A 72,089-nucleotide genomic window follows, 5' to 3' on the forward strand; every position below is an offset into this window, starting at 1 on the left:
CTTTTAAAACCCAATTTAAAAGATGCCAGTACTGCTAGAGACAAGCATTACAGTGTGAGTGTAACTTACATTCAATTATTAAAATAATGTTTAGATGTTGGGATCCTTAAGTGACTTTTCTTTCATATTCCTTTAAAGGGACACTGAACCCAATTTTTTTTATTTAATGATTCGGATAGAGCATGCAATTTTAAGCAACTTTCTAATTGATTCCTATTATCAAATTTTCTTCGTTCTCTTGCTATCTTTATTTAAAAAGCAGGAATGTACAGCTTAGGAGCCGGCCCATTTTTGGTTCAGAACCTGGGTAACTAAATGTAAATGTTGCATGCTCTATCTCACTGGTTCTCAAACCTGTCCTCAGGACTCCCTAAGAGGCCACATTTTGAGGTTATCTGAACTGGAGCACAGATGAAATAATCAGCTGAGTAGTAAACATGGTTATTTTACCTGCTCTCATCCAAGGTAATCCCGAAAACCTGGCCTGTTGGGGAGGCCTGAGGACAGGTTTGAAAACTAGTGCTCTATCTGAATCATGATTTTCTTTTATTTTTTTTTAGTATGCCTTTACCTATGTGTTATCAAGTACTCAACACATACAGTATACATATTTATATGTACCTACACATATGTAAATGCCCTGTATACAGCCTCTACAATAGGGATGAATGAAGCTTCAATGAATTGATGCCATGTATGTTAATGCACCTCTATAATGTCTTCTGTGGCCATTTCAGGGTGTTTTGTAGATGTGCAAAATAATAGACTCTTTCCAAATAGTCATTAAACAGTTTTGATAATGTCCAAAATGCTTATTTTAGGACTTATTCAAAAGGCAAAACTGGTCTCGAAAAGGTGTTGAAAAGTAACTATAAGCAGCCTTTTCAGCCAGAAAAAGAGCCAAAAAAAAGCCACAGCCAATAGATTGTAATCAAGGCCACATTGTTATTTATTAAAATTTAAACTGAAAACGTTATAATTAAAAATAAATCTAGTAAATGGCCACAATGTGCTTATAATATTTTGTTGAGGATGTTGAGTTAAAAAACTTGAACATTTTGGAAGAAAAAGAAAAGGTTTCTGCTTAATTAGAACACTATTTTTAAGGAATGTCCGTGCAAAGTTCCTGAAGTTATAACAGTTAGAATAATGGGTAACATGGCCCTATAGATGGCACGTGGTTGATTCACATTAGCAATGAATAAATTCATTCATTCATTAGGCACATTTGAGATATACAATTGTAAATATTTTGAGTATTTGGCCATCTACAGTACAGTATTTATTAGTACTGTGAGACCATATTATTTATTACCAGTTTAAAGAGAAGGACTTGTGGGTACCTTTGTGTATATAATGAATATATAAAGAAATTGACTTTAAAGGGACAGTATAGTATAAATTAAACTTTCATTATTCAGATAGGACATGCAATTTTAATCATCTTTCCCATTTTCTTTTATCATCAAATTTGCTTTTTTCTCTTGGTATTCTTAGTTTAAACTAAACATAGGTAGGCTCATATGCTAATTTCTAAGCCTTTGAGGGCTGCCTCTTATCACATGCTTTTTAAATCTCTTTTCAACACAAAGAGACAGAAAGTACACGTGGGCCATATAGATAACACTGTGTTCAGGCACAGGGGGTTATTTAAGATTTAGCACAAAACAATGCTAAATATAAGACAATAGATAATAAACAGTCACAGTCGTGATCAGGGGGCTGGAAGAAGGTTCCTAGATACAAGGTAATCACAGAGGTAAAAAGTATATTAATATAACTGTGTTGGTTATGCACAACTGGGGAATGGGTAATAAAGGGATTATCTATCTTTTAAAACAATAACAATTCTATGGTTGACTGTCCCTTTAATTACTGTTTAAAAGAAAAGGCAAATAAGTGTTTTATCTTCTTTAAGGGTTATCTCTTAGGGACATGCTGTTTAAGGCTCACATGCCTTTATTTTATCTTCTTTGTTCTGTTTGAATGAGTGATAAAATTGGTTAAGAGATATATTCTGTATCAGGAATGTGTGAGTGTTCATGTGACTGGTCTACCGTTAACAACATTATTGATAAAAACACAAGCAGATGTACAAATATATCTCACACACACATATATGTATAACAGTTGTTTTAAAGTATGTAACCATAATGTAAAAGATAGCAGAGTAATATACTTGGCTGAGAGATGTGAGAGTTTTCACTTTCTCAACTTTTCTTTCTTTAACAAGAAAAAAATAGGCAAATAATGCTTATTTCACTACAAGATCTAACTTGTATAGATGTTAACAGATTCACCGCACAAATAATTTCTCACAGTTGGAAACTAACAACATATATAAACCACAAATTGGTGATAGCAATATTTTGGATTATAAATTTGCAAGTAAACTTTATTAGAAAATCTTAGCCATTCCCAAAGCTGAGTTAAAATAACTTTAAAATTAGCTTGAAAAACAGCTGTTTAATGCGAGATTACATATGCGGCACAGGCTTCAGCGCAACTGCTGAAACCCATGCCACCCATAATTTCAACTTGCACATCGTGGAATCACATAATACCTGCTGGCAGTTCATAAAGTGCCGTAAGTCGGATAAACTAGAGATGTGCAGAAATGTGCGTAAATACACATTTGCTGGACTTGCCAGTGATTTACGGCACTTTAGAAACTGCTGTTGCCTAAGAGAAAAAAAAAAAGTAACTCTCCCGTAAAAGTCTAACCCGCCTCCCAAAAATAAACCCTAAGATAGCTACAATGTAACTATTAGTTATATTGTAGCTATCTTAGGGTTTATTTTATAGGTAAGTATTTAGTTTTAAATAGGATTTAGTTAATTATAGTAATTTTATTTAGATTTATTTAAATTATATTTAAGTTAGGGGGTGTTAGGGTTAGGGTTAGACTTAGATTTAGGGGTTAATACATTTAAATTTAAATTTAATGTAGGTGGCGGCGATGTTGGGGGCAGCAGATTAGGGGTTAATAAGTATAATGTAGGTGGTGGCGGTGTCCGGAGCAGCAGATTAGGGTTTAATAAGTATAATGTAGGTGTCGGCGATGTCGGGGGCAGCAGATTAGGGGTTAATAAGTGTAAGATTAGCCGTGTTTTTTAGACTCGGGGGTTCATGTTAGGGTGTTAGGTGTAAACATAACTTTAGTTTCCCCATAGGAATCAATGGGGCTGCGTTACTGAGTTTTACGCTGCTTTTTTGCAGGTGTTAGACTTTTTCTCAGACGGTTCTCCCCATTGATGTCTATGGGGAAATCGTGCACAAGCACGTACGACCAGCTCACCGCTGACTTAAGCAGCGCTGGTATTGGAGTGCGGTAAGGAGCACAATTTTGCTCAACGCTCACTTCTTGCCTTTTAACAAAGGGTTTGTAAAAACCCGTAATACGAGTGCTGCAAGTAAGTGAGCAGTGAGAAAAAACTGCTCATTAGCACCGCACAGCTTCTAACGCAAAACTCGTAATCTGGCCGTAAAATTTTATTAAATTACAAAATATATTTTAACATTACAGAAAATAATAAACCAAATTATCAAAAAAAAAATTAACCTAATCCCTATGAAAATAAAAAGCCCCCCCAAATAAAAACACCCCCTAATCTAATACTAAACTTCCAAGACATTTAAAGGGCTTTTTGTAGGGCATTGCCCTAAGTTAAACAGCTTTTTTGCTTTAAAAAAATTCTAAGTCCTCCCTTAACAGTAAACCCCCCCCACACCCACCAAACCCCCAAAATAATAAAAAACTAACACTAAAAAACCTAAGCTACCCATTGCCCCTAAAAGGGCATTTGTATGGGCATTGCAATTAAAAGGGCATTCAGCTCTGTTACTGCCCTTAAAAGGGCATTCAGCTCTGTTACTGCCCTTAAAAGGGCATTCAGCTCTTTTACCGTCCCTAATCTAAAACATAATTTTTTTTTTTTTTAAAAAGCCTAAGTCTAACCCCTAGATAGGTACTCACGGTTTCTGATGTCCACCTGTGAAGTCTTCTTCAAAGCGGCAACATCTTCTTCTATTGCAGCGACCTCTTCTATCTTCATCTAGGACCACTGAACTGAAGACTGCGGAACTGAAGACCGGCGACTGCGGAGCTATGGAGCGTGGAGGATCTTTTTCGTACGATCACCGCCGTACACTGCATATTGAATGCAAGTTACGCGTTTAAATATGGCGTACCTTGCATTCCTATTGGCTGATTTAAATCTTCAAATTAAAATCAGCCAATAGGATGAGAGCCACTAAAATCCTATTGGCGGTTTAGGAGTTAATATACTTTATTAGGTAGTTTTGTGATGTTGGTGAATGGCGGATTAGGGGTTAATAGTTTAATTAGGCATATTGCAATGTGGGGGTTCGGAGGATTAGGGGTTAATGTACTTTATTAGTTATTGTGGTGGGGGATTGTGGTTGGCGAGGTGAAAATGGAGAAAAATGTCTAAATTTTTGCCGCGTAAGTCCTTGCGCTGAATATGTGATACCAACTTGCGACGCGGTTCTGTGTTAGCTTATGGGAGTAAAATCAGTGGGTGACAGGGGAGATATACGCGCCGGATTTATATGCGGTGCGGTATATGTGATAGCAAAACCGGACTAAACACCAGCATCGCCGGCTTTTGCGGGCGACAGCGCATATGTAATCTTGCCCGTAATGTTTACCTTCCCCTTTTCCTTTTTCTGTCTTTCTTCTTTTTTTTTTTTTTTTGTTTATAAGTTAATAATGGCCTATAATTTCAAGTATTTAGCAATACATATAAGACAAAGGGCCTGATTATTAAAATCTTTCTGGCATAGAGAGAAATTAAGCAAAATCCTTTTTTTTTTTTTTTTTTTTTAAATATTATTTTAAAATGTCTGTGTTTCTACTTTACAGACAGATCCCTCCATAGCTAGATAAACAACCATAAAGCTAAAATCTGACTTTCTAAAATTATTTGAGGGACCTTGCAGTACTAATGAGACTGTTAGATACTGTTAGATAATGTTCTATCTACATGAATTAAAGCTACATGCCAGTAATGCTAATCCAATCAGGTGTTAGGAATTTAAAAAAAAGCTGCTTTTATCTTGAATAGGTTAACTAAAAGTACTACAATGCTGCTGTGGAATTGGCTGTTCTATTGTCTGGAGTTATGGAAGCTAATCGCTTTTAGAGTTAGATTTTGCGTTAGGATTTTCCTGCCATATTGTTGACATGGAAATATTGTGCAAATCAAAAATGAAGTAGTGAACTCTAAAAGATAAAAAGGATACTGTGCCAAATCTAATTACCTACGTAACTATAGTATAACAAGCCTGATGCAGAAGCGTGTCATTGAAATGCATTCCTGCATAGTCTGGCCAGACATTAATAAAGAATTTGGAGAGTTTCTTTCTAAGGACTGATGTTCTAAAGATCGACAGGTCTGACAAGAGATGTTAATTTCAGTCTTACCAGTTTCGCAAAGCTTTTGTCGGGAAAAATGTTCTAAAAAAGTGAGCTGAGCCTCATTGTACAGTCGAGTGTCGAGATGTCTTCTTTATGAAAGTATGGGGTTTGCTGCCTTTGAACATTACAGTAAATGCAAATCTTAGCAGTGTGGTGGGGGCATATTTTCAAAACTTGTTTGCACAACATATAATGTGTGTTTCATTAATATAAATGTGGTTTTATGTTTTGTAATAGTTCAAATAATCGGTATGAAAACTAAGTATCACAGTAAATGCAGTAGATCTCTTACAATTGCTCATTTTGCCACTTGAAAGGTGGCAGCATAGGTATGTGTGAAAATATTCACCAAAGCTAGCGTGTATTGTTTAGAGTATAAGAACATACCTGCTCATTGTTATTCAGGCTGCTCCTATGGAGTGCTTACATATTCACTATGTTAATTAATAACAAAAAACAACAACATTAATAATAAACCTATATGAGCTGTGGGATTGTGGTTGATGTATTGTGTATGCGTATACAGTGTTTATATATATATATAATTATTTAAATGTGTTAATTTTTTGCATGTGTTTTCTTTTTAGGAGCACAAATTCGTGTACATGATATTAATATCGAGCAGAAGGCATTAAGTGCAAGTTTTTCTAATTACAATAGTGTGTTTTTTTAACATTGCAAATCTTTTTTTTTTAAGAAAATGGTTTTTTAACATTGTATTTTTTCAGCCACTACAAGCAAACAAAATGTAAAGTAAGTTCTGAATGGGTTTAAGTCTAATATTGCAGTCGCACTGTACCAAACAGAAAGAAAGATGATAAAAAATGCCTTAAAGAAAATACTGAAGTCTATAGCAATTTGTCAAAACTGCTAAATATTCCTCATTTCTCATCCAAATCTTAATAGTTGGTAGGACATTTAACACAAAAATTAGAAATTATTTTTAACTCTATCCTTTCCATTGCATTTAATTTTTATTTTTTAAGTTCATATGAATGTGTTTCATAATAAGGAAGGCGCTGTAGCCACCTGTAAGGTTTATAAAAGAAACACTAGGAGATAACATAATGTATGTTAACCTTATAAATGTATTTCTTTGATGATGGTGAGGGTCCACAAATCATCACAAGTGGGATATATTTCCTATCCACTAGGGATGGGCGAATGTTTCTAAAAATTCGAAATTTAAAACGAATTTTGATACATTCGTTCGTTCGAATCGAATGTTTATATAACATTCTAACATTCTATTTTTGAATTTTCGTTTTCAAATTTTTCAATAAAATTCGAAAATATTTGTTCGAATAATAGAATGTTTAGCTATGTAATTCATTCAATTTTGAAATGTAATATTCAAATTCGAATGTCACATTCGAATTCGAATGTCACATTCGAATTTGAAGTAGTATTTCTAGTCTAATACTGTGTTTTAAATGCTACATTCGAATTCGAATGTCACATTCGATTTTGAAGTAGTATTTCTAGTCTAATACTGTGTTTTAAATGTAATATTCGAATGTGACATTCAAATTCGAAATAGTATTTCTAGTCTAATACTGTGTTTTTTAAATTTAATATTCAAAATAGTATTTCTAGTTTGCAACTAAATGTAATATTCAAATTCGAATGTGAAATTCGATTTGAATGTGACATTCGATTCGAATGTGACATTCAAATTCGAAATAGAATTTCTAGTCTACAATTGTGTTTTATAAATGTAATATTCGAATTTGAATGTAACATTCGAATTCAAATGTGGCATTCGTATTCGAATGTGACATTCGAAAACTGTAAATAACATTCGAAAATCAAATTTTTAAGAATATTCGTTCTTATCAACATTCTATTATGTAAATGGAATTTCTACAATAACATTCGTTCTAACATTCGAATTCGGATATAAACACATTTGCCCATCCCTACTATCCACCAGGAAGAAGCAAAACACTTCTACATTCCAGAGCTTTGCTTCACCCCAACCCTTATCACTCCCCCTTCCACTACCAGTATGGCAAACAGAGAAGAAAAGCCACAAGACAGGAAAGAACCAAAGCAAGGAAAATGACGTGCAAAATTGGTCCTGCCTCCAACTGATGATAATAACAAATGGGCAGACTGTGGACTACATTTACCACATAAGTATAAATTATATTTGTTTCCGTATGTTGGTCATCCCATGTGAGATCCAATACCCAAGTAGTGGAGTCCACAAGTCTACCAGAATAGGGTTGGACTAAGAAGTTAAAGGGACACTGAACCCAAATGTTTCCTTTCGTGATTCAGATAGAGGCCTCTAGTTATCAACGCGTCTACTTTACCTGCCTTCGCCGGCCCAATACGCCCGCCTAAGCTCGCCTACCATTGCCGCCGTGGACCTGAATACGTTCGCCTAAGTTATCAAAAAAGCTGTCAAAAAGCCGTGCACCAAGTACGGGGCGATGAGCAGCGGACTGTGATAGTTATCACTCATCCGATCTCGCTGCTCTTCGGCTTTTTTACAGCTTTATTGACAAGCTGTCACTAAGCACCCACACTAACTACACTGTTCTACGCCCTATACCGGCACCCCCGGAGCCCCCCGCAACTGAATAAAGTTATTAACCCCTAAACCGCCACTCCTAGACCCCGCCGCAACTCTTATAAATGTATTAACCCCTAAACCGCCGCTCCCGGACCCCGCCGCCACCTACATTATACCTAGTAACCCCTATCCTGCCCCCCCATACCGCCGCCACCTATAATTAAGTTATTAACCCCTATCCTGCCGATCCCGTACCTCGCCGCACCTAAATAAATAGTTTAACCCCTAAACCGCCGCTCCCGGACCCCGTCGCAACCTATATTAAACTTATTAACCCCTAATCTGCCCCCCTACACCGTCGCCACCTATAATAAATTTATTAACCCCTATCCTGCCCCCCCTACACCGCAGCCACTGCAATAAAAATATTAACCCCTAAACCTAAGTCTAACACCCCCCTAACTTAAATATTAATTAAATACATCTAAATAAATTTAACTCTAATTAACTAAATGAATCCTATTTAAAACTAAATACTTACCTTTAAAATAAACCCTAATATAGCTACAATATAAATAATAATTATATTGTAGCTATTTTAGGATTTATTTAATTGTAACTTAGGTTAGGATTTATTTTACAGGTAAATTTCTCTTTATTTTAACTAGGTAGCTATTAAATAGTTAATAACTATTTAATAGCTATTGTACCTAGTTAAAATACATTGAAAGTTGCCTGTAAAATAAAAAAAAATCCTAAGATAGCTACAATATAATTATTATTTATATTGTACCTATATTAGGGTTTATTTTAAAGGTAAGTATTTAGTTTTAAATAGGATTCATTTAGTTAATAAGAGTTAAATTTATTTAGATGTATTTAATTAATATTTAAGTTAGGGGGGTGTTAGGGTTAGATTTAGACTTAGGGGTTAATAATTTTATTACAGTGGCGGCGGTGTAGGGGGGGGATAGGGGTTAATAAATTTATTATAGGTGGCGACAGTGTAGGGGGGCAGATTAGGGGTTAATAAGTTTAAGATAGGTTGCAGCGGGGTCCGGGAGTGGCGGTTCAGGGGTTAAACTATTTATTTAGTTGCGGCGGGGTCCGGGATCGGCAGGATAGGGGTTAATAACTTAATTATAGGTGGCGGCAGTATGGGGGGGCAGGATAGGGGTTACTAGGTATAATGTAGGTGGCGGCGGGGTCCGGGAGCGGCGGTTTAGTTGTTAATACATATATTATAGTTGTGGCGGGGACAGGGAGTGGCAGTTTAGGGGTTAATCAGTTTATTAGAGTGGCGGTGGTCTCCGGGAGTGGCGGTTTAGGGGGTAATAAGTTTATTATAGTTGCGGTGAGTTCCGGGAGCGGCGGTTTAGGGGGTAATACATTTATTTAGTTGCGGCGGTGTAGGGGGGGGCAGATTAGGGGTGTTTAGACTCGGGGTACATGCTAGGGTGTTAGGTGTAGACAGCTCCCATAGGAATGAATGGGATGTCTGGCAGCAGCGAACATGAACTTTCGCTATGGTCAGACTCCCATTGATTCCTATGGGATCCGCCGCCTCCAGGGCTGAGTCCGGCGGATCGAAGCTTACGTCACAAAATTCTACTTTTGCCGGTGTCTAGGGCTTGATAACTAAGGTGAATCAGCCTCGCCTCAAATACGCTGCGGAATTCCAGCGTATTTGAGGTAGACACGTTGATATCTAGAGGCCAGAGCATGAAAATTTAAACAACTTTCTAATTTACTCCTATTATCAAATTTTCTTCATTCTCTTGGTATATTTATTTGAAATGCAAGAATGTAAGTTTAGATGCCGGCCAATTTTTGGTGAACAACCTGGGTTGTTCTTGCTGATTGGTGGATAAATTCATCCACCAATAAAAAAAAGTGCTGTCCAGGGTCTGAAGCAATAAAAAAAGCTTAGATGCCTTATTTTTCAAATAAAGATAGAAAGAGAGTGAAAAAATTTTCATAATAGGAGTAAATTAGATTGTTGCTTAAAATTACATGCTCTATCTGAATCACAAAATAAAAAATTTGGGTTCAGTGTCCCTTTAAGGCTGGTATTTTATTAATCTTTCACAATGGCCCACAGCACTTTTATGACAAAGGTTGCCTCTCCTGAGCTATAAATGCCTAGATGATAGAACTTAAAAAAAACATATACAAAGAAGACCAGGAAGAAACTTTACAAATTTGTTTTTATAGAAGCATCATTATGGACAGCCATAGAAGTTGCCACTCATCTAGTTGAATGAGCAGTAATACGCTTATGGGGTTCTTACCCCCACGGGTAGACGTTACTGATCAAAGCCTTAAACCAGGCTACTAAAGAAGTAGCTGTAGTCGAATGACTAAACTATCTGATTATTATACACTTTATAAAGGGACAAGACAGGGTTGTCCCATTTCCCCCCTTTTATTTTACATCTGTATAGAATCATTAGCATTAAGATTCAGAACAGAAACTGAAGGGTTACAAATTAGTAGTAAATCATCTAAAACTCTTATATATGTGGATGATTTACTCATATGTTCTACAAATAATTCAGAAAATATTTAAAATATATTTTTTTTAAAAATAGTATTATAACAGAATTCTGTCTTTTTTTCTGGTTATAAAGTAAATAATGCTAAGCCTAATTTATTTTGGAACTCCTCTAAACCGAAGAATGTAGTACATCAATTTAAGGAGGTCAGAATGCTTAAATATCTAGGCATAAATATAATGGTGTTCAGGTATTTATACTCCTTTAATCAATCAAGTAGAGAGACTATTAAAAGACTGGGGAAGTTTTGGCTTACAAGTTTTGCAGTAACAAGGGTGCGGTGCTAACAAGCAGTTTTCCCTCACCGCTCACTTGCAGACAACGCTGGTATTACGGGGTTTTAGAAACTCGGCAGAAAACAAGCAAAATTTTGCTCCACATCTCACCTCAATACCAGCGCTGCTTAAAGGGACAGTATACTGTAAAATAGTTTTTCCCTTAATGTGTTTACAATTGCTTTTTTTTACCAACTGCAGAGTAAAAAATGTATGAAAATTAGCTTTTTAAGGCTTATTTGTGTATATTAAAGCTCTGATTTTGTGTTTTGAAGCCACAACCTAATAAAATGGGTTGAGCTTGTAGGTATAATCAGATCTCATTACTGTATCACATTGTGCACATATACCTGCTTCTTTATCTTATATCTGTCCTTAAAACAATCACCAGTACTTTGAGAGAACAATAGAAAATCAACATTTTATTACCTTATCTCTGCTATATTGCACTGGGAGTGTAATTTCTTCTGCTGGCTGTGTTTACAAAGCTTATCTATAGCTGGTACGCGCGGCCACAAACTTTGAGAATAGGTGGGGATACCACATGCTAAATTAACAATTTCAAATGCCAATATAAGGGTAAAGGAGCTACTTGTAAACAATTTAATACACTCCAGCAGGTAAAGTGGATCATTGGGAACAAATTAAAGGGGAGAAATTTTTTGAGTAAACTGTCCCTTTAAGGTAGCGGTGAGCTGGCAAAACGTGCTTGTGCACAATTTCCCCATAGGAATCAATGGGGGAGAGCCGGCTGAAAAAAAACTAACACCTGCAAAAAAGCAGCGTTCAGCTCTTAACGCAGCCCCATTGATTTCTATGGGGAAATAAATTTTATGTCTACACCTAACACCCTAACATGAACCCCGAGTCTAAACACCCCTAATCTTACACTTATTAACCACTAATCTGCCGCCCCCGACACCGCAGCCACCTACATTATACTTATTAACCCCTAATCTGCTGCCCCCAACATCGCCGACACCTACATTATATTTATTAACCCCTAATCTGCCACTTCCAATGTCGCCGCCACCTACCTACACTTATTAACCCCTAATCTGCTGCCCCCAACGTCGCCGCCACTATATTAAAGTTCTTAACCCCTAAACCTAAGTCTAACCCTAAACCTAAACCCCCCTATCTTAAATATAATTTAAATAAATCTAAATAAAATAACTACAATTAACTAAATTATTCCTATTTAACACTAAATTCTTACCGATAAAATAAACCCTAAGCTAGCTACAATATAACTAATAGTTACATTGTAGCTAGCTTAGGATTTATTTTTATTTTACAGGCAACTTTGTATTTATTTTTACTAGGTACAATAGTTATTAAATAGTTATTAACGATTTAATAACTACCTAGCTAAAATAAAGACAAATTTACCTATAAAATAAAACCTAACCTATGTTACAATTACACCTAACACTACACTATAATTAAATTAATTCCCTAGACTAAATACAATTAAATACAATTAAATACAATTATCTAAAGTATGAAGAAAAAAACCACTAAATTACAGAACATAATAAAATAATTACAAGTTTTTTAAACTAATTACACCTATTCTAATCCCCCTAATAAAATAAAAAAGTCCCCCAAAATAATAAAAAGCCCTACCCTATACTAAATTACAAATAGTCCTTAAAAGGGCCTTTTGTTGGGCATTGCCCCAAAGTAATCAGCTCTTTTACCTGTAAAAAAAAAGTACAATACCCCCCAACATTAAAACCCACCACCCACACACCCAACCCTACTCTAAAACCCACCCAATAACCCCTTAATAAAACCTAACACTAACCCCCTGAAGATCACCCTACCTTGAGAAGTCTTCACCCAACTGGGCCGAAGTCCTCAACGAAGCCGGGCGAAGTGGTCCTCCAGACAGGCAGAAGTCTTCATCCAAGCCGGGAAGAAGAGGTCCTCCAGACGGGCAGAAGTCTTCATCCAGGCGGCATCTTCTATCTTCATCCATCCGGCGCGGAGCGGGTCCATCTTCAAGACATCCGACGCGGCGCATCCTCTTCATGAAAATGAAGGTTCCTTTAAATGACGTCATCCAAGATGGTGTCCCGTCAATTCCGATTGGCTGATAGAATTCTATCAGCCAATCGGAATTAAGGTAGAAAAAATCCTATTGGCTGATGGGTTTTAGAGTAGGATTGGTTGTGTGGGTGGTGGGCAGCAGATTAGGGGTTAATAAATGTAGGTAGGTGGTGACGACATTGGGGGTGGCAGATTAGGGGTTAATAAATATAATGTAGGTGTCGGCGATGTTGGGGGCAGCAGATTAGGGGTTCATAAGTATAATGTAGGTGGCGGCGGTGTCTGGAGCAGCAGATTAGGGGTTAATAATATAATGTAGGTGTCGGCGATATCGGGGGCGGCAGATTAGGGTTTAATAAGTGTAAGATTAGGGGTGTTTAGACTCGGGGTTCATGTTAGGGTGTTAGGTGTAGACATAAAATGTATTTCCCCATAGGAATCAATGTGGCTGCGTTAAGGAGCTTTACGGTGCTTTTTGGCAGGTGTTAGACTTTTTTTCAGCCGGCTCTCCCTTTGATTCCTATGGGGAAATCATGCGCAAGCACGTTACACCAGCTCACCGCTAACGTAAGCAGCGCTGGTATTGGAGTGTGGTAAGAAGCAAAATTTTGCTCAACGCTCACTTCTTGTCTGGGTTGTAAAAACCCGTAATACCAGCGCTGTCTGTAAGTGAGCGGTGAGCATAAACTGCTTTAAATTACTTAAATATTTAAATTTAAAATTTAACATTTCGCCTTTTCTTCCACTACAAGGTGACCCTAATTTTATTCCTAGTATGGAGTAAAAAGTTTTTAAAATTTGGGAGACAAAGGGCAAAACTCCAGTGTCGCATTTAATTAACATTCAGGTAGATTACGAGTTATGCGCGCTATAGGGAATTTAACGAATGCAAGAAAAGTTGCATTATTGAACCCTCTGTAGCGCAGCCATTACAAGTTTTGAAACAGCCGCCTTGTGCGTGCAATATGGTTGCATTGAGCTCCATACCACACACAATACAAGTGCTGTTTTGACGTGCTCGTGCACACTTTCCCCATAGACATCAATAGGGAGAGCGGGCTAAAAAAAACCTAACACCTGCGATTGCGGAATAAAAAGCTCTATAACACAGCCCCATTGATGTCTATGGGGGAAAAAAAGTTACGTTTAAACACCCTAATATAAACCCCACGTCTAAACACCCCTAATCTGCTGCCCCCGACATCACCGACACCTACATAAACATTTTAACCCCTAATCTGCCGCTCCTGATATCGCCGCCACTATACTAAAGTTATTAACCCCTATTCCCCTGCACCCCAACATCACCCACACTATAATAAATCTATTAACCCCTATTCCGCCACTCCCCGACATTGCCACCATTAAATAAAGTTATTAACCCCATAACCTCTGGCCTCCTACATCACTACCACTAAATAAACCTATTAACCCCTAAACCAACAGCCCCCCACATCGCAACAACCTAAATTAAACTATTAACCCCTAAACCTAACCCTAACGTAACCCTAACTCTAACACCCCCTAACTTTAACATAATTAAAATAGAGCTAAATTAAAGTTACAATTATTAACAACAATAATAATAATTATTAATAATACCTAAACTAAATACAAACTTACCTGCTAAATAAAACCTAAGCTAGCTACAATATAACTAATAGTTTTATTGTAGCTAGCTTAGGTTTTATTTTTACTTCACAGGTAAGTTTGTATTTATTCTAACTAGGTAGACTAGTTAGTAAATAGTTATTAATTATTTACTAACTACCTAGTTAAAATAAATACAAACTTACCTGTGAAATAAAACCTAAGCTGCCTTACACTAAAACCTAACACAAAATAAAAAACACTCGCCTAGATTTAGAGTTCTGCGTTAGCTGTCCAAACCAGCGTTAGGGGGTCCTAACGCTGGTTTTTACCGCCCGCTGGTATTTGGAGTCAGTCAGGAAAGGGTCTAACGCTCACTTTCCTGCCGCGACTTTTCCATACCGCAGATCCCCCTACGCCAATTGCGTATCCTATCTTTTCAATGGGATCTTTCTAACGCCGGTATTTAGAGTCTTGGCTGAAGTGAGCGTTAGAAATCTAACGACAAGACTCCAGCCACAGAGAAAAGCCAGGAGTTAAGAGCTTTCTGGGCTAACGCCGGTTCATAAAGCTCTTAACTACTGTGCTCTAAAGTACACTAACACCCATAAACTACCTATGTACCCCTAAACCGAGGTCCCCCCACATCATCGCCACTCTAATAAAAAAATTTAACCCCTAATCTGCCGACCGCACACCGCCGCCACCTACATTATCCCTATGTACCCCTAATCTGCTGCCCCTAACATCGCCGACCCCTACATAATATTTATTAACCCCTAATCTGCCCCCCCAACGTCGCCGCTACCTACCTACAATTATTAACCCCTAATCTGCCGACCGGACCTCACCGCTACTATAATAAAGTTATTAACCCCGAATCCGCCTCACTCCCGCCTCAAAAACCCTATAATAAATAGTATTAACCCCTAATCTGCCCTCCCTAACATTGCCGACACCTAACTTCAAGTATTAACCCCTAATCTGCTGACCGGACCTCGCCGTTACTCTAATAAATGTATTAACCCCTAAAGCTAAGTCTAACCCTAACAATAACACCCCCTAAATTAAATATAATTTTAATCTAACGAAATAAAATAATTCTTATTAAATAAATTATTCCTATTTAAAGCTAAATACTTACCTGTACAATAAACCCTAATATAGCTACAATATAAATAATAATTATATTGTAGCTATTTTAGGATTTATATTTATTTTACAGGCAACTTTGTATTTATTTTAACCAGGTACAATAGCTATTAAATAGTTAATAACTATTTAATAGCTACCTAGTTAAAATAATTACAAAATTACCTGTAAAATAAATCCTAACCTAAGTAAGAATTAAACCTAACACTACACTATCAATAAATAAATTAAATAAACTATCTACAATTATCTACAATTATATCAACTAAACTAAATTACAAAAAAACCCCCACTAAATTACAAAAAAATAAAAAAAGCTTACAAGAATTTTAAACTTACTCTAAACCCCCTAAAAAAATAACAAAGCCCCTCAAAATAAATAAATATCCTATTCTAAAATAAAAATTGTAAAGCTCTTTTACCTTACCAGCCCTTAAAAGGGCCTTTTGTGGAGCAATACCCCCCCAACATTACAACCCACCACCCACATACCCCTAATCTAACCCAAACCCCCCTTAAATAAACCTAACACTAAGCCCCTGAAGATCGTCCTACCTTGTCTTCACCACGCCGGGTATCACCGATCCGTCCAGAAGAGGGTCCGAAGTCTTCCTCCTATCCGGCAAGAAGAGCTCCTCCAGAGGGTCCAAAGTCTTCCTCCTATCCGGGCAGAAGAGGACATCCGGACCGGCAGACATCTTCATCCAAGCGGCATCTTCTATCTTCTTCCATCCGGCGTGGAGCGGGACCATCTTCAAGCAGCCGACGCGGAGCCATCCTTCTTCACCGACGGACGACGAATGAAGGTTCCTTTAAGGGACGTCATCCAAGATGGCGTCCCTTGAATTCCGATTGGCTGATAGGATTCTATCAGCCAATCGGAATTAAGGTAGGAAAAATCTGATTGGCTGATTGAATCAGCCAATCAGATTCAAGTTCAATCCGATTGGCTGATCCAATCAGCCAATCAGATTGAGCTCTCATTTTATTGGATGATCGGAACAGCCAATAGAATGCAAGCTCAATCTGATTGGCTGATTGGATCAGCCAATCGGATTGAATTTGAATCTGATTGGCTGATTCAATCAGCCAATCAGATTTTTCCTACCTTAATTCCGATTGGCTGATAGAATCCTATCAGCCAATTGGAATTTGAGGAACGCCATCTTGGATGACGTCCCTTAAAGGAACCTTCATTCGTCGTTAGTCCGTCGGTGAAGAAGGATGGCTCCGCGTTGGCTGCTTGAAGATGGTCCCGCTCCACGCTGGATGGAAGAAGATAGAAGATGCCGCTTGGATGAAGATGTCTGCCGGTCCGGATGTCCTCTTCTGCCCAGATAGGAGGAAGACTTTGGACCCTCTGGAGGAGCTCTTCTTGCCGGATAGGAGGAAGACTTCGGATCCTCTTCTGGACGGATCGGTGATACCCGGCGTGGTGAAGACAAGGTAGGAAGATCTTCAGGGGCTTAGTGTTAGGTTTATTTAAGGGGGGTTTGGGTTAGATTAGGGGTATGTGGGTGGTGGGTTGTAATGTTGGGGGGTATTGTATGGTTTTTTTTACAGGCAAAAGAGCAGAATTCTTTGGGGCATGCCCCGCAAAAGGCCCTTTTAAGGGCTGGTAAGGTAGAAGAGCTTTACAATTTTTATTTTAGAATAGGGTAGGGCATTTTTTTATTTTGGGGGGCTTTGTTTTTTTTTTTAGGGGGCTTAGAGTAGGTGTAATTATTTTAAAATTCTTGTAATCTTTTTTTATTTTTTGTAATTTAGTGTTTGTTTGTTTTTGTAATTTAGTGTTTGTTTGTTTTTTGTAATTTAGTTTAGTTGATTTAATTGTAGATAATTGTAGGTAGTTTATTTAATTAATTTATTGATAGTGTAGTGTTAGGTTTAATTGTAACTTAGGTTAGGATTTATTTTACAGGTAATTTTGTAATTATTTTAACTAGGTAGCTATTAAATAGTTATTAACTATTTAATAGCTATTGTACCTGGTTAAAATAAATACAAAGTTGCCTGTAAAATAAATATAAATCCTAAAATAGCTACAATATAATTATTATTTATATTGTAGCTATATTAGGGTTTATTGTACAGGTAAGTATTTAGCTTTAAATAGGAATAATTTATTTAATAAGATTTATTTTATTTCGTTAGAATAAAATTAAATTTAATTTAGGGGGTGTTAGTGTTAGGGTTAGACTTAGCTTTAGGGGTTAATACATTTATTATAGTAGCGGTGAGGTCTGGTTGGCAGATTAGGGGTTAATACTTGAAGTTAGGCATCGGCGATGTTAGGGAGGGCAGATTAGGGGTTAATAATATTTATTATAGGGTTTTGAGGCGGGAGTGAGGAGGATTAGGGGTTAATAACTTTTTTAGAGTAGCGGTGAGGTCCGGTTGGCAGATTAGGGGTTAATAATTGTAGGTAGGTGGCGGCGACGTTGGGGGCGGCAGATTAGGGGTTAATAAATATAATATAGGGGTCAGCAGGGGTTAGGGGCAGCAGATTAGGGGTACATAGGGATAACGTAGGTTGCGGCGGTGTACGGAGCGGCAGATTAGGGGTTAAAAATAATATGCAGGGGTCATCGATAGCGGGGTCGGCAGATTAGGGGTTAATAAGTGTAAGGTTAGGGGTGTTTAGACTCGGGGTACATGTTAGGGTGTTAGGTGCAGACATAGGAAGTGTTTTCCCATAGGAAACAATGGGGCTGCGTTAGGAGCTGAACGCTGCTTTTTTGCAGGTGTTAGGTTTTTTTTCAGCTCAAACTGCGCCTTTGTTTCCTATGGGGGAATCGTGCCCGAGCACGTTTTTTAAGCTGGCCGCGTCCGTAAGCACCGCTGGTATTTAGAGTTGCAGTGGCAGTAAATTATGCTCTACGCTCCCTTTTTGGAGCCTAACGCAGCCCTTCTGTGAACTCTAAATACCAGCGGTATTTAAAAGGTGCGGGGGGGGGAAATACATGCGTAGCTAACGCACCCCTTTGGCCGCAGAACTCTAAATCTAGCCGACTAGAATTACAAAAAAAAAAAAAAATACAATTACACAAAATTACAAATGAAATTATCCAAAACAATAAAAAATATTCCTATTCTAATACCCTTTTAAAAAACTTAAAAACCCACCCCAAAATAAAAAAACCCTAATCTATAATAAATCAGCCAATAGGATGAGAGCTACTGAAATTCTTTTGACTATTCAAATCAGCCAAGAGAATTTCAGTAGCTCTCATCCTATTGGCTGATTTGAACAGCCAATAGTATTTCAGTAGCTCTCATCCTATTGGCTCATTTGAATTTTAAAATGAAATCAGCCAATAGGAATGCAAGGGATGCCATCTTGAATCGCGTACCTTGCATTGAAGATTCAGTGTATGACGGCAACAGTATGAAGAGGATGCTCCACACCGGATGTCTTCAGGATGGACCCGCTCCGTGCCACCGGGATGAAGATAGAAGATGCCGCCGGGATAAAGATAGAAGATGCTGCCTGGATGAAGATGGAGCCGTCTGGATGAAAATGGAGCTGCCGGGATAAAGATCCTTCAAGCGGGACTTCAGCAACTGAAAGAAGATCTTCGGGGGGGTTAGTATTAGGATTTTATAAACTTTTTTTGGGTATCTATTTTTTTAGTTTATGGTTTGGGCTTTTCATAATAGAGCTAAATGCCCTTTTCAGAGCAATGCAAAAGAGTTAAGTGCCCTTTTACAAATTCTCAGGGCAATGGGTAGCTTAGGTTTTTGTTAGAGTTAGGTTTTTTATTTTGGGGGGTTGGTTGGGTGGTGGGTTTTACTGTTGGGGGGTCTTTGTATATTTTTTTTTTTTTTTACAGGTAAAAGAACAGATATCTTTAGGGCAATGGCCTACAAAAGGCTAGGCTAGGTTTTTTTTTTATTTTGGGTGGCTTTTTATTTTTATAGGGCTATTAGATTAGGTGTAATTCTTTTTTATTTTTGATAATTTCGTTTGTTATTTTTCGTAATTTAGTGTTATTTTTTGTAATTAGATAGTTTGTAATTTTTATAGTACTGTAAGAATTTTTTTAATGTGAATTTTAGTTTCTTTAATTGATAGTTTAATTTTAGTTTAATAGTTATATTAGTTTAATTGTTAGGTTGACAGGTAAGTTTTAATTTAATTTAACATAGGGAAATTTTAATTTTAATATAAAGTTAGGGGGGCATTAGGTTTAGGGGTTACTAGTTTAAATTAGTTTATTGCGATGTAGGGGGCTTTCGGTTTAGGGGTTAATAGTTTAATTTAGTATATTTCGTTGTGGGGGGCTTGCGGTTTAGGGGTTAATGGGTTTATTATAGTGGCGGAGGTGTAGGGCTTAATAACTTTAGTATAGTGGTGGCGATGTGCGAACGGCAGATTAGGGGTTAATAATATTTAAATAGTGTTTACTATGCGGGGGGGGCGGCGGTTTAGGGGTTAATAACTTTATTATAGTGGTGATGATGTCGGGGAACGGTGGAATAGGGGTTAATAAATTTTATTAGTGGTGGCGATGTCGTGAGCAACAGATTAGGGATTAATAAATTTAATATAGTGTTTGCGATGCGGGGGGCCTCATTTAAGGGTTAATAGGTAGATTATGGGTTTTATGTAACAGTTTTGTTGTGTAAAACTCATAACTACTGCTTTCAGATGGCGTTACGGATCTTGTCATGTAACGCAAGCTTTTGAAAAACTTGTAATGGCTGCGCTATGGAAGTCCCATGAAAAAAACGTCATTTTTACAAGTGCGGGACTGACGTTGCGTTACAGGCTAAAAGGCTTGCGATACAGCTTTACCGACAAGACTCGTAATGGCTGTGTTACTTTTTTAACGCTGAAATCCTTTCAGCGTTAAAAGACGAACGCACAACTCGTAATCTACCTGCTAATTAATAGTCAAATAAAATATTTTTCTGAATTACAAAATTCATTTTCCATTCCAAATATACCTAGGTTTGCCTATTTCCAAGCAAACCATTATTGTTGGTCTCTCCTTCAGAATCAAGACGTACATTTTTTCACATAACTCTATTTTTGATGTTCTTCAACTTTATTAGAGGGGTAATAATTCAGTTTTTTTTTTTTCAATAAAATTATACTCTCAATATTTAAAGAGGAGTGTCTTAAAAAGCTGTCTGTCAAGTGGTAATCTGATCTAGGAGTTGAAGTAGAGGACAAAAAATTATTAGTAGTGTCACAGCAGTTAAAAATGCCTCTAACTCTATGACATTTCAATAATCTAATGTCAAAATTTTGCATTGGGCTTACTTAACTCCTAAATTGTTATCTAAATGGTATAACTCTAATGTACATTGTGTAAAATGTTGTCCTTATATTTAAGTATAATATATTGCTTAAAATTTAACAAACGTTCCTATTTTTTTTATATAGCCTCAAGTTCTAAAAACCATAAAAAAAACCATAAAAAAATATTAATTTGGTGACATTAGTTGGCCGAAGTCAAATTTTAAAAGGCTGGAAATCTAAAAAAAAACACATACTATTTCAAATCTCTCTAGTAACTTGTAAGACCTTTTACTATTAGAACAGTATGATATTAAAAGTAATTTGGAGAGAGAAATACAATGCTTTCTTAATTTTCAGTAACAGATCATATCTCCTTTTTTGTTGTCCTCTATGTCTTAATTTCATTGGGATTGGGGTAATAGTAAATTTCAAGAGATTGGTGTGATGGCCAGGGTTAACCTACCCTGCACCAGTAATTTTTTTGGCACAGAAAGGGTTAACAGACCCTTTCCAGCTTAACCAATTTGTCACAGTCTAGCCACTCCAGACAAGCCTGTGACTTAGTTCATATACAATTTATGTGAAATTGGCCATTTAGGTATATTTTTGTAAATTAAATTGCTAAAGACACAACCCTTTAAAATAGGCTTGCAGGGAAATCAAACCTTATCTTATCTTTCTTTACACACAAATGCTTCCTTTTTAATCTCTGTCTGTAAAGCAAAGCCCAACAAAAACTCCAGGCATCAAGAGAAATCAAGCAAAATCTTTTTTTAAATATTATTTTGTAATGTATGTGTTTCTCCTTCACACACAGAACTCTAAAAAGTAAAAAACAGCTCAGGATGTAAAATTTGACGTTATAAAATTATTTGAGGGACTTCACAGTACTGACAGAACTTCTAAGATCATCTCACCAGAGTGGAGAGCTTTAGACTATCAGGCCGTTAGAGAAAACAATTAAGAATTAAGATTTTATTACTTATCCTATCTCCCAATCGAAGTTTAATTTCTTTTGCAGGCTATGTTTACACAGCTCTTCTTTAGTTAAAGGACCATTATGCTGAGAAAAAAAATATACTTAAATGTCAACCTATACTTGTATTAAGTTTTTCAATCCTAACCATGGGGTCGATTTATGAAGCAGCGGATGCTGCTTCCGACCCACTCCGTTTCAGTTCCGCCTGAAGCGGAAATTAAGAAACATCGTTCCTAAGACCGCTGCTTCTTAACTCATCCGCCACCTCTGAGGTGACGGACAGCAATCAGCCCGATCGAATACGATTGGGTTGATTGACACTCCCTGACACAAGAGCTGCTGGTGCAATGATAAATGCCGACAGTGTATAATGTTGGCATTTATCGATGTGCGGCGGGCATGATTCGCTATAGCGGATCATGTCTGTCCGCACCATGATAAATTTACCACCATATGTACACTTCAACTACAACTAATATATTTTTTTTTAAATTTTACTCACCATTTTTTGCTTCAAGCAACGCCATAATACTCTGCCTTCAGAGAAGGGCAGAGTGAACTAGGAATTTGCTAACACCTTCGCCGCGTTGCTTGTCAAATAAAGTTAGCTATGCAAATTTTTTAATTAGAATTCCCCTAACATAGAACACATGCGCTACTCCTTCCGTGCACTCCTTGCACGTTCACGCCATCAGTTTCACGCATGCACAATTAATTCAAGAGTGACAAGCACAGAAAGATACTTGCTTGTCAATTTGCACAGTGTCACCACTGCATGCGCTGTAGATTAAGGTATCGCAGCAACGCGCATAGGGATGCCACGACCACTGCTTCAGGAGAGTTAACATTACAGCTAATTTACACACATGTGCTCTTTATGAATGGGTCGCGGTAGTGCTCATAGAGACGTGCAGAAGATCGTATTCTGAAAATAACCAAGGGCTTGGTAAGTGTCCAAAAAAAGAAAGATCGCATGGAAATAAATAACACAAGCCTTTATTATTTTAAGCTCAAAACAGCTACACAACATGTTCAGAACCTACTTAATAAAATTAGGATAAGACAATTTGGGTGTATAATGTCCCTTTAAGTATTGACATTTTTGGTCTTGGTTGGGACACCACAGGCAAAATCAGCTATTTTAAAGGTCCAAATAAATGTAAAGGATCATTTTGAAAATGTTTTAATACACCTCAGCAGGTAAAATGGATTATTGGGAACACATTGAAAGTGAGATATATTTACAGTACACTGTTCCTTGAAATGCAGGGTGCACCCCTTTGAGACACACTATTCTCAAGGTAAAAGCTGCCTTTAGAAAATTCCAACAGGAGCTTCATAGTAATGGGGAGATTTCTTACATAGGGCCTGATCATCAAAGATTCTCCTGCTTGGAGAGAAATTGTAGTGAAGACTTCACACGGGCTGAACTCACTGAATGATCAAAGAAAATGGGCGGCACTCTCCAGCACTGCAAGATTTCTATATCTGAAGGAGATACAAGCCCAGTGCAATAGAGCACTGCATGATATGAGAGTTTTGTTACAATTATACTTTGTGCATTGTATTTTATATTACTTTACACTCCAGATTGTGTCCTTCCAGTATTATTATACTTCAATCTTTGCACTTTCTGTTTTATATTTGAATACATTTATATTTAGATCCAGACATAGGGTTGCCAGGTCTCCTCCACAAAAATACCGGACAACTAGCAAAAAAACTGGGAGAGGAGAGAAAATGGGTAAAAAAAAATGTGTCTATCTATCTATCTATCTATCTATCTATCTATCTATCCATCTATCTATCTAGATATATACATATATATATATATATATATATATATATATATATAGATTTACAAAACATGGAAATGGACTGCACTCTCAAACCTAACTGGGTACACATCCCAAGACCCTGAAAATTTACCAGCACTTGCTGCCAGACAAGCCTGGGTGCAAAGTCCATAGGGAAAATTACAAAACATAAATATCAACACACTTTGGCACTCTCTAGCTAGATTAAAAGCAAAATCAAATTGTTAGTTACAGCATTTGGCAAAATGGTGATTGGCCCAGGACTACGTCAAGGTCTCTTCCTCCCTGTGTCCCTAACCTACAGCTACACAATGTATGCCTTCAACCAAACACACTGACATACAAAACAGCTAAGAAAAAAGAAACCCATGTAAGCATAGGCCATATAGTTATACATTATATCACCACAGTAAACTGTTCATCAAATGTACCATCACAAAACTGTGTTCTAAGTAATACAAGAATATTTCCTTATGTTTGGCAATATCTTTCCACAGTCCCAGCTGTGTAACAAGCTCAGCCACCACTGTCTGTTAGGTCGATGACATCATCAGGGGAAACCCAACTCACAATGCATGAACATCAGAGAAGAAGAATCGGCTTGTAGTAAAACATACATTTATTTGATCAAGTTAAAATCCATATAGTGAAAACAAAGTGGCAAGATATAAGAGCAAACAAATAAAAGCTGTAGGCCAGCCATCAGCATTTGACATGTGTTGGTGTAAGCCATAATCATAGACAAAGGCTAAACGCTGATATCTTGTTATTTATACATATCTTGTCAATCAACCCTGCAATAAACCTGCAGTGTGCAATGTCCAACCCCCTTTTCTTAAGGTGACAAATAACAAGTAAAGGATCCTGTAATAATTACATCAAATACGAATGTTTAAGTACAAATAATATGCATGACACAGGAATAGATCCTTACTGTGGTCACTTCAAATATGAAAACTTGAATCATAAACATTACAATCTACATTATATATTTTGTCCAATGCTATCATAACACACACAATGTATGGATTAATATATATTGCATATATTATATATCAAATTACAAAATAAGTAAATAAATGGATACAGCAACATAACTAGTTGTAAATATTTCCCATTCACAAGTTATAAAATATCCAATGGTCAGATGGACCAAAGTTAACAAAAAGTGGCTAAACGTACTCAATCTAATTAGGTAAACATCATAGCCACATCTCTGTGAACCCGGCCAACACCAGGAGATTTCTTACATAGGGCCTGATGATCAAAGATTCTCCTGCTTGGAGAGAAATTGTAGTGAAGACTTCACTGGGGCTGAACTCACTGAATGATCAAAGAAAATGGGTGGAACTCTCCAGCACTGCGAGATTTCTATATCTGAAGGAGATACAAGCCCAGTGCAATAGAGCACTGCATGATATGAGAGTTTTGTTACAATTATACTTTGTAGACGCCTGTGAATAAACACACACACACGTGTCCAAAAAACCAGAGCCGGTCGGTGCAAAATGGGGGGAAGGTGGGAGAAACAATGTTTTGTGGCAGTTAGGAATATCTGTAGTTCCTGTGAAAATAGAAAATGTCCTAAACTTTTCTAAAGCTGGCACATAGGATATTATGAAAAATGTATAATAACATCAGTATTTAAATAATTAGTTAATAAATTTAAACATGTGGATTATAAAGTATGGAAAATGGTTTAGGCTGTTTAGGCATAATACTGAAAACGTAAGGATTTTTTATATATATATATATATATATATATATATGGCCCAATAACTTTGTGTTATCTGTAAAAGTATACTTAGATATCAATAAAAATGAATGAGAGGGCACTTATTGGCTAAAATGCATGCCTGTCAAAAGAACTGAGATAAGGGGGCAGTCTCTAGAGGCTTAAGATACAAGGTAATCACAGAGGTAAAAAGTATATTAATATAACAGTGTTGGTTATGCAAAACTGAGGAGTGGGTAATAAAGGGATTATCTATCTTTTTAAACAATAACAATTCTGTAGTAGACTATCCCTTTAAGTATACTACAAAGGTGGTAGAGCAAATGATGCAACTCAAATTTTGACATTTCTCACCTGTGACAAAATATTCAAAACATTTGGTCTGTGTGATGAAATCACATGCCCTACATCTAGGGTGCCCACATTTATATGTACCCTTTACTTCCAACTATGGTTTCCAATGGTTATATTCTTCCTTCCTATACAACTCAACAAACCTCAAACCTCGTCATACTGATTACTGTATGGTGTGAGCCTATTCTCACTATTTGTTTTGGGCTATTTTGCAAGAGTTGTTCACGTGGTATTGCATCTACTGGCTTTCTAGCTCGATTTATCACCTTCATGGAATAACCTCTATTGTGTAATCTGTTGGACAATATCTTCTCTCTGTAAGATTTCTCTGAGAAACAGTTACGCTTAATTTGTGTAAATTGTCCCTTTGCTACTACATAGATAACTGTTTTAGGGCAACAGCTCTTAGTATGTAATAAGGAGTTCTGAGAGATCGGTTTCCTATATACAGTAGTATGTACACCCCCTGTTGATCTTACATCCAAAAAGCAAATCTCTGTAAAGTGAAACTCATGAGTAAACTTTAGACCCAAAGTGTTATCATTCAGAAAAGTAGCTAACCAAGCAGCCACACAATGCATGCTTTTCGAACAAATATATATATATATATATATATATATATATATATATATATATATATATATATATATATATATATATATATACACTCACCGGCAACTTTATTAGGTACACCAGTTCAATTGCTTGGTAACACAAATTTCTGATGAGCCTGATGAAACGGCTCTGTGTAGCCAAGAAACGCGTTGCTGGATTTTAAACTGTTATTAAAATTATTTTAACTTATATCCCTGCTGGAGTTTTCCTCTATTTCTGAACTGTTATACATGTTGAATTAGCTCTTTTAACGAGCGAGCACTTTGGCGATAACAGGGCGCATCATATCCACACACCCTTTCCAGCTCCTGATACGATTGGTGAGCTCATTGGAAGGCGTTGGTGCAGGTCTGATCCTGATTGGGCGGAAGGTCGCTTGTGATCGACTGGGGGCCATTGCCGTGTGTTGTCTGCCAGGCGACTGTGAGGTCCCGGCTTGCGATTTCAGGCACCATTAAGTGCCGCATCGTTTGTGAGTACTAATTCGCCCATCTGTGTTGTTTGTCTGGGATCTTTATGATATTACCCTATTGGCGCCTTCTTATTTTCCTGTTTAGGACCTAACATCTGACATCGTTTGATTGGGAGAGCTGCCTGTGAATTGTCCAGTTTGTTTGTGACCCGTAGCGCATCTCTATAGGGTGCTAACACCCTACACTTTCCAAATTGCTAATCAGCCAATCACATGGCAGCAATTCAATGCATTTAGGCATCTAGAAGTGGTGAAGACGACTTGCTGAAGATCAAACCGAGCATCAGAATGGGGAAGGGGATTTAAGTGATTTTGAATGTGGCATGGTTGTTGGTGCTAGACGGTCTGGTCGGAGTATTTCAAAAACTGCTGATCTACTGTGATTTTCACACACAACCATCTCTAAGGTTTACAGAGAATGGTCCAAAAAAAGAGAAAATATCCAGTGAGCGGCATTTGTGTGGACAACAATGCCTTGCTGATGTCAGAGGAGAATGGGAACACTGGTTTGAGATGCTAGAAAGGCAACAGTAACTCAAATAACCACTCGTTACAACCAAGGTATGCAGAATACCATCTATGAATGCACAACACATCGAACCTTGAAGCAGATGCGCTACAGCAGCAGAAGACCACACCGGGTGCCACTCCTGTCCGCTAAGAACAGGAAACTGAGGCTACAATTTGCACACAATAGAAGATTGGAAAAATGTTGCCTGGTCTGATGAGTCTCAATTTCAGCTGTGACATTCAGATGGTAGGGACAGAATTTGTCGTAAACAACATGAAGCATAAATCCATCCTGCCTTGTATCAATGGTTCAGGCTGGTCGTAGTAGTGTAATGGTGTAGGGGATATTTTTTTGGCACACTTTGGGCCCCTTAGTACCAATTAAGCATTGTTTAAACACCACGGCCTACCTGAGTATTGTTGCTGACCATGTTCATCCCTTTATAACTACAGTGTACCCATCTTCTGATGGCTACTTCCAGCAAGATAATGCACCATGTCACAAAGCTCAAATCATCTCAAACTGGTTTCTTGAACATGACAATGCGTTGGAAAAGGCAAGCTGAAGAGGCGGTAGGAGTCAAAACCACCATCGAGGAAATGCTTTTTTTAAGAGTGCGCGCACTGAAAGAGAATTTGATCCTGAACACAGACGTGACCAATCCTGGTCCACGCACACACAAACCCAATGAACACGGAACAAGCAGGTAAGAGGGTAAATACAACAACCGCTACCGCTGCTGGTTAAAAGACAGGGTAAGTGTGTATCCACTTGCATACACAAAAGACATTTCCAATATTGGGAACAAGGATTATTAATCCTAAAATCGGATAAAATATTGTGGAACTTTTTAGAAATCTAACATTACGCAATAGTATCAATTGACTATATTTCTGCAGCCATTGGAGACAAATTAACTTAAGGCTTACGAGCCCGGGAGAACTAAGCACAAACACTCCTTGGACTAAATTCTAAGAGTCATTCTACTCACTTGACAATTATTTGACAAATACTGGTCATCAACTTATTTATTTGTATTTACTTTCTGTGATATATAAAGCAGTGATTCTATGATACATAAAGTTGTAACTCTGTGATACATAAAGTTGCATGTTTGGCGGAAGCAACCTGCATCAATATTAGACTATTTGGGAACCTATCAAATTGTATTTAATAATCTTAGAGTTTTTAGAGTGTTTAGAGTTTTTTAATTTATATAGACACCGATGTCACTTTATATAAGCTTGTTTTTAGACAGAAGTTATTAGCTGTATTGATTAATTTTATGATTAAGGACAGTTTTAGAATGTGTTAATAAACTATCTATTTCATTGCGAAACACATTTGTGTCAAAGTGGTGTAATTTATGAGAATTGTTTCACCTATTGAGTACTTCCTCAGACTGCCGTAGGCGCCACCTCCACCCTGTTCTATACCTGTTTGTTCATATCCCACTGCACCTTTTAGTGAGAGGTGCGGTAAGTGAGGTTGGCTGTTCTGTTGGTCCCATAGCTATAGTCTAGCACTAACCTTTTGTACAATGCGTTCACTGTACTCCAATGGCCTCCACAGTCACCAGATCTCAATCTAATAGAGCACCTTTGGGATGTGGAACGGGAGATTGGCATCATGGATGTGCAGCCGACAAATTTACAGTGGCTGTGTGATGCTATCATGTCAATATGGACCAAAATGTCTGAGGAATATTTACAACACCTTGTTGAATCTATATCACGAAGAATTAAGGCAGTTAGGAAGGTAAAAGGGGGTCCAACCCGGTACTAGCAAGGTGTACCTAATAAAGTGGCCAACATATATATATATATATATATATATATATATATACACATACACAAAGGGCTAGATTACAAGTAGAGCGTTAGAGCACTAAAAGAAGTATTACAAGTTAAAAGTAAAACTTTTGTGTGCGAGCAAAACCCGAAGCGCTCTACCTAAGGGACTTTGGTTATTGTGACTACGTTATCTTATTCTCCACCTTAACTTCAATGGACAGTGCAGAAGAAGAAAAAAGCTTGCCCGCTAAGCGGACACCATACTAAACCCACAGTACTATACCCAACAGGAGTTAATAATATTTTATATTCCAATGATCTTCACATTCAGGAAAATTTTATTTTTATTTTAAATGCAGATGCAGGTAAGTAGACAGGTTGATAACTAGAGGCCATAGGGTCAGATTAGAAGTGGAGGGCAAAATTTGCGCTCCACTCATAATACCAATGAACGCAATTATAAAAATATATTTATAGTAGGTACACACCCCTTAGACCACTATGTAAAGACACTTTTCAGTGCTGTTTTTTGTCTAACACCCCACACACCCTCAGTTTAAGGCCTTAAAACTGCTTTGTGCAATTATATTATACAAAAATAAAGATGATCATAGTTTTTAAATCATAACATTGTACAAAACTCTTTATTTTGGGCAGTTGGGGGACATTTTTAAAATCAACTAGAGGTCTGACCTCTGGTTAAGTTTTGGAGCGCTAATTGCTGCTGCGAGCTTGTAATGGCTGGTTATTTATTGTGCGCCCATAAATGCTCTTTACCTGTGATCTGCTTTAGCAAGTAAGACAAGGTAGCAAAGGAGAGGTTGCTATATTCTGATTGCTTAGATTGATGTGTTTGGGTAGGATAATAATTTTACATTTAAATTTTAATATTTCTACATATATCTGAAGATTTTTTAAACAAATGTATATTTATCCCTATATATATTTACATATATAGATAGATAGATAGATAGATAGATAGATAGATAGATAGATATACTTATACCTGTATATATATTCCTTTATATATATAGGTATAGATATATATTTTACATTCAAATCATTAGATATATCTAGAAATATATATTTAAAAATAAGAAGAACATTTTTATTATCCTTGGGTTCCCCCTTTTGATCCAGATCTTGGGGACCCCCCACACTACAGATAGGAAAGGAGACTGCAGTCTTCTTCCAAATCACTTTCTCCTTCTTGTTGGCACTGTGAGGTCACCATGGACATACTTTTAACCCATTTGTTATCAGTGATAGCCATGTACTGTATATATACACACACACATATATGTATATATATATATATATATATATATATATATATATAGAGAGAGAGAGAGAGAGAGAGAGAGAGAGAGAGAGGACAAAGGGTTAAATAGCGCTATTCCTGACACTTAGAATAAATTAACATGCACATACATATATCAGTATTTCATATGCAAACATATTAGACAACACCTTGTGTATAAATGCAGAAATGTAAAAAAATGGTAAACGGTATATATGAGATCAAAGTTCATTAAAGATGTGTTTGTCACTCAACGGATGATGCTGAGCAATCCCAATGAGGAACTTCTGAAATAACTACTTACAAGATTAAACCCCAATCATATGAGTTAAGTATACGTCACTGCAGGGGATTGCTGCTGTTTGGCTTTTATGGATACTTCTGTGGTCTGTATGACCCTTGGCTCCAAGCCTCGTGAATTCCCTTGGTATGGTAGGCTTCTCTCATGCTTCTTATAGTATGGTAGACTCCCGGACCTCTTCCGTGCGGATAGATATGATAGCAGAAAAAAGCCGAAATAGTGTAATATGATAAAGATTATTTATTTATTTAAACAAATATCTGTAAAAAACTGCTTACATTTTACACCCTCAATAATATATAAAGTAATTGATCAACCATAAAATACTTAGTGGTAAGTGCCACAATGTTTATCGCTCAGGATTGTCTTGTCCCAAACTCTCCTGGAAACCAGTTGGTAAGCAAGCAGACTGGATCAGCCAGTGTGAACAAAAGTCTATGTTCGTTACTCTGTCTTACGCATTTCGAAGGATCATTCCAAAATACTTTTGTTCTGTCTCAGCTGAGTGCATCTCTCTCTTTTTATATTTATTCAAATTGCTCTTGGGTCTCCCGAAGAGTAAAAGAGGAAACCAGACGTGGACTCCTTGCACACATGCCCTTAGAGAGATGCGACCCTGAGGAATTCAATAAAAATGAACATGCATGGAAGTTATTCCAGCTTCTGTTCTATCTCATGGAGTGCTGTTCTCTCTCTTTGACTTTTTATTCGACTGCACCTCACTGATGAGACCCACAGAAGGCCGAAACAATTGTCTGGGGTTGTTGTTTCTCTTATTCAGAGAAGAATTGCCTGGTATTTCGGTGCTGGACTGTCATTGCGCAGGGTCACACTGATATGCTACAGGATATTTTTTCTCTGTGAAGGGGCATAGTGTGCTAAAAGAGTATGCACCCTGAGTGACACTGAAAATGAACAGGGATGGAAGTTTTTCTAGCTTTTGTTCTGTCTCAGCTGAGTGCATCTCTTTCTCTTTTTATATTTATTCAAATTGCTCTTGGGTCTCCCAAAGAGTAAAAGAGGAAACCAGATGTGGACTCCTTGCACAGATGCCCTTAGAGAGTTGCGACTGCACTTCACTGATGAGGCCCACAGAAGGCCGAAACGATCATCTGGGGTTGTTGTTTCTCTTGTTCAGAGAATATTTGCCTGGTATTTCGGTGCTGGACTGTCATTGGGCAGGGTCAGACTGATATGCTACAGGATATTTTTTCTCTGTGAAGGGGCATAGTGTGCTAAAAGAGTATGCACCCTGAGTGGCACTGAAAATGAACAGGCACAGAAGTTTTTCTAGCTTTTGTTCTGTCTCAGCTGAGTGCATCTCTCTCTCTCTTTTTATATGTATTCAAATTGCTCTTGGGTCTCCCTAAGAGTAAAAGGGGAAACCAGACGTGGACTCCTTGCACACATGCCCTTAGAGAGATGCGACTGCACCTGACTGATGAGGCCCACAGAAGTCCGAAACGATCATCTGGGGTTGTTGTTTCTCTTGTTCAGAGAAGAATTGCCTGGTATTTCGGTGCTGGACTGTCATTGGGCAGGGTCAGACTGATATGCTACAGGATATTTTTTCTCTGTGAAGGGGCATAGTGTGCTAAAAGAGTATGCACCCTGATTGGCACTGAAAATGAACAGGCACGGAAGTTTTTCTAGCTTTTGTTCTGTCTCAGCTGAGTGCATCTCTCTCTCTTTTTATATTTATGTAAATTGCTCTTGGGTCTCCCTAAGAGTAAAAGGGGAAACCAGACGTGGACTCCTTGCACACATGCCCTTAGAGAGTTGCGACTGCACTTCACTGATGAGGCCCACAGAAGTCCGAAACGATCATCTGGGGTTGTTGTTTCTCTTGTTCAGAGAAGAATTGCCTGGTATTTCGGTGCTGGACTGTCATTGGGCAGGGTCAGACTGATATGCTACAGGATATTTTTTCTCTGTGAAGGGGCATAGTGTGCTAAAAGAGTATGCACCCTGATTGGCACTGAAAATGAACAGGCACAGAAGTTTTTCTAGCTTTTGTTCTGTCTCAGCTGAGTGCATCTCTCTCTCTTTTTATATTTATGTAAATTGCTCTTGGGTCTCCCTAAGAGTAAAAGGGGAAACCAGACGTGGACTCCTTGCACACATGCCCTTAGAGAGAGGCGACTGCACGTGACTGATGAGGCCCACAGAAGGCCGAAACGATCATCTGGGGTTGTTGTTTCTCTTGTTCAGAGAAGAATTTCCTGGTATTTTGGTGCTGGACTGTCATTGGGCAGGGTCAGACTGATATGCTACATGATATTTTTTCTCTGTGAAGGGACATAGTGTGCTAAAAGAGTATGCACCCTGAGTGGCACTGAAAATGAACAGGGATGGAAGTTTTTCAAGCTTTTGTTCTGTCTCAGCTGAGTGCATCTCTCTCTCTTTTTATATTTATTCAAATTGCTCCTGGGTCTCCCAAAGAGTAAAAGAGGAAACCAGACGTGGACTCCTTGCACAGATGCCCTTAGAGAGTTGTGACTGCACTTCACTGATGAGGACCACTGTCATGTATATCCCTTTAAATCCTGTATCTGAACACTATAAAAGTCTCCTCCACCAACCTCTCTTTGCTTAGTATTGTCTTCTGATACCTGGATCACATTAACTACTGTCTAAGTAGTTCAGCTAAGCCCCCACTTAATTTACCATCCTTTGTCAGCTGTAACCTGGAAAACAACTAATGCTGCAGCATTAAGCTCTCTCTGCCCTGGCAGTCTGAAGTAAGAGCTTCTGTTAAGGTAATCTTTACCTCTCCTTTCACAGGCATATTCCTGGATACCCTGCTGGAATTGTACGTCTTACCTTCCTTACTGGCACCTCCTCCTGCTCTCCAGCACTTCCTGACTCCTGAGTCTGCAAGCTGTTACACAGAAATGGATTTCACAGCACCTCTCTCTGTCTCTCAACACACTGTAGCTGCAAAACGGTCTAGAACTCCTGGGGTGACATTATTTTAAACTTGTTCTCTAAAACCCTGCACATTTGCCTTGCAAGACTTGATTTATATATTGCCTGCATTCTCTAGACATTCCTGTAATTAATCCTGAACTTGCTGCATCTGTTTATAAAGAGACTGCACCATTGTTTCTGATATCCATATTAACTGGAATACAAATAATCTGCAATATTGAGTGTGATTGATTGATTTTCTCCTGTCTGTTGATAACTTTGCTACACTGGGAGTGTTTGTTATACCTTGCTATTTGGAGTGGTTACAGCTCAAAGCACCAATATTTAAAGAGACAGTTTGCAATCTCTGCAACACATTGCTGCTATTCCCTTTTGGGCCCGCAGTCTATGAGCAGAACAGGGATTATTTTATTAATTCTGCTATTTTGTGAGACTGAGTGGAACTTGAACCTAATTCCCAATTCTTAATAGAGTCCTGGTATTACACCCACAGAAGGCCGAAACGATCATCTGGGGTTGTTGTTTCTCTTGTTCAGAGAAGATTTGCCTGGTATTTTGGTGCTGGACTGTCATTGGGCAGGGTCAGACTGATATGCTACAGGATATTTTTTCTCTGTGACGGGGCATAGTGTGCTAAAAGAGTATACACCCTGAGTGGCACTGAAAATGAACAGGCACAGAAGTTTTTCTAGCTTTTGTTCTGTCTCAGCTGAGTGCATCTCTCTCTCTTTTTATATTTATGTAACTTGCTCTTGGGTCTCCCTAAGAGTAAAAGGGGAAACCAGACGTGGACTCCTTGCACACATGCCCTTAGAGAGATGCGATTGCACCTCACTGATGAGGCCCACAGAAGGCCGAAACGATCATCTGGAGTTGTTGTTTCTTTTGTTCAGAGAAGAATTTCCTGGTATTTTGGTGCTGGACTGTCATTGGGCAGGGTCAGACTGATATGCTACAGGATTTTTTTTCTCTGTGAAGGGGCATAGTGTGCTAAAAGAGTATGCACCCTGGGTGGCACTGAAAATGAACAGGCACGGAAGTTTTTCTAGCTTTTGTTCTGTCTCAGCTGAGTGCATCTCTCTCTTTTTTATATTTATGTAAATTGCTCTTGGGTCACCCTAAGAGTTAAAGGGGAAACCAGACGTGGACTCCTTGCACACATGCCCTTAGAGAGATGCGACTGCACCTCACTGATGAGGCCCACAGAAGGCCGAAATGATTGTCTGGGGTTGTTGTTTCTTGTGTTCGGAGAAGAATTTCCTGGTATTTTGGTGCTGGACTGTCATTGGGCAGGGTCAGACTGATATGCTACAGGATATTTTTTATCTGTGAAGCGGCATAATGTGCTAAAAGAGTATGCACCCTGACTGGCACTGAAAATGAACAGGCACGGAAGTTTTTCTAGCTTTTGTTCTGTTTCAGCTGAGTGCATCTCTCTCTCTTTTTATATTATCAAATTTGCTTCATTATCTTGTTATCCTTTGCTGAAGGAACAGCATTGCACTACTATCCGCCTGCTGAACACATCTAGTTAGCCAATCGCAAGACACAAATGTGTGCAGGCACCAATCAATAGTTAGCTCCTACTAGTGTAGGATACGAGGGTACGAAGCACATTTGAAAACAGAACTTAATTTTAAAAAGTCTTAAATTACATGCTCTATCTGAATCATGCAAGTTTAATTTTGACTTCCCCATCCCTTTAATGGCACCTTCTGATTCATTAGTTGTTAATAACTCTTCCGTTATTTTTATAGTTTTTAATTAATCAGATGACCAATTGGGTAATGTATTAGGATCCTCACTTTGTTCTGTAGCTTTAAATTGCTTTTTAAAAGGTAATTTTCTTAACAGAATAACAGAATATCTTTAATATTTTCAAACTTGTCCAATTCCGAACTGGGACAAAATAATAAACCATTTGAAAGCAAAGAAACTGTTAGCGGAAAGAGAACCTTTTATGTAAAGAGTTTAAGACTCAGACCATGCATAGGTTCAAACAGAGGGATTTAAAGAAACCTCAAGACCAAGCTGAGACTCCAAGACACAATTGCAGGTTGAATAACTAGTTTGAAACAGATCAGAGTCTGAACGAAAGTCTTTAAATCAGAAATGTTATTAATCTTTCAAAGAAACAAATCAGGCAAAAGGACATACCAAGTTCGGGGAAGCCAAGCTGGAGCAATCAGAATCACAAATGCCTATTCCTGCTTGATTCTGGCTTTCACTTTAAGTAGTAGCACAGATGGATGAAAAATGTACAGCTGCTTGAACGACCGTGGCACAGCTAAAGCATCCACCAAAACCGAGGGTCCTTGGACCAAAGCAGGGAAGCTTGTGGCCTTAAATGAAAATCCTGACCTATCTCTGGCATTCACCAGCTCCTCACAATTAAGTAAAAAAACCTTGTGATGTAAAGTCCATTCTCCAGGATGGAGGGCTTGGTGAGAAAATGTGCCTCCTAGTTATTGACTTAGAGAACATGAATGTCTGAGGTCATACTGAGATGGGATAACCCTCTCTCATCACCAAGAAATTGCAAGTTCCACCCTGATGAATAACAAAAACCACTAATGTGGAATTGTCCATTTGAAACTGAAAGAAAGGTTCCTGTCTGAGACCAATTCTGTAGAGGTCTGAAGATTGCTCAGAGTTTGAGAATGCTGACAGATAACCTTGTGTTTTAAGGAGACTAAAATGCCTTCCAACCCAACAGACCCCCAGACCAGTCCCTAGCCCATAAGGCTTGCATGATTACTGTCCAGTTTGGCCAGCAAAATGAGGCCCCCTAAACAATAGAATGGTGAGTATGCCACAAATCTAGGTTCCTATTTATCATTAGATTCAGGGAGATAATTTGAGACAAATCCTCAGGCTCTCAATTCAATTGACACAGAAGAGACAGTTCCAGATGTTGCAGATTAAATTTAGAGAGGGGGACCACTTGGTGTCAACCATCAACACCTTCCCTACCATGCTCTTAGCCACAGTTTTAAATAGAGTGTGCTGTAACCTGGAATGTATTTATTGAAGCTTGGGTCTGCCATCACAGACAGTGTAATGGACACTGAGTCCATTATAAACCCCAGGAAGGAGACTTAAGTAGTTGGAACTAGAAAGCTTATCAATACATTTGAGGGGTGTTTGCCTCCTCAAAGTAGTAAGGAAATATATCCCATATGTGATGATTTGTGGACTCTCATTATCATATGAAAAAAACAGTTATTGGTTATTATTCTCATAAGGTAATTTTAACATAATCTCCATAGGGCCCCATGTATTAACGATCATGCATACCTGTCCTCACAGCTTAGCAATGAACGGGCAGCGGACCCATAACACACTCAAGCATGTAATGTATAATGCTGTTGCCCTGTCAATCACCCCAAACACACGTGTTCGGGTGATTTCGATCTGCGACCTTAGAGGTGGCTGCGAGTGTAAGAAGCAGCAGCAGTCTGATGACCCCTGCTTCTTATATTGGGGGAAACATTCTCGCGTGTGTGAACCTACCCCCCAAGGGCTCTAAAGCAGCTTATGTTGCTTAATACAGTAAGCCCATAAACATTAACTGTGATTTTCTGTTAAAAATCATTAGATACATTTTTCAAAGGATTGTGATCGACCCCATAGAAAGTTAGTTTATTAAGCTTCAAAACACATCCAGAACAAAAAAATCATAATAATTAAAATCATCTGTACAAAAGATGGCTTTAAAAATGATAATTCTACCTTCATAAATTATATTAAATATATAACAGATGATAAGACACAAGGCCTCATTCTTTTACAGTTATTGATGTCTCATCCTCTGCATTCATACCCTATAGTACTTTTTTGTCTTTTTTAAATCATTTTATAATTGGAAAAGATTCCAGGTGAAAATGTTCCTAATAAACAAAGTTTATGTGCTGCAGGGCATAATATGTGCTTACATGTCTAATAACTGAACTTTAGCTACAACCAGGGATTAAATGCATTATTTAATATTATATATTATATATTTACTGCAATATACTATTACTGAGACAATTCCATAATATTATATATTAATATGCACCTGAAACGAGAGTTATAGACAAAGCATAAGAGTTTAGAAAGGGATGAGGCAAAACATTTTTGACAGGCACATTACATTCTTAGGAACTACAACACGGTTCACAGAAAATATTCTTGCAAAACATCTGTCATGGAAAAATTTTAGTGATTTCCTAAGATCAAAACAAGTTGAAAAAAAAAAATGTAAGTATGAAGGTCTTCGATAAGAAACATTTATCAAAATTTATCCGATTCCCTTCAAAAGTATATTTTCAGTGCGGCATTAAAGATTATAATGTCTGGAATGCAAGCTGTCATTTGTAAAAAGAGATCTATTACAGTTTGCTGACAAAAAACAAACTATACAGCACATATTGTATATGCTATATTTGTAAAAAGAGACGTAAGACACTTCAACCATGTTTCTTGCTGATTGAAAACTCAAACATATGGTTAGACTTTGCAGCACAACACATATTGTATAAGATATACCATGTAGGGCACGCTAATGTCGTTAGATAGTGTGGGTGTGCTAAATACTTCACATAATATGTTGCTCAAGCCCTAATCCAAAGGTGCTCTAAGCTTCTGCTCAAGTAATAGAGTTCTTCACTTAGATATAAATTATGGTTTTGTATTGAAATGTAAGTTTAAAACACTGCACACATGCATGCACATACATACACATATATATGCATACACTCACACAAACACGCACATATATATATATATATATATATATATATATACTGTATATATATACTGTATATACACATACACATATATATGCATACACTCACACAAACACGCACATATATATATATATATATATATATATATATATATATATATATATATATATATATATATATATATATATATATATATATATATACTGTATATATATATATACTGTATATACACATACACATATATACAGTCATGGCCAAATATATTGGCACCCCTGCATTTCTGTCAGATAATGCACCACTTCGCCCAGAACATTGTTGCAATTACAAATGTTTAGGCATTCTCATATTTATTTATTTTTTGTTTGAATTGGTATGACACAAAAAAAGTGGAGAACAAAAAAGCCAAATCTGACACATTCTATGCAAAACTCCAAAAATGGACTGGACAAAATTATTATTAAGCAACCTCAAAACATCAGTGAACCTCTACCATGTTTGACTGTGGGGACTGTATTCTTTTCTTTAAAAGCCTCATTTCTTTTTCTGAAAACAGTAGAATGATGGGCTTTACCAAAAAGCTGTAATTTTGTTTCGTCTGTCAGCAGCACAGTCTCCCAAAAGGATTTTAGCTTCCTCAGGTAAGTTTTGGAAAACTCCAATCTGGCTTTTTATGTTTCTGTGTCCTCCTGGGTCTCCTTCCATAGCGTCCCTTTTCATTCAGATGGCGAGGTATAGTGCAAGCTGACACATTTGTAGCCTGTACCTGAAGGTCAGCTTGAATTTGTCTGGCAGTTGATTGAGGTTTTTTATCTACCATTTTGAACAATCGTTTGTTGCAATCTTTGATCAATTTTTCTCTTCTTTTTTTTTTTATAATAATAATAACTTTTTATTATGGTCATATATGATAAAAAAGATTAAATGGACTTGCATATTTGTCCAGACATTTTAAGAGAAAGTAAAGGAAAAGATACATCAAAAAGCAAAGATACAAACAAAAATATATTCATATATGGTAAATAAAGAGTAATATAGGATGATTTTCCCATATTCTATGCATATAGATATATTCCTAAGAAAGATATGTACCTCTAGATATGAGTCATTACCAAACCATTGAAAGAAAAATAAATTGTTCTGACCATATTTTTTATTATTTAAGAGAAAGAGCAAAATAAATAAGAAAAAAGAAGAGGAGACTATATAGTATAATAAGGCAAGGTACTGTTCTTAAGGTAAACTTAGGATTGAAGAAGTCTGGTGGGTGAAGGGAGAGTGGGGGGAAGAAGGAGAGAGAAGAAAAAAAAATTCCCCAATAATTGTTATAGAAACCTTCTCGTAGATTACTATACTTAGTCACTGAGCCCTAAGTCTAGAAACGGGGTCATAAGTTGCCTCTGGGGGTTACTCCTATATAATTTAAGAAAATTCTGCAATTTTATACAAAACTTATCCTGCCAAGTTTCAGTGCTATTGGAACTATCAAACTGTTCAATTATATACTGACTTTGTAACAAACAAGTTAGATTATTAATAGTTGGTTCCCTTTTATTCTTCCAATTCTTAAGGGTGAGGTATCTCCCCGCCAAAATGGTTGTATTTATAAAATCAATATTATCACATTCGCCCTCTTTATCACATAGAAAAAATATCTCCATTGTAATATTAGCTCTTATCACTTTTTCTTAATACAAAAATGTATACGTTGCCAAAATTGTTGTATTTTGGGGCAACGCTAAAACATGTGAACCAGGTCAGCCTCTAGTGAGCAACACCGGGGGGCATAAGTTATTCATCAAAGTATACCATTTATTTATTCGAGAAGGAGGTATATATACCATGTTGATCAATTTAAAATGAGACTCTCGCCATGCTGCAGAGAGGGTAGCATTCTCTACATTTATAATACTATGCTTCACCATATCTACATCTATTACCTCTGAGACAAACCGCCATTTTAGACCTAGGTCTACGACATTAAGCTCACCAATATTAGTTAATATCATTTTATACCAATAGCTGTTAGAATGTTTGCCCATTTTAAACAGGGATAAGCCCATCTTTATACCTGAGTGTGACCATATCATATTAAAATCTTTCCTTATTTAAAAAAAACAGTGACGTACTTGTAGGTATGCGTAAAAGTCTAGGTTCCTAAGACCGTACCGTGCATTAAGAGTATCGAAGGTAAAAACTCTAGGTGTATCCAATTCATTAAGTTGCCACAGATAAACCAATCCACACTTAGCCCAACGGTTAAATAATTTACATTTAATACCTCTGATAAAACACAGATTGCTCGCAATGGGTACTAGAGATAAACGGATTGCTGTTTAAGGTTATTCTAATGTTCTGGCAGGCTTTAATAATATATAATATGGTATATATTTTCTTAATTTTCTAGGAATATGCTTGGTGGAACAGTGTAATAGGGCCCTCAAAGAAAAAGGATAGACTAATTTTTGCTCCACTTTCAAAAAGGCAACATAATCTCCTCCATTGAGCCAGTCCATAGCTACTTTAGCTAAACAGATACTATTATATGTAGAAATTAAAGGAATTTCCAGTCCTCCGTGCAGCCTTAATTGAGCCAGCTTTGCCAAAGCTATACGACTTCTACCAGTCCCCCATAAAAACAACCTAATACATTTATCTAGGGCCTTAACATCTTGTTTAGTTACAAGAATAGGTATATTTTGCATTAAATATAAAAGTTTGGGCAGAACAATCATTTTGACTAAATTAACCTTTGCAGTAATACAGGGAGTGCAGAATTATTAGGCAAGTTGTATTTTTGAGGACTAATTTTATTATTGAAAAACAACCATGTTCTCAATGAACCCAAAAAACTCATTAATATCAAAGCTGAATATTTTTGGAAGTAGTTTTTAGTTTGTTTTTAGTTTTAGCTATTTTAGGGGGATATCTGTGTGTGCAGGTGACTATTACTGTGCATAATTATTAGGCAACTTAACAAAAAACAAATATATACCCATTTCAATTATTTATTTTTCCAGTGAAACCAATATAACATCTCAACATTCACAAATATACATTTCTGACATTCAAAAACAAAACAAAAACAAATCAGTGACCAATATAGCCACCTTTCTTTGCAAGGACACTCAAAAGCCTGCCATCCATGGATTCTGTCAGTGTTTTGATCTGTTCACCATCAACATTGCGTGCAGCAGCAACCACAGCCTTCCAGACACTGTTCAGAGAGGTGTACTGTTTTCCCTCCTTGTAAATCTCACATTTGATGATGGACCACAGGTTCTCAATGGGGTTCAGATCAGGTGAACAAGGAGGCCATGTCATTAGATTTTCTTCTTTTATACCCTTTCTTGCCAGCCACGCTGTGGAGTACTTGGACGCGTGTGATGGAGCATTGTCCTGCATGAAAATCATGTTTTTCTTGAAGGATGCAGACTTCTTCCTGTACCACTGCTTGAAGAAGGTGTCTTCCAGAAACTGGCAGTAGGACTGGGAGTTGAGCTTGACTCCATCCTCAACCCGAAAAGGCCCCACAAGCTCATCTTTGATGATACCAGCCCAAACCTGTACTCCACCTCCACCTTGCTGGCGTCTGAGTTGGACTGGAGCTCTCTGCCCTTTACCAATCCAGCCACGGGCCCATCCATCTGGCCCATCAAGACTCACTCTCATTTCATCAGTCCATAAAACCTTAGAAAAATCAGTCTTGAGATATTTCTTGGCCCAGTCTTGATGTTTCAGCTTGTGTGTCTTGTTCAGTGGTGGTCGTCTTTCAGCCTTTCTTACCTTGGCCATGTCTCTGAGTATTGCACACCTTGTGCTTTTGGGCACTCCAGTGATGTTGCAGCTCTGAAATATGGCCAAACTGGTGGCAAGTGGCATCTTGGCAGCTGCACGCTTGACTTTTCTCAGTTCATGGGCAGTTATTTTGCGCCTTGGTTTTTCCACACGCTTCTTGCGACCCTGTTGACTATTTTGAATGAAACGCTTGATTGTTCGATGATCACGCTTCAGAAGCTTTGCAATTTTAAGAGTGCTGCATCCCTCTGCAAGATATCTCACTATTTTTTACTTTTCTGAGCCTGTCAAGTCCTTCTTTTGACCCATTTTGCCAAAGGAAAGGAAGTTGCCTAATAATTATGCACACCTGATATAGGGTGTTGATGTCATTAGACCACACCCCTTCTCATTACAGAGATGCACATCACCTAATATGCTTAATTGGTAGTAGGCTTTCGAGCCTATACAGCTTGGAGTAAGACAACATGCATAAAGAGGATGATGTGGTCAAAATACTCATTTGCCTAATAATTCTGCACTCCCTGTAGAGATGGGCAGACTGGCTCACTTCATAAGTTCTTGTTTAATTTTCTCCAATAAAGGAGAATAATTTAGTTTATACCAATTTGAAGAGTTTGTGTTAATATTTATCCCTAGGTAGGTAATATATTCTGGAGCTATTTTAAGCGGGAAAGAGAGAACAGCCTGTAATGGTCTCTTGGTCCAGATGATTTCTGATTTGGAGGCATTTATTTTGTAGCCAGAGAAAGAACCAAATTCTGAAATTATATCTAGGATCTTGGGTATATCTTGTATTGTTAAGTAGTAGGAGCAGATCATCTGCATATAACAACAGTTTAAGTTGTTTATCTCCCAGAGGTATACCCCTCAGAACTTGCCGGAGTATTATAGCCAATGGTTCAATAGCTATGTTAAAGAGAAGTGGAGAGATTGGACATCCTTGACGTGTTCCTTTAGCCATGGGGAAGAATTCTGTAAAAAAATGTTTATAAGTAGCGTTGAAGAAGCGTTTACATATAATGACTGGATACAGTTTAGGAATTGGTCTTTAAAACTAAACTGTGTCATAGTATAAAACAGGTGATCCCATGTAATTGAGTAAAACGCTTTTTGTACATCGACCGAGAGAATAGCAAGATCATGAAAAAATTTGTTACTGTGCTGAGCATTATAGTCTACAACAAAATCCAATTGCTTTTTTTTTCTAACTTGTCTTTGTCTGCTTAAAGTATGTTGGTTCAATTGTACTGGGCAGCAAAATAGTCTGGACTGTGTCGTAAACTATCCTCACTCAATCCTGCATGGAACTCTCAGAAGTATATGTATAATTCAGTAACAGGATTTCTGGCACTGTAAACACCATCAGTGGAAACTATATATTTGGAAGCTCAGAAACGACCTCTGCGGGGCACTTTTACTCTTTTTTTTTCACTTTTGTCCACATCCAGGGAGATTAGCTACAGTGCCATGGGCTGTAAACTTCTTGACAATGTTGCGCACAGTGGACACAGGAACATTAACATCTCTGGAGATGGACTTGTAACCTTGAGATTGTCCATGCGTTTCCTCAATTTTTGTTCTTAAATCCTCAGACAATTCTTTGCTGCTCTTTCTCTTCTCCATGCTCAGTGTGGCACACAGAGACACACAACAGAAAGGTTGAGTAAATTTTTCACCATTTTAACTGGTTGCCAGTGTGATTTCTATATTGTCAGCACCTGATAATTGATCCAGTTGAGTTTAATTACAAATTACAGGAACATCACAAACTTGAACATCAAGAACTTGGAATGCAATTATATCTTACAATTTTGAGAAGGCGCCAATAATTTTCCTATCCATTTTTGGAGTTTTGCAGGGAATGTGTCAGCTTTGGCTTTTTTTTCTCCACTATTTTCTGTCATACCAATAAAAACAAAAGAAATAAACATGAGCATGCCTAAACATTTGTTATTGCAACAATTTTCTGGGTGAAGTAGTGCATTATCTGACAGAAATGCAGGGGTGCCAATATTTTGGTCATGACTGTATGTATATATATATATATATATATATATATATATATATATATATATGTGTGTGTGTGTGTGTGTGTTACAGCCAAAGTGTGAAATTCAGGCCATCTATAGAATGCTTAAACCTTCCAGGCAATCTATGGAATAATGTCATCTGTACACATTTCCTAGGCTTTACAAATTTCCTAGGCATTCTAAGCCACACTTGTGTTTTCTTCGCTGTGTGCTTAGTAGAGTCACTGTCCTGTTGGAAAGTAAATATTTTGCCAGTCTGCGTTCATAAACACCCTGAACCAGGTTTTCATCAATGATATCTCTATTTTTTTATTTGTTCAGCTTTCGCTCAACCCTGACCAGTCCCCCAGTCACTGCCACTAAAGAACACCCCACAGCATGATGCTACCACCACCATGCTTCACCATTGGGATGATATTTCGCAGGGGATGAGCAGTGCCTGGTTTCCTCCAAACATGATGCTTGTAATTGAGGCCAAACATTTTAATCTTTGTTTCACCAGACTTGTTTCATCACACTAGAGAATATTGTTCCTCACATGTGCTTTTTTACAAATTCAAATAGGGCTTTCATGTGTCTTGCACTGAGGAAATGCTTCCATCTCTCCACGCTGCCATAAACCCCAGATAAGTGGAGTATGGAGTGACGGTTGTCCCTCTGCAAGTTTCTTCCATCTCCACACATGATCTCTAGAGCTTAACCAGAGTGACCATCGGATTCTTGGTCACCTCTTTTACAAAAGACCTTCATCCATGATTGCTCAGTATGGCAGGGTGGCCAGCTCTAGAAAGAGTTCTGGTTGTTTCAAACTTCTTCTATTTAAGAATCATGAAGGCCACTGTGCTCTTAAGAGACTTTAAAGGTACAGTTTACCCAAAAATGTTCTCCCCTTTAAATTGTTCTCAAAGATCCATTTTACCTGCTGGAGTGTATTAAATTGTTTACAAGTAGCTCATTTACCCCTATTTCAGCATTTGAAATAGCTGATTTAGCCTGTGGTATCCCAACCTATACTAAAAGTTTCTATGCTGGAGTATACACTATTGTCAAGCCTAAGTAAACACAGCCAGAAGAAGAAATTATACTCCCAGTGGGGAGCAGGATAGTTAAGCAATAAAATGATAATTTCCCATTATTCTCTCTAAGTATTGAGCTTTGGTTTTCCAGACAAATATAAGATAAGGAAGCAAGTGTGTGTACACAAAGTGATAACATAATGATATATGATATTATCTGAAGCTCAACCCATTGTAATAGACTGTGGTATAACAGCACAAAACCAGCTACTTCATATACACATCTTAATGTGAAAAAGCAATTTCTCAAACATTTTATATTCTGAAGCTGGTATAACAGGTCATTGAAAATACATTAATATAAAAACAATTTTACAGTGTACTGTCGCTTTAATGCAGCCATTTGAGCTAAACTTCAAGTGTCATAGCAATGGGTCTGAATACTTATGTCAATGGAATATTTCAGGGTTTTTTTTTTAATACATTTCTAAAGCTATTTTGCTTTGTCATTATGGGGTATGGAGTGTAGATTGCTGTGAAAAAAATAATAGCTTAAACTATTTTAGCATTAGGCTGCAGCATAACAAAATGTGAAAAAAATGAAGTGGTCTCAATACTTTCTGAGTGCACTGTACATACACAGATACATACATACACACATACCAATCCACATACATAAGTTGAGCCCTTCCCAGTCCAACACCTTGTTATATGCCATATCATGTTAAAACACTTTTTAATATATATATATATATATATATATACTCACAGTATGGGTTAGATTACAAGTGGCAAAATATTTTTCGAGATTGCAAAAACTCTGCAAGAGTTAAAGGGACATGCCAGCCACATTTTTTCTTTTATGATTTAGAAAGAGAATGCAATTTTAAACATCTTTCTAATTTACTTATATTATCTAATTTGTTTTATTCTCTTGATATTCTTTGATGAAAAGCATATCTAGATATGCTCACTAGCTGCTGATTGGTTGCTGCACATAGAAGCATTGTGTGATTGGCTCACCATGTGCATTGCTTTTTCTTCAACTAAGGATATTTAAAAAATGAAGCAAAATAAATAATGGAAGTAAATTGAAATGTTGTTTAAATTTCTATTCTCTATCTGAATCATGAAAGAAAGATTTTGGGTTTAGTGGCCCTTTAAGCTTTTTGTGCTAGTCGGGTTGCGTTCGTATAACAAGTTACAAAATTTTTTATTTTGCACTAGCGGTAACCCGAATTCATTTTTCACGTGAATGTATTACCCCATAGAAATCAATAAAGAAAAAAAACACCGGAGATCGCGCAAACATCATTGCATTTTCTCATTCCACATAGAAGTCAATGGAGGAAAAAAAATTGTTGAATCAAAACACTCATCTCACAAACAACATAGCATATAGGCATTAGCAAATGTCAAATATTTACCCCAAATACATAGAAAATCTTTATAAATATGAATATTGCATAAATATGTTTTATCATGTTTTCATCTACTTTAATGGCAATGGGCTCTAATGCACTTATATATATGTCTATATGTGTGTATATGTAAATTAATGTTTTTATCTGTGTACATATGACTGTAAATATATATATATATACACACATATAAATACATTAATTTATATGTATACATATATATATATATATATATATATATATATATATATATATATATATATATATATATATATATATATATATATACATACACAGTATCTCACAAAAGTTAGTACACCGCTCACATTTTTGTAAATATTTTATTATATCTTTTCATGTGACAACACTGAAGAAATGACACTTTGCTACAATGTAAAGTAGTAAGTGTAAAGCCTGTATAACAGTGTAAATTTGCTGTCCCCTCAAAATAACTCAACACACAGCCAATAATGTCTAAACAGTTGGCAACAAAAGTGAGTACACCCCTAAGTGGAAATGTCCAAATTGGGCCCATTTAGCCATTTTCTCTCCCCAGTGTCATGTGACTCGATAGTGTTACAAGGTCTCAGGTGTTAATGGGGAGCAGGTGTTGTTAAATTTGGTGTTATCGCTCTCACACTCTCTCATACTGTTCACTGGAAGTTCAACATGGCACCTCATGGCAAAGAACTCTCTGAGGATCTGAAAAAAACAATTGTTGCTCTACATAAAGATGGCATAGGCTATAAGAAAATTGTCAAGACCCTGAAACTGAGCTGCAGCATGGTGGGCAAGACCATACAGCGGTTTCACAGGACAGATTCCACTCAGAACAGGCCTCGCCATGGTCGACCAAAGAAGTTGAGTGCATGTGCTCAGCGTCATATCCAAAGGTTTTCTTTGGGAAATAGACATATGAGTGCTGCCAGCATTGCTGCAGAGGTTGATGGGGTGGGGGTCAGCCTGTCAATGCTCAGACCATACGCCGCACACTGCATCAAATTAGTCTGCATGACTGTCGTCCCAGAAGGAAGCCTCTTCTAAAGATGATGCCCAAGAAAGCCTGCAAACAGTTTGCTGAAGACAAGCAGACTAAGGACATGGATTACTGGAACCATGTCCTGTGGTCCAATGAGACCAAGATAAACGTATTCATTTCAGATGGTGTCAAGCCTGTGTTGGGTCAACCAGGTGAGGAGTACAAAGAAAAGCGTATCTTGCCTACAGTCAAGCATGGAGGTGGGAGTGTCATGGTCTGGGCCTGCATGAATGCCATCATGTACTGTGACATACTGAAGCAAAGCATGATTCCCTCCCTTCAGAGACTATTATTTTGGAGTTATAAAAAAATAGCATACGATTGAGTGTTTTGTTTCCATGTTTTATGTACATGGGCTTTTAGTAACATTGTACAGATTTTAAGTAGATGTGTTCACACTTTGGGGTAGATTTATTTAAGGGCAAGCGGACATGATTAACTGTAGCAAAATGCTTGTGCAATGCTGCACCTGCTCACTGGCGGCCAATTGGCCGCTAGCAGGGGCCATCAATCATCCTGATCTGATCAGATCGGGATGATTTCAGTCCGCCACCTAACGACCGCTGCTTCTTAACTTCTGTTTCAGGCAGACCTGAAACGATGGGACTCCGAAGCAGCATCCATCGGTTAATAAAAAGAGCCCATTGAATTATGGGATCAGGTTTCACTGGGAATTTCAGTTACATATTTAAGGAGCTATATTATAGACACCTTTAAATCTAAAGCCATTTCAGTTAATTTGAAAAACACTTTTCTGATAGTTTTCAAGTGAACTTGAAGTTAACTTTTTCAGATACTTTTCACCACAGTTTTTGTAAAATTTTCTTAAAATATTTTTTCAAATAATTTATCACTTGAAAACCTATTTTGAACATTTTGCATAGCATATATTGTCTTTGTTTTTTTGTTTTTTGGGTTGCCAAGTTTATGCATGACAAATTAACATTTTACCAAAACAAGAGTATTTATGAACTTTTGTGAAAGATTTAGGGGTCAATTTATTAATGTGCGAGCAGACATGATATGATGTAGCGTATCATGTCTGCTGCACATCGATAAATGCCGACAGCATACGCTGTCCGCATTTATCATTGCACCAGCAGTTCTTGTGAACTGCTGGTGCAATGCTGCCCCCTGCATAGCAGGGGGTGTCAATAAACCTGATTGTATTCGATCGGGTTGATTTCTGTCCGCCGCCTCAGAGCAGGAGGACTGGTTATGGAGCAGCGGTATTTAGACCGCTGCTTCTTAACTTCTGTTGCACAAAACACCTCACAAATACATTAAAATAAACTATTACACACATACAGTATATGCACCTTCTGATAAAAAAATCATAAAATATTATAAATAATATTTATTTTAAGAGTTAAATGGATTATGACAAAATGACTGGGAAGGGCTATTTTATTTCACATATACATGTATATACATATACACGGTATATATTTATATATGTATGTGTGTATATATATATATATATATAAAACACACTTGAGCCCTTTCCAGTTAAAGCCCTTGAAACATTAAATATCCTTTGTATTCAACGTTAATATTTTGTAATGTGTTTGTGTGTACATTCCAATGTTCTTCACTTAGAAGAACATTTTCTTTTTCTTTTGAAATATATATATATATATATATTTAATATATTTATATATACATATATATTTATATATATATATGTACTCACACACATATGTATATATTTATATATATGTATCTGTTTATAGATATATTCGTATAGATATATATATTTTACTAAAAAAATTACATATAGAAAGATATATTTTAAACTAAAAAGAATATGTTCTATGCGGTGTTGGGTTAGCTTGGGAACAATAAGTGTTAGGTTTTTTTGAACATTGAAGTCATGGGAGAAGTTGCGATATCTAAAGTCCTGATATTAGCGTTCATTAGACTTTCACTAGCATGAACTAACTTTTTACTTTAAAGTTGTAAGTACGTGCGCTAACCTGCCTGTGTTAAAATCTTACTTTGAGTGTAGTTAGCATGGGGGTGAAGATTTTAGTTAGCGCACCACTTGTTATCTGGTCCATAATAGGTTAATAAACCTGAATTCAGCTTCAAATATGAAGACAATTGCATAAATTGCATAAATTACATAAACTGTAGCCTCAAATAGGTTAATGTTCATATTGTTTATTAACCTACCAGAATATTTATTTATCTGTGTTTCAGTTTATAAGACTTTACTTTTGTGACATCTAATTCCTCACTCTCCATTATTATTCTGACTTTTCTGTTTAGCTAGGGCAGCTCCTAACCTCACCTGGACCAGGTTTGGTCATCTTATATACTGTCTTGAAGTCATTAGTCTACTGTTTCTTACACCCCCATAACTGTGACTCATTACTAATAATAAGGTAAGTTTCACATTGATAATTACATCTTAATTTAAAAAAAATGTTAATATATACACACATATTATATTTTGAAACTGATAATTGTTAATTCACTCTTGGTAAATTGTACTTTACATAGTCATTGTACAAGGATATAGTAAATGCTTATTTGAAACATTTAACAAACATTGCAAATTATTTTGGATTTATAATTTCGGTTTATAACTTTTTAATAAAGCTGTTTTGATTATTATTCCAGTCTCTGCGTGTTTGCAAGAGTCACAGAACTAAAAGGTCTATTGCTTTGTATGTATATTTCCTAGTTTGAAAATATTGAGAGTGGGTTGTTTATATTGCTTACATAATACTAAATAGTTCTATCAACTGTGTATTATGCATTAATTGCATTGCTTAGAAGTATGCGAAGGTTCCACAAGCAGTATCCTAATATCTTATTCTTTGAAACTTCTAGTGTACAACATACTATGTATATAATAACAGTAAGGTCTTGTCATAAAATAACATATTCTGGAGGGGAGGAACTCTATAGAGCTGTAAAGTTTGATTAATGGTTAACCTGATTGATTTGTTGTGGAAATAGCTGGGGTTTATCAGGTTGAAACTTAAAATAGAATGTATTTACAGTGAAGTAAAGTTGTGTTTCTCATTTAAATAGTCAAACACTTAATCTGTCTCTAACTGTCCTTGAATTGTTTAGGAAATAGTGACATATATTTTGTATTTTTTTTAGTAGCACGTATATATTGTTTTTCATACTGTATCTTGCTAGTAAAAAAATGTGTGTTTAATGTTTTAAGTAACTGCGTAAGCAGTGGCTGTAGAAAAACATAATTGGAAATTCTAATTGCAATAAACAGAAAAAAAAAAAAAAACACAGGAAAAAAAAAAAGCAGACTGATGTTCTAGCCCTAAAAAGCGCTTTTTGGGGTTCTGTCCTTACAGCAGAGATCAGATGAGTCCTTCAGGACTGTAGTGGACACTGAATATACTAGCTTAGCTATCGATTTTCCTATTAAATTAGCAGGAGCTACACTGTCCCTCCTCTCACTAAGAATGCAGCTTCCAAATGAATCTAAAATGGATGCTGTCCAGGAGGTAGGAGGGTCTGGGAGGGAGGGTCTGCTGCTGATTGGCTGGAATGTGCCTGCTGACTGTGAGGTACAGGGTCAAAGTTTTACTCAATGATGACAAATAGGGGGCGGATCGAACATCGCAAATGTTCGCCCGCTGCGGCGAACGCGAACATGCTATGTTCGCCGGGAACTATTCACCAGCGAACTATTCGCAACATCACTATATACCCATTCTCCAGTTTTGCATAACCACCACAGTTATATAAATATACTTTTTACCTTTGTGATTACCTCTTTTGACAGACTTTCATTTTATCCAATCAGTGCCATTTCATAAGTAACTCCAACTAAGAATACCATGAGAACAAAGCAAATTTGATGATAAAAGTTAATTGGACAGTTGTGTAAAATGGCATACCCTATCTGAATCATGAAAGTTTAATTTTGACTAGACTGTCCATTTAGCTTGTGGCTGCATGCTTGCTTGAGGGATATTGAACCACAAGGTCTCCAAAGCAGCATTTACAACTTCATAAATGGAGCCCAAAGATGAAAACTCACAAAAATTATGGGACCAGTGAAAAAGAGAAAATATCAGATTATCCATCTAGCAAATATAAACAGATAGATGAATGACTAAAGTAACTTTATTACGAGATTATGAGATTTGCGGTATGAGTGAAAAAGCATTGTTATGGCTCTTTTTCACTACCGCTGGTATTGCGAGTCTTGCATGTATAGCTGTCCCGCACTCTTTTTGGCCTTAACGCAACGTAACTACCGCAGCTTTTAAAAAGTCCTTTTTCAATGGGACTTCCACAGCGCCAGTATTACGAGTTTGCCTGTCCGGCCAAAAAGTGATCGGTACAGCCTATACCGTCAAGATCCATACCGTAAACTGAACGTCAGTAGTTATGGCTTTTATGCTACAAAGCTGTAACATAAAACTCATAACTAAAGTGCTAGAAAGTACACTAACAACCATAAACTACCTATTACTCCTAAACGAGGCCCTCCCGCATCGCAAACACTAAAATAAAATGATTAACCCCTAATCTGCCGCTCCGGACATCGCCACCACTATAATAAAACCACCGCACTCCCGCATCTTAAACACTAGTTAAATATTATTAACCACTAATCAGCTGTCCCTAACATCGCCGCAACCTACATTACTGTTATTAACCCCTAATCTGCTGCCCCCAAAATCGCTGCCACTATATTAACCCCTAAACCTAACCCTAAATCTAACCCTAACACCCACTAACTTTAATATAATTAAAATAAATCTAAATTAATATTACTATCATTAACTAAATAATTCCTATTTAAAAATAAATACTTACCTGTAAAATAAAACCTAAGCAAGCTACAATATAACTAATAGTTATATTGTATCTAGCTTAGGTTTTATTTTTTATTTCATAGGCCAGTTTGTATTTATTTTAACTAGGTAGACTAGTTAGTAAATAGTTATTAACTAGTTACTAACTACCTACATAAAATAAATACAAAGTTACCTGTAAAATAAAACCTAACCTGCCTCACACTAACACCTAACCTTACACTACAATTAAATAAATTACATCTTCAAGACATCTGGCGCAAAGCATCCTCTTCTTTCCACGGCTAATGAAGAATGAAGGTTCCTTTAAGGAACGTCCTCCAAGATGGTGTTCCTTGAATTCCGATTGGCTGATAGAATTCTATCAGCCAATCGGAATTAAAGGTGAAAAAATCCTATTGGCTGATGCAATTAGCCAATAGGATTTTTTCACCTTTAATTCCGATTGGCTGATAGAATTCTATCAGCCAATCGTAATTCAAGGGACGCCATCTTGGATGACGTCCCTTAAAGGAACCTTCATTCTTCGTTAGCCATGGAAAAAAGAGGATGCTCCGCGCCAGATGTCTTGAAGGTGTAGCCGCTCCGCGCTGGATGGATGAAGATAGAAGATGCCGTCTGGATGAAGACTTCTGCCAGCTTGGATGAAGACTTCGGCCCGCTTGGATGAAGACTTCTGCCGGCTTCACTGAGGACTTCTGCCGCTTCGTTGAGGATGGATGTCCGGTCTTCAAAAACTGTAAGTGGATCTTCAGGTGTTAGTGTTAGGTTTTTTTAAGGGTTTATTGGGTGGGTTTTATTTTTAGCTTAGGGTTTGGACAAAGAAAAAGAGCTAAATGCCCTTTTAAGGGCAATGCCAATCCAAACGCCCTTTTCAGGGCAATGGGGAGCTTATTTTTTTTTAGATAGGATTTTATTTGGGGGGTTGGTTGTGTGGGTGGTGGGTTTTACTGTTGGGGGGTTGTTTGTATTATTTTTTTACAGGTAAAAGAGCTGATTTATTTGGGGCAATGCCCTGCAAAAGGCCCTTTAAAGGGCCATTGGTAGCTTATTGTAGGCTAGGGGTTATTATTTTTGGGGGGGCTTTTTTATTTTGATAGGGCTATTAGATTATGTATAATTAGTTTAAATATTTGATCATTTCTTTTTTATTTTGTGTAATTTAGTGTTTGTTTGTTTTTTGTAATTTAGTTAATTGTATTTAATTAATGTAATTTATTTAGTTGTAGTGTAAGGTTAGGTGTTAGTGTAACTTAGGTTAGGTTTTATTTTACAGGTAAATTTGTATTTATTTTAACTAGATAGTTAGTAAATAGTTAATAACTATTTAGTAACTAGTCTACCTAGTTAAAATAAATACAAACTTGCCTGTGTAATAAAAATAAAACCTAAGCTAGCTACAATGTATCTATTAGTTATATTGTAGCTAGTTTAGGGTTTATTTTACAGGTAAGTATTTAGTCTTAAATAGGAATTATTTAGTTAATGATGGGATTTTTTAATTAAATTTATTTTAATTATATTAAAGTTAGGGGTGTTAGGGTTAGACTTAGGGTTAGGTTTAGGGGTTAACAACTTTAGTATAGTGGCATCGACGTTAGGGGCGGAAGATTAGGGGTTAATAAGTGCAGGTAGGTAGCGATGACATTGAGGCGGCAGATTAGGGGTTAATAAGTGTAGGTAAGTGGTGGCAACATTGGGGCGGCAGATTAGGGGTTAATAAGTATAATGTAGGTGGCTGCGGTGTCTGGGGCAGCAGATTAGGGTTTAATAAGTGTAATGTAGGTGTCAACGATATAGGGGGCAGCAGGTTAGGGGTGTTTAGACTCTGGGTTTATGTTAGGGTGTTAGGTTTGTTTTCCCATAGGAATCAATGGGGCTGCGTTACGGAGCTTTATGCTCCTTTATTGCAGGTGTTAGGCATTTTTTTTAGCCGGCTCTCCGGCTAAAACGTAAAACCAGCTCAAAGTAGTGCTGGTATTTAAATGCGGTATGGAGCTCAATTTTGCTCAACGCTCACATATTGCCTGCTAACGCCGTTTCTTTGCAAACTTGTAATAGCAGCGCTATAGGGAGATGAGCGGTGGAAATAACTTGCAAGTTAGTACCGAGCCGCTTTTACCGCAAAACTCGTAATCTAGCCGAAATTTATTAAAGTCCAAAATGCAAACATAGTTGTACCAAGGTAGTCATTTAAAGTAACCAAGACTAATTAATATAATAAACAAATGTTATATTATATTGTAATACATAGTCCTCACTCTGCTTCATACAGGTTTCTTTTTTAAACACAAGCATTTTTTTGCAGCAGGTGGGGCACAGTGACATCATATCCTAGCCTTGAACACAGTAACTCCTTTTCATCTGAGCTCTTGTCGCATCATAGCTATGTTTATGACACTGTTCATTTGTAAAACACCCAACTGAACACTGTATTTCCATATTTCGCTAAAATCTATTCACACATTACTTGAAACTAGCACACTTCAGCTCCTAGCATTTAACTCATATGAATGCTGCCAACAAGCTTTGTCCATACACTTACAGGTTTAGGCATGCCCAGACACACAGAGACAAGTCTTCCTGCCCTAATGCCATGTTTGTGCCTGTACCAACATGATAGATCACAGCTTCACTGTTGCCAATATAAAATGTAGTAACATTTTAGACCTCATTGACAAGCATGAGCTATTGTATGTAAATCAGAAACATAATTACTATAAAATAATGTTAATTTGTATTATGCTTTTATTAAAGTGAATGTAAAGTCATCCTCTGTTCTAAACACCTGTGTAACATATGTCAATAAAAAACTAGAGTTTCATTCATGAAATTTTACCTTTTTCAATCGTTAGCTTTATTTTCCTAATTTTAGCTTTGTTTTCGCTGAAATCAACCTCCTCCCGGCATTCGCGCTCCGTTCCTCAATTTTTTGATTGACGTCTTGATAGCCAATAACGTCTCTAACCACAGGGGGACCCACCCCATTACAATGACGTAATACGTCTTCATTGCGCATGCGTTCGTTTGCGGTGTAGAGCTAATGTAATATAAGCTCGTGCACATTTCGCGCATGCGCATTATACCGAAACACGGCGTCGCAATACAATGTTATACGGAGTCCTTTTATTTCCTTTCTAATGTGCCGATTGGATTAGTGGATCTGAAAGGGCTCCGTATATCGGTACAGTGTTTTATTTTACTTGTCTATCTGACCAAATTTTATGATGAAGAAAAAGCAATATATATTTTCTATTACTTACAATACTATGTCCTATATCGCTAATTAGTTTATATACTTGTCAAAAATATTCGGCGATATATCTACTATTATTTTGTGTTGAAGCCATTATACTTTTGATGGTAACGCATGCGCAATTGAAAGAATACACGGGAGCGCGCAGTGCCGATACGTAAACAGCGGGTGGGGCCGCTGTTTACGTAAGATGGGGGAGAATAAGCAAACTGAGAGTGGGAGGAGCGGGTAAGTGAATGATCGATAATTGTAAGATAAAATAACATCGCAATAATACATTTTATTAAAAAAGGATCGTGGCGGTATGCTTTAGCGTATGATTCTCTACAACTATATATAATACAATATTGAAAAATTTACATTCACTTTAACATCTGTTAATTTCTCAAAAAATCATAAATAAAATAGCTCTGTAACCAGTGGAATCTCAAACTCAAAATTTTTACAGCAGCATAAAGAAGTTAAATATTAGGGATGGGCGAATGTTTCTAAAAATTCAAAATTTAAAACGAATTTTGATACATTTGTTCATTCAAATCGAATTTCGAATGCTTATATAACATTCTAACATTCTATTTTTGAATTTTCATTTTCGAATTTTTCAAAAAAATTTGAAAATATTCGTTCGAATAATAGAATGTTTAGCTATGTATTCATTCAATTTCTAAATGTAATATCCAAATTCGAATGTGACATTCGAATTCGAATGTGACATTCGAATTTGAAATAGTATTTCTAGTCTACAGCTGTGTTTAATAAATGTAATATTCGAATTTGAATGCTAGTTCTAGTCTAATACTGTGTTTTAAATATGATATTCGATTTGAATGTGATATTCAAACTCAAAATAGTATTTCTAGTCTAATACTTTGTTTTATAAATGTAATATTCGAATTCGAATATGACATTCGATTCTAATGTGATATTTGATTTGAATGTGACATTCGAAATAGTGTTTCAAGTCTACAATTGTATTTTATAAATGTAATATTCAAATTCGAATGTGATATTCGAATGTAACATTCAAATTCGAAAGTGGCATTCGAATTCGAATGTGACATTCGAATTCGAATGTGACATTCGAAAACTGTAAATAACATTCGAAAATCGAATTTTTAAGAATATTCGTTCTTATCAACATTCTATTATGTAAATCGAATTTCTACAATAACATTCGTTCTAACATTCAAATTCGGATATAAAACATTCGCCCATCCCTATTAAATATGTGAAAATAAGCTTCCTTTCTGGTCCCCCACCAGAGATAATCAACACAAAAATGAGGGAAAATGTTTAAAAATTGCTCTTTCTTACCCACATAAGAATGAAAATAAGAGGAGTCTCAAACATGTAATGTTCTGTATGTGGACTATACTTACCTAGGAACTCCCTAAATAAATTTAGGACTTGAACTCTTTCCATGATAAACTGACCCTAAAAGTGAAACTTTCAGCAATCTTGATCATTTAAGTAACAAAAATGTGCAAAATATTTATATTCAGTATGTACATGTTTTAGATAGAAAATAGTGTATATGTACGCTAGAAGAAAGCTATAGGGTTTATTGTAATTTCAAATGTTTGATGTATATCAAATGATCATAAGTGAAATGAAAATATTTGCAAAATGTTTGCAAAAATGTGTGCAAAGTGTGTTTGCAAATTATTTGCCGATATAAAATATAAAATAATAAAATAGAAAATAATTTAAAATGTCTTATTTGTGCTTGCATGAAACAAAATCTTCAACAAAGGATAACTATTTTTGTGCTTGTATGTAACAAAATCTTCAACAAAGAATCTATGTTATCAAAAAAATTGCATTTTCAACAAAGGATGACTATAATATCAAAAAAATTGTTGAATTAAAATGTGTTGTATGTGCTTACATAAAACAAAATCTTCAACAAAGGATATTGAAATACCAAAAAAAAAACCAAAAAACAGTTTAATAGATATTTATAACAATCTTATGATTGTATTGCTCATAAAAATTCTCTTTAAAATTTACATAATATGATTGGTCATTTCTTTAGTTTAATTGTACTATATTCAATCAAATGCAAAAATTAAAAAAATATAAAAAATATAAAATTACAAAATATTGCAAATACAATCAGTCTCAAAGGGTTTGAAAAGTCTCCTTTTGAGAATTCTCCTTATGCAAAATGGAACCACCTGTATCAGTTAAATCCTTGGAATAGTAACTGAATAACAATGGTTTTAATTAAAATGTCCAGCACTTAGGATTTCATCCTTTTTCATAGAAAGTTTAAAAGTGTCCCTTTAAAATTGTGGTACTTTTAACTCTTTAAGCTTAATTCAAGTAGTAGGTGAGATGTTCTAAAATACCTTTATAGGAGTGTACTTGGAATTCAAGTTAAAAGTTCATATAAGACTTTATATACAGCTGATAGCGATATGCTAGAACACTACGTCCGGACTCTTACACCCCCTGTTAAAGTGCCTACCTTTTGCTCTTTAGTTATTTACTTCTTCCTGATAATATGAACAGAGCTTCAGCACAGGTGTCTGTGGAGTCTCGTAATGTCTGCTTAGCCCACTCACCGCTTCTCCAATGTGGTCTGTTTGGTCATCTGATCCTAACAGCAAGTCAGAAGGAATTTTAGGCGTATTGATCCGTAATCTGTGAAGAAAATCCTTACTTTGCACAGAATTTGTGGATGAAAAAGTAGTCCCTTAGGATCCGATATAATCCTTCTTCTGTATGCGATTTTCTTTTATAAAGGTACACCATCAATGTGTTTCTTGATAAAGCCGTGTATCGGTGAAACATGTTGATGGTGTACCTTTATAAAAGAAAATCGCATACAGAAGAAGGATTATATCGGATTATAAGGGACTACTTTTTCATCCACAAACTCTTCACATAGTAAGGATTTTCTTCACAGATTATGGATCAATAGGCCTGAAATTCCTCCTGACTTGGTGTTAGGATCAGATGACACGGACCAAACAGACCACATTGGAGAAGCAGTGAGTGGGCTAAGCAGACGTTACGAGACTCCACAGACACCTGTGCTGAAGCTCTGTTCATATTATCAGGAAGAAGTAAATAACTAAAGAGCAAAAGGTATAAAGTCTTATATGAACTTTTAACTTGAATTCCAAGTACACTCCTATAAAGGTATTTTAGAACATCTCACCTACTACTTGAATTAAGGTTAAAGGGAACCACAACACCTGCTTCAAATGTTCTAAACTAACTTGTTGTAATTGTGCAAAATAAACTATCAATTATTTATGCTGTCTTTTCATATTTTCATTATGTTGTAGAAAAACAGCTTTATAATTTAAAGTTTAATCAGCAGCCTAGCACTTGCTATGTCTGCTGCCATATTGTAACGCACGTCTTCAACATTAGTAGGTCACGTGACTCACACGGCACCTTCTATTCCTAACACTGAGGAAGCAGAGTGAGGACTGCAGTTTCTGAGAACGGCTTCAGGCACTGCTATATTTATAACTAGCAAGAGCAGGGAAGGAAGCAGAGAGGGGGAGGGAGACTCAGGGCTCCTGAGACTGTAAGTAACGTAGATAAATGCAGAAGTATCTGGTTACAATTATAACTGCAGCAGGAGTTTGCTTTCTGTCTCCGGTCTTCCCCCTGTGCATTCCTCTCCCACTTCTGTCCCTGCTCTTGGTATTTATGATTATAGCAGTGACTGAGGCCGTTCTTAGAAGACACTGCAGTGATCCCTCTGCTTCCTCAGCGTTGGTAATAGAAAAAGGTGCCGTTTTAGTCACATGACCCACTGAGGTGCAAAGTACTTCACAATATGGCAGCAGACACAGCAGATTGTAGGCTGCAGATCATCATTAAAATTGTAAAGCTGTTTTCTGCAACAGAATGCAGTAAGATGAAGACTGCATGCAGAATTGTAGTTCGTTTGTTTTGCATAATCATAGAAAGTTAGTTAAAAACTTTTCAAGCAGGTGTTGTGGTTCCCTTTAAAGAGTTAAAAGTACCACAATATTAAAGGGACACTTTTAAACTTTCTATGAAAAAGGATAAAATCCTAAGTGCTGGATTTTTTAATTAAAACCATTGTTATTCAGTTACTATTCCAACGATTTAACTGATACAGGTGGTTCCATTTTGCAAAAGGAGAATTCTCAAAAGGAGACTTTTCAAGTGCTTTGAGGCTGATTTTATTTGCAATATTTTGTAATTTTATATTTTTTATATTTTTTGAATTTTTGCATTTGATTGAATATAGTACAATCAAACTAAAGAAATGACCGGTCATATTATGTAAGTTTTCAAGATAATTTTTATGAGCAATACAATCATAAGATTGTTATAAATATCTATTAAACAGTTTTTTTGTTGTTGTTTTTTTGGTAGTTTGATATCCTTTGTTGAAGATTTTGTTTTATGTAAGCACATACAACACATTTTAATTCAACATTTTTTTTTATATTATAGTCATCCTTTGTTGAAAATTCTATTATTTTTCTTAGTTATCCTTTGTTAAAGATTTTTTTTTATGAAACCACAAATAACACATTTTTTTAAACTATTTTTTGATATCATAGTTATCCTTTGTTGAAAATGCAATTTTTTTGATAACATAGTTATTCTTTGTTGAAGATTTTGTTACATACGAGCACAAAAATAGTTATCCTTTGTTGAAGATTTTGTTTCATGCAAGCACAAATAAGACATTTTAAATTATTTTCTATTTTATTATTTTATATTTTATATCGGCAAATAATTTGCAAACACACTTTGCACACATTTTTGCAAACATTTTGCAAATATTTTAATTTCACTTATGATCATTTGATATACATCAAAGATTTGAAATTACAATTAATCCTATAGCTTTCTTATAGCGCACATATACACTATTTTCTAACTAAAAAATCATTTTTCTGTTGTGAGAACAGGGAAGTATATGTAGCAAGGGTTTCAACTAGCGCTACACTAAAACACCTGTATTTTTCTATATATGTTGTACATGTACCTTGTAATGTGTTCAAGAGATTAGTTTGTGTTTCAAGGAACTAAGACCACCCTGAGCTGAGATACATCTGTAGCACCAAAATTTGTTGTGCACCATGACACACAAACGGTCGCCATGGTTATGCCAAAACATAAAGGTTGTAACTCGAAAAAAATTAGGAAAATTAAAAATGGTCAAGCAACCTATGTTGGACCACTTGAGATGGATTAGCCCTATGGGGAAGGGTTTGTGGTAAAGCCAGGGGTGTAACTATCAGTGATGCGAAGGTCGCCATTGCGACCGAGCCAAGCAGGTCTCCCACACAAAGGGGGGCCCAAGGCAGGTGGACGTTTTTTGTTTTTTTTTGTATTCATTTTTTTTTAATTATTTTTTTTTACCCCCTTTGTTAATTGTTGTGCGTGCTAACTAACTGACTGTTGACAAATTGTAACTGTCTTCATCATGATTGATTGTACTGTACAGTCCAGTCTGCTGCCGGTGTTCTAAAGTAATGCGTGACTGTTTATTTTAAGACACCGGCTGCCCCGGGCCGGAACTGTATATTTTGGCCCTCCTCCCTCCTGACTCACTGACTGGCTGAACGCACGTGTATCTCAACAATTGTCTCGTGACTGCACGTGCTGTGCAGCCTAAGTAGCAGGAGACAGGAGTGAGGACTGGAGTCGACTGAGTCTGGAGTCATCGTTTCGTCGTGGACTGTGGTGTGGCTGTGGGTCTTCCTGGCGTGGAGTCTTCTTCTCTTCTGGTTAGCGCGACTGAGCCAGTGACTGAGTAGTGAGTCAGGACAGTCAGGACTGTGGAGGAGAACGGAGAGAGATGTCCTAGGAATCAGGTAAGGGCGGCCAGGGCCAGGCTAAGCTCAGAGTCAGACTGAGGTCCCAGGGGGGCCGCGGGGGCATTGTGAGAAAATTGCAATGCAGAATAATGATGAGTCTCTCCCTGTTATAATTTAGCGAGTGCAACATACTGCAATGTTTGCATTACATGTTACTATTCTTTGTGTATCTCAGACACACCTTCAAGTTCTTGCAATATACAGCAAGGAGAGTTAAAGTTAATAAAATACTGGGCAGAGTACACATTGAGAGACAGGGATAGTCAGTTTGTCACTATCACAATGGTCCTAGGAGTTGCTGGAACAATTCTGCTAGTAATTTTTGTCACCATTGTACTATACTTGTTCTCATGGAGGAGGAAGGCAAGAGGAGGAAACTTGCCCCCTGGACCTGCCCCCATACCCCTGCTGGGAAATCTCCTGCAGATTGAATCTGGGGGATTCCCAAAGTCTTTGATGAAGGTGAGAAAGTTTGGGCTCTGGTAAGGATCAAACTGTTGATCTGTTTGTGATTTTATAGGGTACATGGAGAACACAAGGTTATCATTTACTGGTCCAAGAATCTCCAAACATAATAATGGGGGATAATGAAGAATAAAAAATAAATGTGTTGCATTTGCACTATATATGATTTATAGCTATAAACTATATTGTAATTTATAATAATGTTGAACATCTATATGCTGATAGCATGCTGCTTTGTATTGTTTTGGAGGGTCTATTCTCACTGATAATAAGCATTACTTCTCTCTATAATGATGCTTAATATCTAGACACTGGCAATCAGTATAATGGGATGCATAATCATAATGAGTCAGCACTGTAAGTCACCATCAATGTGCCCCAATATACTGATAATGAACAAATGGTGCTGCTGTATATTAGTACAATAGAGTATCTATGCAGAGACAATGAAAATGCCTCCTTGTATAATGACATTTCATAATCTATATGCTGGTAATAAACATATCATGCTATATAATAATGTGTTGTTTCTATACATTGATGATAAGCATGGTGCAATATATAACTACACTAAGGGCCAGATTACAAGTGGATCACTATTTAAAGGGACAGTCAACACCAGAATTGTTGTTGTTTTAAAAGATAGATAATCCCTTAATTACCAATTTCCCAGTTTTGCATAACCAACACAGTTATAATTATACACAGGGGTGCAGAGGACACAATTGCGACTGGGCCCCCAAGGGTGGGGGCCCAGCTTAAAAACAAACAAAAAAAAAAACCTTGACCTGCCACTGCCTGCAGTATGAGTGTGACATGATGCTTCACTAGTGTCTCTGACTACTGTGGTTAGTGTTTCTGATTTACCCATTGGTGTTTATGTGTGTGTGTGTATGTATGTGACTGAGTGTGTATTTATGCATGTATCTGTGTGTATGTTTGTGGAACAAGCAAATTACAGACCTTGTTACTACAGCATGGTAAACAGTGTCAGTCTATACAGTACCACTATATACAGTACAGGGGGGCTGGACCATGTCACAGACTACTGTGGTCACTTTATAAAGTCCTGGGGCGGCTAGGGTCAGGCCAGCCATCTCACCGGCAGATTACAGACTGTGTCACTGACTCACTATATACAGTACAGGTGGGTTAAACAGTGTGACTATATACAGTAATGGGGGGTCAGACCATCTCACAGACTGTGGGCACAGGGTACTTCCTTTTGTAGACATGTAATCTGATTCACATTTTTGTTCTGTGTTAAATGTAAAAAAAAAAAAAAAAAAAAGTATCAAATTCACTTATTTTTTTTTTAGGGGGGGGGGGCCTTCTTAGATTCTTGCACCTGGGCCCTGTGGTTTCTAGTTACGCCTCTGGGTAAAGTTATGCTTTGAAGCATTAAGTATAAGAGAGATATTAAACCTCTGCAAACGCTGTTCTAGTAAAAGGTCTCACTAATTTATTTTTCTCTTTGTTGAACCCTTATACAAAAGCATAAAAAGTCTATTTGTAAGTGCTCTATTAAACTCCCAGGTTCAACCTTTACAATCTGTTATAAGAGTAGTTACAGGAATCAATTAGCATGTTAATTAATGGTTAACAAGCTTTGTAATGTTTGGTACAGATCCACAAGGAAACAGGATTATTTAATTGTGGCGTGAGGGGAGAGATTTGGGGGAGACGCCCTAAAATTTATTTAACATATCTAAATATGTCTCAAAAATCGTGAAATGTGACTTGTTTGTTTTTAATAAAATGAATATAGGCAGCCAACAAGTGCTTCCAAGTTGCAGTTGTCCACTAAGTTCAAGTTTACCAATGCTTTACTCAAAATAATACTACAGTATTCTATAATATGTTGTAACGAGATTGCTAATTTTGAAAAAATAAGATTAGGGATCCGTAACCCCTCCAAATTCATTGAGGGTACATTGTTTGCCTAGATATCTCTGTCCTTGCAAAAAAATGTCTGTAACAGATTTAAGTGGTGGTAGTACCAGGTATAGGTAGCATTTGCAGTAAGTATAATGCTTTAGGTAAAAGCATAATTTTGACTATATTAATACTTCCCAATCAAGAGAGGAAGAGTTGTTGAAATTTTTGGATTAATTTTCCAAAAATGTATTTCTAGTAAACTACTCTTACTATTAGATATGTGTACACCTAAATAGTTTAATGAACCCCTTTGAATTTGAAATAGGCAATATGTTTTTTGTTTTTGAGAGTTAATTGCGCAAGAAGAAAGATTTGTGCGTTCGTATTAGCAGTTGAAAGTAAACTTTTTTTGCTTTTGTGGTAACCCGACAAGCGCAAAAATCCGAAGTTAGAATATTGAGTGCACGTTCATGTATTCCCCAAAGAAGACAATGGAGAAAAAAAAGTGGAAAAAAACACTCTCGCGCAAACACAATCACATATTCTCAATTGCGCTAACCCGACATAAAAATATGAATATTTCATTTTTCAATGTTCTTTACATAGAAGAATATGTTCTATTTATTCATAAATAAATATTTCTACAATATATATCTATACTAAAGGGCTCCAATGCACTTAGATATATGTCTATATATGTATACATATTTATTTATGTGTTTATATGTGTATATATGTCTGTAAATACATATATACACACATAAATACATATGTACCTATATATAGACATGTATATATTCATACATTTATATATTTAGACATGTATATGTATGTATCTCAATGTTAAATCCCTTCGTCTGCCTTTTTTTTTCTAACACCTGAGATCTCATAAATTTGAGCGTTTATAACGTTTGTGTGCAATATTTTTTTTAAAATAATTTTAATCAAATGGGGTTATTATGAGTTTAACTATACTTTGTAATGTATTTTTAATGTGTTTTGTGCAACATTTATGTTTCGCGAAACAGTTAACCAGAGCTCTATAATTGCGGTATTGATTCTAGCGTAAATCGCTTTTACTTTCAACTCGTACTACCAGCGGTAAGCCAGATGAGCTCAAACCTTTGTAATATACCCCTTATTGCTCAGGAGCAAATATTTGCGCTCCATTTGTAATCTAGCCCAAAAATGGAAAAAAAGGCAAGCAACACATCCAGTGCAAAGAGAAATCAAATCAACCATTAGAGATGGTAAAATTTATCCAATGTAAAAAAATAAAACACACACACACAGTGCAGAAAACGATCTTTCATTATAAAAACTATCTATTGTGAAAATATATATATACTGTAGTTGATTGTCTTTTCAGTAAATTGCTAAAGTCTTCTTCATACAGAGAAAAAGAAATTGATTAGCTTTAAAAATAACAGTGAAATGCATAATATAAAATTCACATAATAAAATAATGTTTTTCAAATTGATATTATTTCATAATCCATTTTCCTCTCAACCTAACTGTGATCATATCATTGGATTTCTCTAAAGGTTTACGTATGAGTTTCTGAAATTCAGCGTCTTGTTTGATAATTGCCTTTTCCAGTTTTAAAGGGACAGTCAAGTCCAAAAAAAACTTTCATGATTCAGATAGGGCATGTAATTTTAAACAACTTTCCAATTTACTTTTATCACCAATTTTACTTTGTTCTCTTGGCATTCTTATTTGAAAGTTAAACCTAGGAAGGCTCATATGATAATTTCTAATCCTTTGAAGGTCGCCTCTTGTTACATGCTTTTTTATTAGCTTTTCACAACAAGGAAGAGCTAGTTCATGTAAGCCATATAGATAACGTGATCACGCCTGTGGCTTGTTTCAGACACTGCACTAATTGGATAAAATGAAAGTCAATAAATAATAAATTAAATGTCATGTGATCAGGGGGCTGTCAGAAGATGATTAGATACAAGTTAATCACAGTGGTAAAAAGTATATTATTATAACAATGTTGGTTATGCAAAACTGGGGAAAGGGTAATAAAGGGATTATCTATCTTTAAAACAACAAAAATTCTGGTGTTGATTGTTTCTTTAAAGAAAACACAAATGTGGCACTCAGTCAGGTAACTGTACCTTTTATTAAGGTGAGCAATGTTTCTGGACTCTTGAGCTTGAGAAAGGGGCAGGAGCCCCGAAACGCTGTTTACCTTAATAAAAAGGTACAGTTACCCGACTGAGAACCACCTTTGTATTTTATCTGAATTATACCTTGAGACCCAGTGAAGTGGGGTCTGTCAGGTGTTGCACCAGGACACTCTATTTTTGAAATCACTAAATATTGGAACAGTACTTTGTGTTTATACCTTTTCCAATTTTTCCATATATCTAATAACCATTTTCTCCATATCACCCAGCACATCTTGTTGCTCTATTATCATTTGTATCTTGATTTCATTTAAAAAAGGTTTAAATGAGGGACAAGCAAGAAGCTTTAAGAACCTTCTAGTCATTTAATGGTAGATTAACTGGGATGAGTTCAGATTTACTGATGTTAATAGAAAATGTATATCATATGCATATCTTGCTAGTTTATGATCCAGGGATCCAATCTGGGCACCCACCAATGTAATCATTTGTATTTTTTTACTGCTAGAGATTCTAATTACAGGAAAAATAATAATAAAGATGATAGAGGACAACCCTGCCTGGTACAATTTAAAATCTTGAATGAGTCTGAAAAAATATTATGAATACGACCTTACCCATAGGGTTAGAATTAAAGGGACAGTATACTGTAAAATAGTTTTCCCTTAATGTGTTTACAATTGCTTTTTTTTAACAACTGCAGAGTAAAAAATGTATGAAAAATAGCTTTTTAAGGTTTATTTCTGTATATTAAAGCTCTGATTTTGTGTTTTGAAGCCACAGCCTAATAAAATAGGTTGAGCTTGTAGGTATAATCAGATCTCATTACTGTATCACGTTGTGCACATATACCTGCTTCTTTATCTTATATCTGTCCTTAAAACAATCACCAATACTTTGAGAGAACAATGGAAAATCAACATTTTATTACCTTATGACTGCTTTATCACACTGGGAGTGTAATTTCTTCTGCTGGCTGTGTTTACAAAGCTTATCTATAGCTGGTACGCGCGGCCACAAACTTTCAGAATAGGTGGGGATACCACATGCTAAATTAACAATTTCAAATGCCAATATAAGGGTAAAGGAGCTACTTGTAAACAATTTAATACACTCCAGCAGGTAAAGTGGATCATTGGGAACAAATTAAAGGGCAGAAAATTTTTGAGTAAACTGTCCCTTTAAGGGTTTGAATACACTGACTAAAGAGCTCTGAAAAGCCAAAGACAATTAACGATTCCCCTAAAAATATCCAGTCTAATCTATTGAATGCTTTCTCAGCATCTGTCGATAGAAATATCAGGGAATGAAGAAACTGTAGTAAATAAGTTTCAAATGTTTTATAATATTTACTAGTAAAACCATCAGGGCCTGGTGATTTCCCGTTCTTTAAATCACAAATTACTTCAGAGATTTCTTCTCTAGTTATAAGACTTTTAAGAATTTGTTTTATATCAACATCAATTTTAGGCAAGATGATGGATTGTAAATAAGAGTGACCTGCTTCTCTGTGTGTGGAATCAGGTCTAGCAGGAAAAAGGTTATATAATCTGCAATAGTATTGTCTGAACTCCTCTGCAATTGCTACAGAAGCTTCAATATCCAAAGAGTTGGGCATTTTTATAGAGTGAATATAAGATTTACTATCTCGCTTTTTAAGAGCTCTTGCTAGCATCTTTCCAGCTCTATCTCCTTCATAATAATGCATAATAAGTAAGAGTGTTGAGCTTTTCTACACTCCATTAGTTTATTCAATAACCCATCATCAGCAGGTTTTAGTTTGTGCTGGTGATTTAACTGAAGTAATTAATCTCCTAGGCCTAGATTTAGAGTTTGGCGGTAGCCGTCAAAACCAGCGTTAAAGGCTCCTAACGCTGGTTTTTACCACCCGCTGGTATTTGGAGTCAGTCAGGAAAGGGTCTAACGCTCACTTTGCAGCCGCAACTTTTCCATACCGCAGATCCCCCTACGCCATTTGCGTATCCTATCTTTTCAATGGGATCTTTCTAACGCTGGTATTTAGAGTCTTGGCTGAAGTGAGCGTTAGAAATCTAACGGCAAAACTCCAGCCGCAGAAAAAAGTCAGTAGTTAAGAGCTTTCTGGGCTAACGCCGGTTTATAAAGCTCTTAACTACTGTGCTCTAAAGTACACTAACACCCATAAACTACCTATGTACCCCTAAACCGAGGCCCCCCCACATCGCCGTCACTCTATTAAAAAATTGTAACCCCTAATCTTCCGCTCCGTACACCGCCGCCACCTACGTTATCCCTATGTACCCCTAATCTGCTGCCCCTAATACCGCCGACCCCTATATTATATTTATTAACCCCTAATCTGCCGCCCCCAATGTTGCCGCCACCTACCTACACTTATTAACCCCTAATCTGCCGACCGGACCGCACCGCTACTATAATAAATGTTTAAACCCATAATCCGCCTCACTCCCGCCTCAATAACCCTATAATAAATAGTAGTAACCCCTAATCTGCCCACCCTAACATCGCCGACACCTAACTTCAAGCATTAACCCCTAAGCTCACTGCTACTCTAATAAATTTTTTAACCCCTAAAGCTAATTCTAAACCTAACCCTAACACCCCCTAAGTTAAATATAATGTTTATCTAACAAAATAAATTAACTCTTATTAAATAAATTATTCCTATTTAAAGCTAAATACTTACCTGTAAAATAAACCCTAATATAGCTACAATATAAATAATAATTATATTGTAGCTATTTTAGGATTAATATTTATTTTACAGGCAACTTTGTATTTATTTTAACCAGGTACAATAGCTATTAAATAGTTAATAACTATTTAATAGCTACCTAGTTAAAATAATTACAAACTTACCTGTAAAATAAATCCTAACCTAAGTTACAATTAAACCTAACACTACACTATCAATAAATTAATTAAATAAAATACCTACAATTATCTACAATTAAACCTAACACTACACTATCAATAAATTAATTAAATACAATACCTACAAATAAATACAATTAAATAAACTAACTAAAGTACAAAAATAAAAAAGAACTAAGTTACAAAAAATAAAAAAATATTTACAAACATTAGAAAAATATTACAACAATTTTAAACTAATTACACCTACTCTAAGCCCCCTAATAAAATAACAAAGACCCCCAAAATAAAAAAATGCCCTACCCTATTCTAAAATTAAAATAGAAAATCTCTTTTACCTTACCAGCCCTGAAAAGGGCCCTTTGCGGGGCATGCCCCAAAGAATTCAGCTCTTTTGCCTGTAAAAAAAACATACAATACTCCACCCCAACATTACAACCCACCACCCACATACCCCTAATCTAACCCAACCCCCCCTTAAATAGACCTAACACTAAGCCCCTGAAGATCTCCCTACCTTGTCTTCACCACGCCGGGTTCACCGATTGATCCAGAAGAGCTCCTCCGATGTCTTGATCCAAGCCCAAGCGGGGGGCTGAAGATGTCCATGATCCGACTGAAGTCTTCATCGAAGCGGGAGCTGAAGAGGTCCATGATCGGGCTGAAGTCTTCATCCAAGCGGGAGCTGAAGAGGTCCATGATCGGGCTGAAGTCTTCTATCAAGCGGCATCTTCAATCTTCTTTCTTCCGGATCCATGTTCATCCCGCCGACGCGGAACATCCATCTTCACCGACGACTTCCCGACGAATGACGGTTCCTTTAAGGGACGTCATCCAGGATGGGGTCCCTCGAATTCCGATTGGCTGATAGGATTCTATCAGCCAATCGGAATTAAGGTAAGAAAATTCTGATTGGCTGAAGGAATCAGCCAATCAGAATCAAGTTCAATCCAATTGGCTGATCCGATCAGCCAATCAGATTGAGCTTGCATTCAATTGGCTGATCGGAACAGCCAATAGAATGCGAGCTCAATCTGATTGGCTGATCGGATCAGCCAATCGGATTGAACTTGATTCTGATTGGCTGATTCCATCAGCCAATCAGAATATTCCTACCTTAATTCCGATTGGCTGATAGAATCCTATCAGCCAATCGGAATTCGAGGGACGCCATCTTGGATGACGTCCCTTAAAGGAACCGTCATTCGTCGGGAAGTCGTCGGTGAAGATGGATGTTCCGCGTCGGTGGGATGAACATGGATCCGGAAGAAAGAAGATTGAAGATGCCGCTTGATAGAAGACTTCAGCCGGATCATGGACCTCTTCAGCTCCCGCTTGGATGAAGACTTCAGCCGGATCATGGACATCTTCAGCCCCCACTTGGGCTTGGATCAAGACATCGGAGGCTCTTCTGGATCGATCGGTGAACCCGGCGTGGTGAAGATAAGGTAGGAAGATCTTCAGGGGCTTAGTGTTAGGTTTATTTAAGGGGGGTTTGGGTTAGATTAGGGGTATGTGGGTGGTGGGTTGTAATGTTGGGGGGGGTCTTGTATGTTTTTTTTTTACAGGCAAAAGAGCTGAATTCTTTGGGGCATGCCCCGCAAAGAGCCCTTTTCAGGGCTGGTAAGGTAAAAGAGCTTTTCTATTTTAATTTTAGAATAGGGTAGGGCATTTTTTTATTTTGGGGGTCTTTCTTATTTTATTAGGGGGCTTAGAGTAGGTGTAATTAGTTTAACATTGTTGTAATATTTTTCTAATGTTTGTAAATATTTTTTTATTTTTTGTAACTTAGTTCTTTTTTATTTTTTATACTTTAGTTAGTTTATTTCATTGTATTTATTTGTAGGTATTGTATTTAATTAATTTATTGATAGTGTAGTGTTAGGTTTAATTGTAGATAATTGCAGGTAGTTTATTTAATTTATTTAGGTTAGGATTTATTTTACAGGTAATTTTGTAATTTTTTTTAACTAGGTAACTATTAAATAGTTATTAACTATTTAATAGCTATTGTACCTGGTTAAAATAATTACAAGGTTGCCTGTAAAATAAATATTAATCCTAAAATAGCTACAATATAATTATTATTTATATTGTAGCTATATTAGGGTTTATTTTACAGGTAAGTATTTAGCTTTAAATAGGAATAATTTATTTAATAAGAGTTAATTTATTTCGTTAGATTTAAATTATATTTAATTTAGGGGGGTGTTAGTGTTAGACTTAGCTTTAGGGGTTAATACATTTATTAGAGTAGCGGTGAGATCCGGTCGGCAGATTAGGGGTTAATTATTGTAGGTAGGTGGAGGCGACGTTGAGGGCGGCAGATTAGGGGTTAATAAATATAATATAGGGGTCGGCGGTGCTAGGGGCAGCAGATTAGGGGTACATAGGGATAACGTAGGTTGCGGCGGTGTACGGAGCGGCAGATTAGGGGTTAATAATAATATGCAGGGGTCAGCGATAGGGGGGGGCGGCAGATTAGGGGTTAATAAATATAACATAGGGGTCGGCGGTGTTAGGGGCAGCAGATTAGGGGTACATAGGGATAACGTAGGTTGTGGCGGTGTACGGAGCGGCAGATTAGGGGTTAATAATAATATGCAGGGGTCAGCGATAGCGGGGGCGGCAGATTAGGGGTTAATAAGTGTAAGGTTAGGGGTGTTTAGACTCGGGGTACATGTTAGGGTGTTAGGTGCAGACTTAGGAAGTGTTTCCCAATAGGAAACAATGGGGCTGCGTTAGGAGCTTAACGCTGCTTTTTTGCAGGTGTTAGGTTTTTTTTCAGCTCAAACAGCCCCATTGTTTTCTATGGGGGAATCGTGCACGAGCACGTTTTTGAAGCTGGCCGCGTCCGTAAGCAACGCTGGTATTTAGAGTTTCAGTGGCGGTAAATATGCTATACGCTCAGTTTTTTGGAGCCTAACGCAGCCCTTCTGTGAACTCTAAATACCAGCGGTATTTAAAAGGTGCGGGGGGAAAAAAGCATGCGTAGCTAACGCACCCCTTTGGCGGCAGAACTCTAAATCTAGCCGCTAGAGTTTTAAATTATTTTCTATTGTGTGCTCATTTGAGTGCTTTAATTTGTATGAGTTCTCCTCTAATTATGTTTTTATTAGCTTCCCCAGAGTATTTATGGTTATATCATATATATTATTGAAGGTAAAAC

Source organism: Bombina bombina, chromosome 2 (genome assembly GCF_027579735.1).
Source record: "Bombina bombina isolate aBomBom1 chromosome 2, aBomBom1.pri, whole genome shotgun sequence".
Classification (NCBI taxonomy): domain Eukaryota; kingdom Metazoa; phylum Chordata; class Amphibia; order Anura; family Bombinatoridae; genus Bombina; species Bombina bombina.